General features: G+C 45.2%; 1 protein-coding gene across 1 annotated transcript; it reads right to left on the bottom strand.

Moving 5' to 3' along the window:
* Positions 1-263: 263 nt before the first annotated feature.
* On the bottom strand, positions 264-48,880 carry SMS (spermine synthase). The gene is made up of 11 exons (XM_082718282.1): positions 48,536-48,880; positions 28,505-28,625; positions 24,628-24,718; positions 24,032-24,096; positions 19,100-19,275; positions 17,698-17,854; positions 16,941-17,028; positions 8,503-8,617; positions 7,637-7,716; positions 2,369-2,484; positions 264-763 (listed from the first exon to the last, which is right to left on the bottom strand). The coding sequence occupies exons 1-11, from the start codon at positions 48,582-48,584 to the stop codon at positions 724-726; spliced, it is 1,098 nt and encodes a 365-aa protein (XP_082574408.1). The 5' UTR covers positions 48,585-48,880; the 3' UTR covers positions 264-723.
* Between the last annotated feature and the right edge of the window lie 23,209 nt (positions 48,881-72,089).

Genomic DNA, 72,089 nt, shown 5'->3' on the forward strand with positions numbered 1-72,089 from the left:
GGCCAAATCTTTTCCTATCCGCAGGTCAATTTTATAAAGAAGAACTGGTGAATGTAATGGGTTGTGTATCATTTACCACGGTGGTAAATGAAGTCATTACTACTGTTCAAGAAAGGCCCTACGGCCATCCCGTTATAAAGAGATAAATGGCACTGAGTGACAGAGGAGAACTAAAAAAAAAAGACCAGGGGACACCTTTGTTCTGTGAGATCAGCAGTGAGAAAGTGGGGACCTGGCTGAAATAAAACAACAAACACATGAAATTTCTCATTTATAATTTTAATCGAAGCATTACTATTCATTTTTTTCTTAACTCTTTCTTATAAGCACCAAATTTTAATAGCTAAGTCAATTTTTTGGGAAAGAAACACCATCAAAGAACTTTCCTCCAGAACAAAACAATGATGTTCATTCCTCCAAATAACCAAATTCGAAGTCTACCAAAACAAAAAGAAAAAGCCCACACACACACACACAAAATGTAACAAAAATCACATTCTAGGGGTTCAGTGCATTTAGCAGCCTTCGCTGTGCTGTCTAATCATCCTTCAGCTGACTTTCAAAAAAAATTAACACCCTAGCACATCAAAATATACATTTTCCATTTGCTTTGTTTAAATTAAAAATAATAATTAAAAAAAGAAAACTTGAAGGAAATCACAATCAATTGCCTGACTCATTTCGATGTCATGTACAGCACACATGATTGGGAGAGATTGGTCTTCAAGGTTTAGCTTTCTTCCAAACAGTGTAAAATACCCACCTGGATAGGGAGTCAAGGAATAAGAGCAGGTAATTCAAAGGAGGACAGACAGCACTGAGAATTTGTTTGCTGGCCTACAAACTGGAAGACGGTGAGTTTCATGGCTGAAAGCACTGCGGTGATGGGAATTAAGTCCTCTTAAGGGAGGCCACGTTTTGGCCTGGACACCTCCCACCTGTGACCGGGACACCGGTGGCGTGAAGGGAGCCGAGTGGAGAAAAGGCTAAAGGCATACGAACACTCCCTCGGAAGACGATACCGCTTCCTAGGTCTTAAAATGTTTTAGGGAATGAGTATGACAAGGAAGGCTTGAAGGGAAGTGAGAGATGGGGGGGGGCGGGTGAGGGAGAAAGTAAGAGGGAGAAAGAGGAGGAGACAAAGATGGAAGCATGGAGGGGACTCAGAGGTCAGAAGCCTTTTCTCCAAATGTTATCAACTGACTGCTACAGTGTCTCAATATATAAACAGATCTGACTACAAAAATGTTCCAAAAGGAAACCGTGATGAAGGTGGATGGTTTGGAGCGGGGAGAGAGGTCAGGGATCTCCACAGGTCATGGAAGAAAATGGCCGCCCCACAGGCAGACTGCTCCCCTCTCCCAGGGGGACCTAGGGAGTTTCCTAGGGCCTGTGTCTGTCAGAGGCTGCCGGGGCTTGCAGGCAAGGACTTCCCTGAGGACCAGCAGTAGTCACAGGATCCTCGTAGTCACGGGACCCTAGACAGCAACGAAGACTGCTGTGACAGGAAACTGGACTCCAGCGCCTCAGATGAGGAAGTTCTTATCTGGAGACCAGAGTCTGCTTTAGGAGAAAGAGAGGCATTTTAAATTTCGAATCTGGTTTTTCTCCGGACTAACTTTACTAACGGGAGCTAATGAACAACACCAATATTAGCTCTGTAATCCCCCGCATTATTTTTAGCTCTTGGTTTCTAGTGCAAATCAGGATCAAGTGAAGTGTAGAAACTAATATTAAGGTGGGATTAATTTTAATATAAAAGTCGAATGAGCATATTCATTCCTTCTGCCTGCTCCAGCTCAGGGGGAGCTTTTGAGTAGAGCTTCTGCAGCTTTAGATGCACAACGGTCTCCAGGCAGGCTAGTTAAGATGGCTCAGCGGCCCAGGCCGCCTGGCTGGCTCAGCGTCTGCCTCAGCTCAGGTCCGATCCCAGAGCCCAGCATCAGGCTCCCTGCTCAGCGATGAGCCTCTCCTTCTGCCTGAGCTTGCTCGTGCGCTCGCTGTAATAGGAGTAAATAAAATCTTTAAAAAACAAAAACAAAAACAAAAAACAAAAAACAGATGGCTCACCAGGACTTAAAGCTCCAGCCTCTGTTGGGTGGGGCTTGAGAAGGAGCCCGGCTTAATCAGTAAAACGACCTGGGGAGCTGTGGTAGGGAGCTATGGCAAGGCCACACCCCAGAAGCTGAGGGTGCGGCCCAGGAATCAGCATTGTTTTCAAGTTTCAGAAAATGGCAGCTACATCTGAATACCATGGCCGTCTATAGTACAGGGGTAATTCCATCTGTGATTGGACGGAAATGGTGAAGTGGCATGGGATTTAATTGGTATTGTGATCTGGCAGCACAGTGGTATGGTCTAAGGATACAATTCCAAGTATGAAGGAACACAGACGATCTCCTTTGAGAATTCCACAGGACAATACAGGCGCCCGAGCTGTTCTTCGTAGAGCGACAAGGCTTCCGTCAGATTGACACAGTTACCCTAAATCAAAGAGAAAAGCAAACAATGGGATTGTTGAGTCTCACTGAGGGTCCCCCCCCAGCTCATTTGAAGACCTCTAAACAATGAAAACAATTCTGGCTTTAGATTAAAGTTCATCTTTGAAAATGAGATAAGGCTTCTGTACTTGGACAAATTGTTTTCAGTTCTACTTACAGATCGATTAGCTCATTATTCTTCTACCTCGTTTATCAAGCCATTTCAAATGATTCGGCGTATGAAGCAACAGAAAGAAGAGAGACTACTTTCTCACCAGGAATACAGTCATTGTATTAACAGCACTCAATGAGCAAAGATGCATACACACCACCGTTCAAGATGTTTGCGCCGTCATCACCACGGTGTTGAGAATGAAGCATCAGAATGATAATGTTCTCGATTTCCAGAATGGCTTAAGACTACAACCCTGGGGGTGCCTGGGTGGCTCAGTGGGTTAAAACCTCTGCCTTCGGCTCAGGTCATGATCCAAGGGTCCCAGGATCGAGCTGCGCATCAGGCTCTCTGCTCAGCAGGGAGCCTGCTTCCTCCTCTCTCTCTCTCTGCCTGCCCCCCTGCCTACTTGTGATCTCTGTCTGTCAAATAAATAAATAAAGGATATCCCACAATTCCACTCCTTATCAAACATCTCTTGACTTTGCTGTTTTAATTTTTCTCCCTTTCTTGCCACCACCTTTTCAACCCGCCCCCAGCACCCCCACAGCAGCCAATGGTCAGGGAGATAGAAGGAAGCCTGCTGGGGGCATCTGGGGAAAAGTTTCAGCTTCTGGACAACCAAGGATAAACAGAGTGACCCGCCTCTTCAACTTCTCTCCTACCTAGTACCTAGAGGTGACATCAGAACCCGCAGCAGCCACTCTGTGACCACAAAGGAAGAAAGGATGAATGAGATGCAGGCCAAGACCAGAGCAGAGCGAGGAACACAGGATCTGCATAGTTCTAGAGCAGGGCTGCCACTGCTTTCTTATTTTTTTTTTAAAGTTATCTCCACACCCAACGTGGGGCTCGAACTCACATCCCAAGATCAAGAGTCCCATGTTCCACTGACTGAGGCTGCCAGCCATCTGTAAAGGAGAGCTTCTTCCTCTATAATGCGCATAGGAGTCACAAGTGATTTTCACTCGGTAGGTCTGGGATAGGGCTTATAATTCTAGCACCATTTCCCCCAAGGGCTGCTCATAATGGGTGCTTAATACCACCTACTACCTTTTAACCTCTGAAGTTCCTAACATTCTGAAGACTACTGAATGTGCCTGCCGATTCTAGTTCTTGTTAACAGCTTCACTTCCACTGTGCCTCAGAACAGCCAAGTACAATGTAAAATGAAAACCATTTACAAATGAAGCGTCCTGTGATGTAAGCATCCCCACGAAGGGCATTTCAAAACCAACCAACCAACCAGCCAGCCACAGGCAAGTAGGCAAAAAGAACTATTCTGAGAGCCGCCCTTGGTGGTTTTAACTTAGCACATTCGCTCAGCATGACGTCGTCATTCAGTGCCAGCCCGTTTAGTAACCCATCATCTAGGGTCCCGCAGTGGGATTTGGCCAAAGAGCCCTTCACCAGGATATAATTTGGTTTCAACATCAAGTTCACTGTGAGAGTATATAAACACCACACGTGTAATTTACGATTCACAAATAGAAAACACTGCCTGGATGTTTTTAGAACACATCACCCCTGGGGAAGCTATAGAATGGAAATGCCACCTCGGTGCACATTTCAATGGTTTTTCTTGCCATCTTAAAATTGACACCACTCTCTCTCCACTGAGGGCTTATGGGAGGATGTCCTTGCTGAGAATGTGGTAAGGAAATAGGAAAGTTTTAATTTGTTCTTCCCCAACATTGTCACAAAGCAGTCTTAAAAAGGAAAGGGAAAAAACCTCACCACAAATGGAGACCTACCCCAAAAAAGTAATGTTTCCTCTGTTTTTAAATGGAAATGCCTTTCTTTTTCTTAAGAAAAACGTATCAGGTCTTTCTCCGCTGCCATAATGGTGCACACGAACATCCCGGCCGACGCTCTCAAGAGCATTAACGGAGCCGAGAAGAGAGGCAAAGCCAGGCACGTACTAAACCAGGCTCCGAATTCCACGTCCAGTTTCTCCCCGTGATGTTGTAGCGGCAAATCTGTGATCACTGATGATCACAGAGCTGGGAACACTGCCGGGAACCTCACAGGCAGGTCAGACAACTGTGGCGTGATCCTAGATCTGATCTAGAAAAATGGCAGAATAATCTGCTCTCATCCCACCAGTTTGGTTTCACTCTTCTGACAACCGTGGCTGGCATCATGGACCATGAGAAGAAGCAAGGTGAAAATACACAGGAGAGAAAATCCTGGGATTCTTTTTCTTGGGATGTAACACAAGCAAATAAAACCTCTCAATGGATTAAAAAAGACATTGGAGATGCAGAACAAAAACCCAATAGCAGAGAATTAAACACCTTTTAAGGATGTGAAGTGTAAAAACTAATATTAAATTGGAGGAAGAGAAGGGAATACTGGTGTGGAGGGGGCATTCTAAGAGGTGAATGTATCCCAGTTCATTAGTTTGGTTCTAGAAAGTCTTCCTCGGCCCATGTTAGGTGTGGGTAGGTGACACTTGCTTTTTTACTTTACAGATTTCTGTACTGTTTACACCTTTTATTATTATTATTATTATTATTTTTAGAGAGAGCACAGGGGCAGATGGCTCGGAAGTTGTTAGAATGAGGCTTGCACTGGACTCTGCGCTCATGGGGGAGTCTGCTTGAGATTCTCCCCCTGTCCCTCTGCGCCTCCTACTCGTGCTTGTGCTCGCTCTCTCAAATGAAATAAATCTTAAAAAAAAAAAGTCAGATGGTTAACCGACTGAGCCACCCAGGCACCTATTTTTATCTTTTAAATTTAACAGTTAACAGGTTATGATTTCGGGGTGCCTCGGTGGCTCAGTTTTTAAGCGTCTGCCTTCGGCTCAGGTTATGATCCCAGGGTCCTGGGATCAATCCCCGCATCGGGCTCTCTGCTCAGCAGGGAGTCTGCTTCCCTCTCTCTCTGCCTGCCTCTCTGCCTACTTGTGATCTGTCAAGTAAATAAATAAAATCTTTTTTTAAAAAAAAGAGGTTATGATTTCTGTAATGTCAAAAAAATAGCAGGTCCAGAAGAATACATTTTTTTTAAGATTTTATTTTATTTGACAGAGATTACAAGTAGGCAGAGAGGCAGGCAGAGAGAGAGATGAGGAAGCAGGCTCCCTGCTGAGCAGAGAGCCCGATGCGGGGCTTGATCCCAGGACCCTGGGACCATGACCTGAGCCGAAAGCAGAGGCTTAACCCACTGCGCCACCCAGGCGCCCCAGAAAAATACATTCTTAACACCACTGTTCTTAGCAAGTTCAAAAGCAAGGTAAACAATATAAGGATTTAGGAAATTTCACGCATGTGAAACGTCTATAAAGAAAGTACGAGGGGGTGCCTGGCTGGCTCACTAGGGAGATTGTGTGACTCTTGATCTTGTAGTCACGAGTTTGGGCCCCACACTGGGCACAGGGAAGGAAGGAAGGAAGGAAGGAAGGAAAAATATGGGAATTTAAAAAAATGGGTTACCTTCTGAGGTAGACATGGATTAGGGAGGAATGTAGATGTGTCAAGCAAGGGTACAAGTAATGTCCACTTATCAAGGGGGGGTCGTATTTTGCCTAATTTACACAAATGCCATATACATTATTTTGTATCAAAGAAACTCTACAGCTTTTCCTAATGTGAAGCGGAGAAGAGAAGGGAGGCAGATCAAGTCCGAGGACCTGTCTCGTCTAGTCTCACGAAAGCCTATCTTCCCCCGTTCAAACTACCTGCCTCCCCGCCCTGAGGCAGCTCAATTCCCACCCCTGTGGCTCTTCGCAGCCCTCCGCAGGTTTCATTGTAGACTTCCTATAAAGCATGGCTCTGCAAAGTTCTTCTGTAAAGGACCAGACTGAAAATAGTTTAGGCTCTGCAGATCCAATGGTCCCCATCACAACTACTCAATGCTGCCCCTACAGCATGAGGGCAGCCAAAGGTAAATTGTCACGAAAGCGTGTAGCCGTCTACCAAGAAAATCTTATCAAAACAAGCAGGAGAGGAGATTTTGCCCATAGCTTGCAGACCCCTGCTTTGGAGTCAAGTCTAGAATGTGTTAAAAAAAAAATCATTTCTAAACATCAAGCCCAAAAAACCCATTCATGAGCAGCTGTCGGTTTCCCAAGAAGCTTCCCAATATTTTCACCAAGTACAAGATCTAGGATTAATCACCATGGGGTGGATCTTCGTGCAGGAAGAGAAGGAAAACAGGATCAGCTGAAGACCAAAGTGTCTCTTAGAGTTGCCAAGTTGTTTTCAACATTATTAATCTCAGACCCCATCAACCGCCCTGTGCCTGCATTAAAATGCCTCCTTGGGAGAATAAAGTTAAGACCTCTCTACTAGTCCTTCACATTTAAACATACTAATGCTTTTTAAAGGGGTGCGGGAGGTCTCCCAAAAGCCCGTAAGAATTATAGGAACCACAGTGCAATACCACCAAAGTGCTTATCTTCTGCTTATAGGTCAAGGGATTGTTGTACCAAGTAAAGAGACGCAGATCATCATTTAGCTCCTTTCGTGATCATTTTCAGAATATTCTTCAGGGCTTTGGTAGATTTTATGTATATGTATGTTTTACATAACAAAAGATACAAACTTTAAATTTAAGAAGCCCATAGAAAATGAGAAAAAAAATTTGCTTCCATCTGGTGGTAGGAGCACATACTACAGGCAAAGCAGTTTATGAAACTTATGTGGATAAACTGGCTTTCCAATGAACAATCTCCTAGAGGAAAAAGTCCAAAAAAAAAAAAAAACCAACCCAAATCACAATCTGTGTCTCCATCTGCTGGCAGAGACAACACACTACAGCCACAGCCCAGGGCTGGGCAATCAGGACAGCCGGCGTGAGGACAGAATGAATTCCCAAGGCAGGACAGGTCAGCTATTTATAAACTACTGTTTGAAAGAGCATAATTCAATTACAACGTTCTATCCTTAACAAATATAAATTTCAATAAAATACATGCAAATTTCAAAATATAAAATTCTTATTGAGACTTTTGGGGAAAAAAACCAGTTAAGTAGTCTACCTGTGTAAAGTATTTCCCATCCTGTTTCAGTACTTTCATCGAGAGGTCAAGAATCAGTCTGAGAAACTCCCATGTGGAATCTGGATGTTAAAACAAAATTTTTATGTTACATAAATATGGGCTTGCATGCATCAGAAACATCTAAAAAGTCAATTATCCACATTAATATTCAACAATACCTCCCAAAAAGAAAGAAATAGCCAAGAGCTTAAGACCTAATATTCAAGAGCATTTACTGTCATTTCGGGGGAGTCCTATACACACGTGCACATACTCAAGCAAGGTCAAAAGTATTCTTGTGCTTAGCACTGCTTTAACGATACCAATAAAGATTTGAACAAAAATGCAGTGGTTGAAATCTCAAAGACAACAGCTTAAGTGAGAAGCAGGACATCCCAAGAGAGAAACAGCAAGGGGCATCACATGGGGACCTGGTCCGCAAGCTCAGCAAGAAGGCAAGATTATGGGGAAAACACTAACTCTGACACACCAAACCAGCAGTGATGTGGAGTAGGTGGTCTGAGAATGGGGAACTGTCTCTGGTGTTGCTCAGAAAGCTCACCAGTTTGTCCCAGTACAGTTTAAAAATCACGTAACAGAAATAAATCCCCAAACAAGCTAATTTGTCAATGATGTGATTAGGAGCCATTTCATTTAGTGTCTCTCTCCAACGACTGAGTAAATGTGTCCATTTAGTGTCTGAAATCCAACCATCTTTCCACCGTGGGCCTCAGCTGAACTACCTTGAAAAACTGAAGGAACCAATGAAGGAAACCATCTCTAAGAACCTTCCATTCTCACAGAGTGCCAAGGAAAACATTTTCATGAACATTATCTCGGTTATAACAGAAAAAAACAGGATCTACCTTCTTCTGGAGATGTGGAGATTGGAACAGCTGTCAAATCATTAATCACATAATCAAACTCTCTCCCTTCTTTGGCGTACCTCTTCAGTACTGGGATACAGTCTTCTATTAGAACCTTCCAAAGAGAAGAGGAACAGACACACGTGAGCTGACTCATGCGGGTGGAAGCGCTAAAACCCTTGGGGAGGGGGGCGGGAAATGAAACTGCTGTTGGCGGCACATGGCCTGCCTTTGAGCAAAAGTGACTTCCAGCCGTGCCCTACGGCTACAATTCCGTGCCTGCTAGAGGCTTTGTCTGCCTCCTCACTTCATCCAAGCAACATATCTACAGGTACTATTATTAGCCACACTGTACCAATGGAAAACCAAAGTTAAGAGAGGTTACGCAGGGGCACCTGGGTGGCTCAGTCAGTTAAGCTTCCGACTCAGGTCATGAGCTCAGGGCTGTGAGATGGAGCCCCACACTGGGCTCCGCGCTGGGAGAGGCATGGAGAGCCTGCTTAAGGTTCTCTCTCTTCCCTCTGGCCCTCCACCCCTTCCTCTCTAAATAAAACTAGAGAGAGAGAATATATAGTGTTTGCTTCAGCTGCACACACACTACAATTGGAATGATACAGTGGAAGAGGAGCATGGCCTCTGCACAAGAACGAAACACAAATTCCTGAAGGGTTCCATACTTTTGAGAGACAGAGGGAGGGAAGGAAAAGGGGGGGGAAAGCTTGCCCAAAGGTACCCGGTACGAAACGAAGTCAAGAAGTACACCGAGATCTGTATGAAAGCCAAGTTCATACTTGAACTCTAGTCTACGGTCTCTCCTACTACTGTCTCTATCTTCTTCTACTTTGACTTTTTCTTCTATGCTAAACACTGAATGACTTCACTGTCTATTGATTTTTTGCATCTCACCTCAAACTTTTAACCTACCATTCTTCCTTTTTTTTTTTAACCACTTAGAATACTGTTGGTAAGACAACCGTGTAAGAAATACCAACTCGCACAATCACAATTATTAACAAGTACAGTAGTTAAGAGCTGGAATTCTCGAACAAATCCTGTGCAATAAACACAATTATCCTTGAACAACATGGGTTTGAACTGTTATTCACTTATTATTCACAGTTGTTTTTCCTCCTAATACAGCAAATAGGTATTCACAGTATTTTTTTTTTCTAATACAACACTGTAGAAGTATTTTCTCGATCACATTTACTTTTCTCTGGATTATTGTATGAATACAATACATAATACATATAACATACAAAATGGGTCCACTGACTATGTTCTTGGTAACACATCCAGTCAACACTATGTTACTAGTTAAGTTTTGGAGGAGTCAAGTTATGTTGTAGATTTCTGACTGTGTGTGGGTGGGGAGCAGGACCCCTAACCCTCATGGGTGAATAGTACAGGAACTCGGTTTGGGGCCTGCCTTCATTTCTCTAGTTACAACACACTTACTCATGAAAACCAAGTTCATGGAAGTCAGAAGTCAAGTTTGCCAGAATTCCCTAAAATAACCTATTCCAGAATTTTTCCTCTGAACGTCCTTACACAGATCCTCAGTCACAATTTGAAGAACCTGATCTCACAGCCCTATTGTTTTATAACTTGCTTCACTTAATGCGCCATCTAAGTGCAACCACACAGAGATCAAGACACTACTCAATCCCGTGGGACATGCGCAGTGCTCTCCTATGCTCGCATACACTCCTACCAACACACATTCTCACACAGACGCACACGCGGTTTTTCTTAGAACTAGGATCACACACCTTCTGAACTCAAAAATGTTCATCTAACACCATTCCTGGTAAAGATAGATTTTTTTTCTGGGGGAGGGGTAGTGATATTTCTTAAAATTGTATCATTCCATGAAAAACGTATAGACAGATGCCGGTCTGCAGGCCACACATGCGAACACTGGGTTGCTGAGACCAAAGGCATGTCCACTTTAGTTTTTATAGTTTCGATGACAATCACACTCCAACTAGCAGTGCACGCAAGCACCTCATTCTGTTGTGTCCCCCTTTTTTTATCTGTCCCTCTTTCTATTCTGTCCAGTTCCTTGCTACTGTTTTCACATGAACTTGCTGGGCCGTTAACAAAGGTGAGCATCCTGCTGTAAGTTTATAGGACATATGTACAATTTTTGTCTTCTGGGAAATACTAGTTCACATCCTTTGCTGTTTTTCTCTTTAGTTATCTTATTTTTTTAAATCTTAAATTGTAGCGGCTCTCTGCATTCTTGAAAGGATTAAATCCCTGTCGTGTTTGCTACCAGTTTTTCAGCTTCATTTATGCAATCAGGTGGTGGTGGTAGTTTCCGGGTTTCTTGTCTTTCTTGAAAAGGTTTTCCAGCTCTAAGGTTAAATATGCTGAATAAGTTTTTGCATCCAGAGCTTAAGCTGTCGGAGATTAATTTTTCTATGGCTTCTAGGGTCACGTTAACTTTGTTCTGATGGAGATGGACAGCTCATTGTGTTAGCATCACCTATGACATCAACTCAATCTCCTTTTCCCAAGCAAACTGAAATACATCCTAGGTCATCTTTACTTGCATGAATACACACGCAGACATGTTCAAAGTCTCCTTGCCATTCCTCTTATATGTGCATTCCTGTGTCAACATCACACTCCCTACTTCATTACTATGCTTTAACGGTAAATTACTAAACAACAAGGCAAATTTCCCTGCACTATGATTTTTTAAAAAAATTTTTCTTGGCAGGGCGCCTGGGTGGCTCAGTTGATTAAGCATCTGCCTTTGGCCCAGGTCATGATCTCAGGGTCCTGGGATCAAGCCCCACATCCGGCTCTCTGCTCAGCGGGGAGCCTTTTTCCCTTTCTCTCTCTGCCTGCCTCTCTGCCTACTTGTGATCTCTGTCTGTCAAATAAATAAGTAAGATTTTATTTATTGGAACACCTGGGTGGCACAGCCAATTAAGCTGCTGCCTTCGGCTCAGGTCATGATCCCAGAGTCCTGGGATCGAGTCCCACATTGGGCTCCTTGCTCAGCGGAGAGCCTGCTTCTCTCTCTGCCTGCCACTCGGCCTGCCTGTGCTCACTCGCTCTCTGACAAATAAATAAAATCTTTTTAAAAAATCTTTTTTAAAAAAAGGATTTTATATATTAGAGAGTGAGCACGCACAAGCAGGGGGAGCGGCAGGCAGAGGGAGGAGGAGGCTCCCCGCTGAGCAGAGATCCTGAGATGCGGAGGCTCCATACCAGGACCCTGGGATCATGACCACAGCCGAAGGCAGGCATTTAACCAACTGAACTACCCGGGTGTCTCAATAAAAAAAATATTTAAAAAAATTGATTCTTGGCTATTCTTAGGTATTTATTGTTACAAATGAAATTAAAAATCATCTGACTTAATTCTAAAAACTTCCTTGGGATTCTGATTGGACTTACTTATAATTAGGAAGTTAAAGACATTGTTCTGGTATTCTCATCCTAAAAATATAATATGCCTCTCCATATATGCCAATTCTTTTTTTTAAAGATTTTATTTATTAATTTGACAGAGAGAGACACAGTGAGAAAGGGAACGCAAGCAGGGGGACTAGCGGAGGGAAAGCAGGCTTCCTGCCCAGCAGGGAGCCCAATGTGGGGCTCGATCCCAGGATGCTAGGATCATGACCTGAGCTGAAGGCAGACACTTAATGACCCAGCCACCCAGGAGCCCCTCCATATAGTCCAACTACAGTTGTGGTAGTTTAATAAGATCTTGACATAATTCTTATCAGTCCCACAATACCATTCTTAATTAAATATACTCCTAACTATTTAACAATTGGTCATTATTCCTAAATGTGAAACCTCAAAGTACAAAAATCCTAGAAGAGAACACAGGCAGGAACCTCTCTGACATCAGTCACAGCAACATTTTTCTGGATCTGTTTCCTGAGTTAAGGGGTAAAAAAGCAAAAATAAACTACTGGGACTACATCAAAATAAAAAGCTTCTGCACAGCAAAGGAAACAATCAACAAAACTAAAAGACGACCTACAGAATGAGAGAAGATATATCTGCAAATGACATTATCTGATAAAGGGTTAGTATCCAAAATATATAAACGACTTACACAACACCCAAAGTACAAATAACACAACTTAAAAACAGGCAGAAGACACGAACAGACATTTTTCCAAAGACAACCTCCAGACGGCCAACAGAGATGGGCAACAGACACATGAAAAGATGCTCAGTATCACTCATCACCAGGGAAATGCAATTCAAGGCGACAATAAGATATCACCTGTCAACACAAGAAACAAAAGGTGTTGGCAAGGATGTAGAGAAAGGGGAACCCGCTTGCACTACTGGTGGAAATGCAAATGGCAGAAGCCATTATGGAAAACAACATGGACGTTCCTCAAAAAGTTAAAAACAGAGCGCACCCTCTGACCCAGCAACTGCGCTACCAGGTATTTACCCAAAGAATACAAGAACATTTGCTAATCCAAAGGGATACTTCTATCCCAATGTTTATGGTAGCGGTATTTACAATAGCCAAGATACGGAAGCAGCCCAAGTGTCCATCAACTGATGAATGAATAAAGCATGCACACGCGCACGTGCGCACACACACACACACACACACACACTGGAATATTACTCAGCCATCAAAAGAATGACACCTTGCCATTTGTAATGACGGTTGAGCTACAGTGTATTATGCTAAGTGAAATATGTCAGTGAGAGAAAGACAAATGCTGTATGATTTCACTCATACAGGGAATTTAAGGAAAAAAAAAATGAACCAAAAATAGAAACAAACCAAAAAACAGTTAACTATACTGAACAATCAGATGGTTACAAGAGGGGAGGTGGGCAGGGGGATGGGTGAACAGGTGATAGGGATTAAGAGTGCACTTAGCATGATGAGCAGGGAGTAATGCAGAATTGCTGAATCACTGTATTGTATATGTGAAACTAATAATACTCTTGTTAACTACACTAGAATTAAAATTAATAACTTGAAAAAAATTGGTCATTATTCTTTGTCATTATTCTGATAGGATCTCCAGGCCACTCTCTACCTCCAATTTCCGTTCAAACTGTTCTGGATTTAACATAGCTTAAAAAAATTTTTTTTGGACTATCTCCATCCAATCACTTCACCAAATTCTCATGAACTCAACTCATTTTCGAGGTGAGTTTCCTAGACTGTCTAAGCATTTAACAATTTAACATCATCTGCAAATAATCATTCTTTCTATATTTTTACTCTTCATTTTCCTAACTTACTGCCTTAGCTAATGCCTCAAAAACAATGTTGAATAAGGATAACAATAAGCATCTTCACCTTATTTCTAGTTTTACTGGAAACGCCATATGTATTTTGCCATTTTGTGTGACACTAAGTTTCTGATAGTTATTCAATTTCTATTGAAATTTTATCTTACTTAAAAGACTTTTTATTAAGAATGCTAAATATCCCAAGCGCTTTGTCATCTGTTAATATACTATCTTCTCTTTTGAATAATTCATACAATCAATCATGTTGACAGATTTCTTAAGATTCCCATCTTTATGTTTCTGAGCTAAATCTTCTTTGGGCCTAAAGAGTTCTTTAAATAAACTGCTGGATTTTGTTTTACTATTTTTCCTTGAGAATCTTGTATATTCATCAAAATCAATCTTTAGTTTTCTTTTTGTACTACCTTAAGGATTTTAGTATTAAGTTTAATCTATCATAAAAGGAATGGGGAGAACTTTGGAACATGTTCTATTTTCTAAAACTGGTTAAGCAGGGTAATTATGTGTTTTTGAAATAAACATTTGCAAAGACCTGGTGCTTTTTAGTAATGGTAGTATTTTAATGGATAAGGGGCTTGCCTGCGGTACCCCCAGATGAGGAAATCCCCAACCCATCCCTTGAGAGCACTCAGAAAACCCTCAACCTCAGAAGAATTTTCCAGGCTCCTCCTAATGGTTGTTCTAATCCAGCAAGAAGACAGAAGGGGTGGGCGGGTGTCTTCCGACATCTAACTTCCTCAAAAGCAGAACCATTTCAAATAAAATACTTTTCCATTCCCTAGAATGTCAATGTCAAATGTCAATGTCAATGTCACCACCTGCCTTTGGTGCTCTGCTTTGCTTTCAGACAGATGTGCAAGTCAAGAGTTGTTTTTCAAAGCCATTAGTAATGGTCCCTCCATACAGCCAGCTGCTAATTACAACACTCTACAACTCCACCCGTCCCACATGTCTGGGTTGGTGGTTCTGCATATGCTTACATTGTTCTCAATCCATATAAGGAAGTTTCAGGAGCCAGGGAGCCCGGTATCAGAGTGAATCACTCTTCTAAACTTACCCTATAATCTTGAATAAATGTCCTTTGAACTAAGCTGAATCTTCCTCAGCTACAAAAGAGGAGCACAGCCACTTGGTGCAGGGTTGAGAATTACAGGTTAAAACACCTTAGGCAGAGAGTCTAGCTAACAATGCAAACATTATTTGACAACAATGGTAACTTTTAAGCTCCGTGTGAGTGAAACAAATCTGCCATGCTCTGATGAAACTGACCCCACCCCGCCCCTTCTTAAAACTCTCAAACAGCACATGTGAAATATATATCCTTCTTTTCCCTTTTGCCCACGAAACAATCACACCTACATTTCAACAGAGACAGATCTCTCTTCCAGCTTAAAAAATTAACATGCATGAACCATGAAATCAAATTTGGATGCCAACATATTAGGGAAAATGCAGTAGGGGTAAACAATTTACAGATCAACAAATTAAAGCAGTCGTCTGAATTGTTTCCAAATCTGGAGACAGGCAGTTCCTGGGTGGCTCAGTTGTTAAGCCTCAGCCTTCGGCTCAGGTCATGATCTCAGGGTCCTGGGATCAAGCCCCACATCGGGATCTCTGCTCAGTGGGGAGCCTGCTTCTCCCTCTCCCTCTCCCTCTGCTTATGTTCACTCTCTCGCTGTGTCTTTCTGCCAAATAAAAAAAATCTTTAAAAAAAAAACTGGAGACATACTTTTATTTCCTTTTTTTTTTTTAAAGACACACATTTAAGATCCTATTCAAATAAAATGTATTTGCTTGGTTATCTTGTTCTAACAAGTACTGTAGATATAAGCACTGAACACGTGCATGCTCAAAATACAATACAAAACATATCCAACAAGCTGTAATGATTGGTCAACTTGCAAGCACAGTACAATTTAGGACAGAAACTAATTTGCTTAGCAAGAAGCAACTGCTGAGATGTCCACAATTCACACAAAGAGTCTGAAGGGTAGCAGAACACACCACCTCAAAGTACGCCACTTTGGTCTCCTACATTGAGCTGTAGGCACGTGAAAAACAGCAAATGGAGAAAACAACTTTCTGTGAACTCCCCTTCAATCTGCCTGAAGACAAATCCTCCGAAAGAAACTCCACTGTCAGAGAGCCTCTCCCTGGTGGGTTCAACCAGGAAAGGGTGACCTCTATCATAGGACAAGAGACAGATGCCACATCCAGACACGCTTAGTCACAAATATCATATACCTTCCGCGTCTACTCTTCCAAGGGCCCATTATCGTTCCTAAAAATCACTCACTTTGCCCAAGACACCTATGACCCCTTAACCCTACTAAGATGATATTTAAGCCTAAATTCTAAAGCGACCTCTGAGTTACTCACTTATCTCTGGGTCTCTCCAAGCACATAAGAGAAACGTTACTCAACTGCTGTTTTTCTCTTGTTAATCTGTCTTCTATTTTATAGGAGTCTTAGTCAAGATCCAGAAGGGCAGAGGGCAAGGGTGCTGATAATCCTGAGTCCATCTCTGGCCCTCTAATCTTATTCATGTTTGCTCAATGACCTCTTGGGACTACATGTTCTGGAACCTTAGAGATTAATAGATGTACGTCAGAAATGCCTGCCCAGGAAGGCTGGGATGTGTTTTGGCTTCCTGTGAATCTGTTAGAGATAACAGTCTTTCCCCTTCCTCAAACACAGGTGGTGCCGTAAAATCTAATGAAAGCTTGATTAAAGGCCAGTTAGGTCAGTTAGGTGCACACATACCCAGTGAAGGTCATGGGAACAGTACGCTCGGACTCCAGTGCCCTTCCTACATGTCCTCTTCCTCTATAACATCCGTGGACCACAGTCTGGACCTTGCAGAGAGTAACTATGCAGCTGCTGCGACCATCCTCTGCCCGATCCAGCCACTCAGTTAAGCGTCCCGGAGTAAAACTCGGTGTAAACTCTACGGTGTGGCCTCCTTTGTTTTCCGGTCACCAAGTGCCTAATCAGTTTGGGGGGGTTAATCTACTGTCCCTCCCCCACCTTCTAACAGTAGAGTTTCCTTCCCTCCAAGATGATCTATGTATCTTCTTAACCAATTTCCCTTAAAGTTGTTTTAGGAAGGTACAATTCAAGTCAATAACATATTATTAGCGGACCGCAAAATGTTATCTAGAAAACATAATTACCTGATAGCAGTCTCCTTTAAGATTGTCTAAGACGTCCCCACATGTTTTTCGCATGTATTTCTTACATCCATCAATCACCATTTGGTCAATGTTCCAACAGGTCAAGGAGAAATTAATCCTGAATTTGGATCTATCAAAGAATTCTGAAATAGTAATACTTTAACGAAAAGGCAGGGGCACCTGCATGGCTCAGTGGGTTAAGCATCCGACTCTTGATCTCAGTTCAGGTCACTATCTCAGGGTTGTGAGATCGGGCCCAGCATCCGGCTCAGCATGGAGTCTGCCTGAAATTCTCTTCCTCTCTGTCTGCCCCTCACTATACTCTCTTTCTCAAATAAATAGATAAAAATCTGAATAAAGGAAAGTAAAATCTTTATAAAGGTAAAACAAACATAAATTTTATAACACTAACTTGGGTATCAGATTTACCAAAAAAAAAAAAAAACACAATGATTTCATTTTTGTGAAAAAAATTTTCATTTTGTCACTCAAACAGAACGGAATTTTCTCTTCTCATGAAGAAGCCCTTCCAAAGTGATAAGCAGTAGACACGCTACCAAGGGTGCTTTCTCGCTTTCTCCACTAGGGGATCTCTGCTGTTTTGTCTGTAGCCATATAAAAAGGCTACTGGTACTAAATGGAATGTTTGTTCAAGGCAGAATTTATAAGGCATTTGCCTCGTAACATTAACTGGAGTCTTAAGACAAAAAGAGGAAGGAAACAGAAGCCAACTGAACTTGACCTCCAAACAAAGGATATCTCTACCATAGTGACCATCTTTGGTTTCAGTTTGACTATTTCACATAATATGCCCCCATCTCCACCCCCAAGAATCAGCACATCTTTGCCACTGTAGTCTTCTTTTCCACTGCCCATGATGGCCTGGGTATACGCCAAATCACTCTCTGCCAGATCTAGGGAGGAAAAACACAGGTACAAAATGTAAGTCTACCGAAACCCATACTGCGACCTGACTTGCCATCCTAGAAAGTGCTGGAATCTAGTCTAAAATTCGCACTGTTTTTCACTTTTGATCTTTAAAAACTGTCAACAATGTACAGAGGTCCTTTTTTTTTTTGCATTGTGGACTTTTCATCAACCCTACTCACCTGACACCTAATATATCCCATACACATAATTGGTCAGCAGGAAAAAGAATTCAGTCTTAAGAATGTTCTGATATGCTGATTAAAAGCAATCACATCTTTTATTACATGAAACAGCCTGAGAGTTGCTCCAAGTAATAGGAGAGAGAAAAAAAGCAAACTAGGGTTTAGAGGAAACAAGAATGGCCCAGAACTGCTAAATTGTTAGCACTCAGTGGTGAGTATACACAGGTTCATCATGCTGTTTTGTCTACTCAGGTTTGTAATTTTCCATAACAAAAATATTTCTTAAAAAATAGGCAGGGGCACCTGGGTGGCTCAGTGGGTTAAAGCCTCTGCCTTCAGCTCAGGTCATGATCCCAGGGTCATGGGATCGAGCCCCACATTGGGCTCTCTGCTCGCCAAGGAGCCTGCTTCCCCCCCTCTCTCTCTGCCTGCCACTCTGCCTACTTGTGATCTGTCAGACAAATAAATATAATCTTTAAAAAAATAAACAATCATCTTTTCTTTATATGAGTATCGTGCCAATACTCAACACTAAGTATACTAAGAAAAAGGAACATCAAGACCAAGTTTTCATGGCTCTGCCATAAAACGTGAAAGCCTAGGGGCACCTGGGTGGCTCGGATGGTTAAGCGTCTGACTCTTGGTTTAGGTTCAGATGGCAATCTCAGGGTCACAGGTTAGGGCCCCGGGGGGCCTGGTCAGACTCTGCCCTCTGAGTGGTGTCCGCTTCCCCTCTCCCGCTGCCCCTCCTCACCCCCATTCACACATTCTAAGATTAAAAAAAAGATAAAATCTTTCAAATAAAAAATAAAAATAAAACATGAAAGCCCAGACAATCCATGGGTTATTATGACATAAAAATTCCTTTCAAAAAAACAGCACTGCCAAGGACAAACTAGGACACATCCACAATGGTGCTCTTTGTCATGAAAGCACCATAACCTAAAACAGTTCACTTTGCTATGCTAAGTGACTAGGATACCTAACTAGGGTAGCTAGTTAGCTAACTAGGTAGCTACCTAACTAGGGTAGGGATGGAATACTTACTAACATCCCCGCTAAGGATGAGAATATTCCCAAATTGCTTCGAGTGTAGAATTTTAATGTTCTGATAAGGTGAATCTTCATCATACACCACTTCATCTATGTCATACTCAACCAGGCGACCATCAGCGGTGGGCCAGTATCTGTCGATAGCTCCTCCTCGAACTATGGGTGGTAATCTGAAAAAAGGGAAAAGAAGAATGAGCATTTATAGAACACCGCTTATGGGGCCGCTATCTTAAAAGTGAACCTGGAGGGGCACCAGAGTGGCTTAGTCAGCAGACGATGCCATTGTTGACCTTGGGGTTTATGAGTTCAAGCCCCACGTTCGGTGTAGTGATTACTTAAAAAAAAAAAAAAGTTTGGGGGGAAAAGCGAACCCAGAAGCAGGGGTGTATAAAAGCAAGCCATGTGGGGCGCCTGGGTGGCTCAGTGGGTTAAGCCACTGCCTTCGGCTTGGGTCATGATCTCAGGGTCCTGGGATCGAGTCCCGCATCGGGCTCTCTGCTCAGCGGGGAGCCTGCTTCCCTCTCTCTCTGCCTGCCTCTCCGTCTACTTGTGATTTCTCTCTGTCAAATAAATAAAATCTTTAAAAAAAAAAAAAAGCCAGCCATGTGCCCTCTGACCAGTTCCAGAATAGTATATAAATGTAAAGCCTGGGTTTTCAGCTATATACAAAACTAGCAAATCTCTGCCACTGTCATACATTAAGAGATTACCTTTTTAATGAACCTTTTTGGCATGCCTTCAATTTTCCCTAAAAAAAAAAAAAGGCTGGACAAAATGGCCACCTCAGACATCACACTTCAGTCCAAATACCTCAGCAGGAATCTCTGAGGATGGGTCACCCCACACCACGCTGCCACTACCATGTTCACACAAGTGTACGGGGGTCTAATACCATCATCTGGTACACAATCCACATTCAAATGCCCCCACGACTGTCCCAACCATGTCACTTACAGCTGTTCTGCTATTGGATGAAGGATCATAGCTATATTTTGTTTTCCTTTTTTACCCTCATTTTATCTAGTATAGTTTTTCCACCTGGTGTGTTTGCTAACATCTCAGGGAAGTGCAGATCAGGTGCTCTGCAGAAAATGCCTAAGGTGGGTTTGCGTGAACACCTCTTTCTTCATTAAGTCAGGGGAGCAGATATTTCCACAAGGAGCACATCAGGGGCAGAAGCTTTGTGCTTGTCTTATCATTAGAGATGCTAAGTGTGACCAGTTGGTTCAAGCGGATGGCACTAGATCCCTCCAATTGCAAAGGTACCTTTTTTCCCTTGGACATTAGTAAGCAGCCTGTGGGGTAGCCCTCTCAAAACTGCGCAAAAGCCCTGATCTCTCCACAAATCTCCAGTAGTAGCTTTGGCATCTAGAAGATTCTTGCCTGAATATATTATTACTACTAGGATTGCAAACTGAGAATTTCCCATCCCATTCTTTTGCAAACGCTCAGTATTTCAGACAATGTGAATGTACTAGGAACTACCAGCAGAGGACACTAAATGACAATGAAAACCACAGCCTGAACCGGGGACTGGCAAATCGAAAAGAAACACAAAATGAGAACTAGCTCCCTACCTACCTGTGTGCAAGTCATGTGTTCTCCAGCAACAGTCAAACAGCTGTATGCTGAGATCTGCTACCTCTGACTTCCTCTGGTGAGTCTCTGCCCTCCCACTCACCTGTTTCCAGGAATACAGTCTGAACCTGTTTTAATGAAGCTTCCTCTGAGCAAACACTGACAACCATGAAGAACATTAAGACTGGGGCACCGGGTTGGCTCAGTCGGTTCAGTGTCCGACTAGATTTCAGCTCAGGACATGATCTCAGGGTCATGGGATGGAGCCCCACATCGGGCTGTGCGCTGGGTATGCGGTATGCTGGAGATTCTCTGTCCTTCTGCTTCTGCCCCTCCCCCTGCTTGCATGTGCACTCTGTGTGTGTGTGTGTGTGTGTGTGTGTGTATACATATAGACAACAACATTCAGATTTACAAAGCAGATTCCCATTAATTCTCATTTAATCCTAGCAACTCTTGATTTAACCCCTCCCTGCACTGCTTAAGTGAACAAAGGCAGCTGCTAGAATGTTCGCAGACCAGGCCTGTCTTGTAACATGTGGAGACCCAAACAGGACAATACATTCTCCTCCCTGGCCCAGAGCATGCAAACAGGACTTGGGGGAAGCCTCTTCGAGCCCTGGCTAATGGTTGGTGGCAACACAGAAGTAGGAGCGTCAACTACCAGTGACCTTAGATGAAGGTGAAAAATGCCAAGTCATGGGCTTTCAGGGGAGGAAACCCACCCCCTGGTTGACAGGCAAGCAAGCTATAAGAAATTACTAAACTATGCAAAAACCTGATGAAACAAAATGTCCATTCTCAACTGTGTCACTAAGTGCCTTGGCGGAAGTAAGGAACTCATGGCAACACAACGGTTTTCATTTGTTTTAATTTTATTAAATTTTCTTAAGATTTCATCCTTAAGTAATCTCTACACCCAAGATGGGCTCCGACTCATAACCCCGAGATCGAGAGTGGCACGCCTGACCGACTGACGCAGCTCGGCGCCCGGCAACACAATGGTTTTTAGTCTGGCAAAGAAACAACAAGGATCTCTAACAGGATGAGGAAGCCATTTATCTTGATGAAGTACTCATCCTAGCATGAAGGGCATCTCCTTGTAATGGGCTACCGGAGATGTTCTGGAGCCCAGCACAACCCCTCTTTCAACCTTCACTGCTGAAAATTGAAGAGGATTGTAGAGAGCAAGTCAGACAGAGCAAGTCCTGGGTCTCAGGTACACTGTGCCTACTGCATTCTCCCTCACCCCCGACCCCGACCCCGACAAAACTTAGTGGACATAAGCTTGTTTTCCTGTTCCTTTTCTTTGGAAAAAGAGAATATAAAAATAACTTATCTAATGCACCTCATAGCTTTTTTTTTAAGATTTTATTTATTCATTTGACAGAAAGAGACACAGCAGGAGAGGGAACACAAGTGGGGGATGGGGTGGGAGAGGGAGAAAGCAGGCTCCCCGCCAAGCAGGGAGCCTGATGTGGGGCTCGATCCCAGGACCCTGAGATCATGACTAGAGCTGCAGGCAGACACTCAATGACTGAGCCACCCAAGTGCCCCCATCCCAGGCCCACAGGGGAATAATGATTTCAGATAATGTTACGAGTTACTTGATGACTAAATTTTTAACCATATCATTCCCCAGACAGAAAAATGGCATCATTGTTGTCCTTTTGAGGCCAATTACAAAAAGCCTGCCACCAAGTACTCCCAGTAACTTCTGGACCTCTCTACCGTGATTTTACGAAAAGCTGTAAGGAGCGATGACAAGCAAAAGCAAGGTCTGTATTTTGAACTGAAAATATGAAGCTGAACTTCACTCTCGCTTGGAGAACTGCTCTACCCGAAACAAAGACTTCTCGTGGGTGCCAAAACCCATAAATGTATTCCATCTACTTACTTACTCCTAGAAGTAACCCCAATAAAAGCAAGACCAATAAAAATCAGAGGCATTTTGATGTTGGCCAATTCATCATCACAGAGTTAACACATTTCAGAACACAGTGGGAACCCTCTGAATTCAGGTTGGTGCACACATACGTGTGCACCAGTCGAAGGAATGCTAAAAACTTCTGCAAGCAGGAAAAGGTGGAAAGCCCAGAAAAGTGGATGGGTGTGGACATGTTTTTAAGGACAGGGAAGAGGGAAATATGGCTGAGGAGCTGTATACTGAACTTAGGTGGGGTAAACAAATCTTGGTGCTCTGACCGACTTCCACAGTGGGCAAGTTGTACACTATTGTGTTCATTTACTGGCAGTTTCCTGCTTTCTACCCTATCAGGAGATTAACCAACATTCTAGTTGCCTTACATCAGCCCTGGAGCTTTCCTGTGGTCTGAAAAAACTTAGCATGCTGAGCTAATAAGTCCTCCACACACATCCTAGGTCTTGCCAAAATGAATGCCTGCTTCTGGAAAGTCCTGTCAACTAGAGAAATCTGTATTCTGGTCGCTTCCATCAGTGATGGCATGATCTTGATAAAGTCCCTCTAGGTTTCTCTGTGTTTGCTGTTGTGAGTAAGAGACAGATCTCCCACTATTCAGGGCCTGATAAGGAGCCACCCAGAGACAAGAGCAAACTGGTGAGAATTACTTGTGCGGCATCCATGATTAACTCCTCTTCTTAATTCCCAGGCCTCTCACAAGACTCTGTCCATTCCAACAAATGTCAAAGCTGTGACTTCTATCAAAGCTCTTTTAAAATCTGTTGCCATGCACAAATACCATTGCAGTGTTCAAAAGAAATGTTCCATATCTGCGCTGTGCACTAGCCCTTAGCTCCTGACAGGGGCCAGTGAGATTGAGGAATGGAACTTTTTTATTAACTGAAATTTAAATAGCCACAGTCAGGATCGGGACTCGGGGGCTTAACAGCTCAGGGTGGGTGGCCTCTCGGATTCTTAGTATCTTGCCAAGTTACCTTACTCAAAAGCTTTGAGGCAAATTTTCTATCACCCCATCTTGTCAGAAATCTTAGAACTGAATTCCACTCCGGAGCCCCAGAGCTGAGCAGAGACAGCAACCTTTTCACTTTCCTGGACCAGGGTGGGGAGTTCTCTCACTCCCCTACGACTGAGGCGGAAGCCCAGCTCCTCTGCCTTATACGCTTCCAGATCCTGATTCACTCACTATCTCTTCACTACCTGTGTTTCATTTTACACAGCGCATGCGTGCACACGTGTGTGTGCGTGTGCATATGTGTGTGTTCGTCTATTTTGTCTTGTTTGGGTGTGAGGCATCCAGTAGCTCAGTCTACCATGTTGGCCAGAAGCGGACACTACTCGGGGACAACACCGCCATTCTAATTTTACCAGTTAAACAAATATAAAAGGACATTCAGGAGTGGACTTACCGCTTCACCCGCACAGTACTGTCCTGACTCAATTCTTTCATTCGTTCTTCTACTTTGTTCAAAAGCTACAATTCAAAGAAAAGAAGTCATTGGGCTTACAGAAGAAGCTGAGTAGAACAGCTAAGGCTCCAGGAGGCTGAGGCCATGGTGACAGAGCTGGGCGATATTCCGGACCTCCCCCATCCCTGCAGCGGCCTCCAGGCCTGGCCCAGTTCCACACACCCACGCCAACCCAGCCTCCTGGTGCTAAGCTCAGTTCAAGTCACCAGCAAGATAACAGGAAAGGGGAGAGCACAAGGATAATGCAGATATAACATACTGCTCAAGTGTTTACATTTCGTCCAATGGAAAGTAAAATTACTCAGTTTTCAAGCAGCCAAAGGAACAAGGACAAGCCAGGTCCCTAACAATTGAGGAACCACTATTTTTCTTCTAAAATCACTTAGCTGGAATTTAAACTTAACTGGGAGATCAGCACTTGCATAAAATCATCTTATCATTAAAAAATATGAGATTTGATAACCCTCAAATACCTATAATTAAAAATCGGTAAAAAAAATAAATTCAATAAAAGTAAATAAAAGTGAAAAACCAACACTGTCCACTTCTTGGCCTTGCAAATCACCATCATAACTCTGAAGATCCAACAACACCAATCCATGCGGGTAAATTCTCAAACTGGCAAAGCTACAAAAGAAAGCATAATTTGAAGGTTAGGAATTGTATCATGGCATTCAAAAGAAGAAAAAAGACACCAACCCACCTACCTAAAAGGAAAGACTGCTGCTCTTTTTCCCCCTACGTTACATGGTTAAGCCTTTGCTTTCTTACAAGAACGTCTTCTTGGAGGTGGGGAGCCACCAATCATTTAGGGAAGATTTAGACAGTCAGCAGATGCTAATGTTTTCACATAACAGGTTCTTGGGCCCCAAAAGTGATTCACTAGCAAGTTCTGTGAACCGGATTTTTTTTTAATTAAAAAAAAAAACTAAAGTAAATTCCACCCCAACTCATGACCCCAAAATCAAAAATCACATACTCTACTGATTGAGCCAGCCAAGTGCTCTGGTGAACCTGATTTTTTTTTTAATCTTTTTACCTTATTGAGTGAACCTGATTTTTCAGAAGGTTCCTGGTACATAATTTGGCCAAGTTTAGTAACCATGGCCCTTCATCTTCAGGCCTTCCCAATTAACCTTCAGCAAGTTCACAATGGAGCCATGGTTTTCTGACTGCAAGCAAGTGGTGGTTAAACTGACTGAGATCAGGGTTGGCACACTCTAGCCCTACAGACTGCAAACCAGATCCAGCCTCCAAGACTTGTTTTTGTAAAGCCTGCAGACTAAGAATGGTTTTCACATTTTTAAGGAGTTGTTTAACAAAGAGAGAGAGAATCTGACAGAGACTCTTAAGTGGCTCCCTACGAAACAAGCTTTCTGACCCCTAATTTGGGGGATCTTTGCATTTTTCTTAAAATATCAGAGTGGGGGGTGCCTGGGTGGCTCAGTGGGTTAAGCCTCTGCCTTCAGCTCAGGTCATGATCCCAGGGTGCTGGGATCGAGCCCCACATCGGGCTCTCTGCTCAGCGGGGAGCCTGCTTCTTCCTCTCTCTTTGCCTGCTTCTCTGCCTCCTTGTGATCTTTCTCTCTGTCCAAAAAATAAATAAAATCTTTAAAAAAAATCAGAGTGAATCACATGCAATAAAAGTCTATTATGTAGAGAAACTTCTGCTTCAATCATACATGTACCTCTACTGTACAGACACAGATGACTGTACAGGGTTATGATATAAAAATACTTCTTGGGGTGCCTGGGTGGCTCAATCAGTTACGGGTCTGCCTTCAGCTCAGGTCACTGATCTCAGGGTACTGAGACCAAGCCCCACATCAGGCTCCCTGCTCAACAAGGAATCTGCTTCTCCCTCAGCCTCTGTCGCTGCTCCTTCCCCTACTTCTGCTTTCTCTCTGTCAAATAAAATCTTAAAAAATAAAAAGGAATAAAATAAAATTACTTCTTAGTTTAAGTTGTGGTTAAAGAGACATTTGAAAAGTACTAAATTAGAAGAACTCTATAGGCAGCATGCCTGGATTAAAAACTCAACACTACTAGTTAATTTCACCTTCAGCCTTTAAAGGGCCCCCAAATCAAGTTCAGGTCCAGGAAACCACAAATAATTTACATCTGACTGAGCCTATCATTCCTCCCCATCACCACCACCACAGCACAAAGGAGAGGAGCTGGAGAGGAGTTAAGCGTGGAGAAACATCACCCTTAACCACCGGGGGCTTCTAGTGCAGTCCTCTGCCCATGGAGCGACAGAACCCAGGAGCACAGACAATGCTGAAGTTAAGAGCAAGTACAGGGGCGCCTGGGTGGCTCAGTGGGTTAAAGCCTCTGCCTTCAGCTCAGGTCATGATCCCAGGGTCCTGGGATTGAGCCCCACATCGGGCTCTCTGCTCAGCGGGGAGCCTGCTTCCCCCACCCCTGCCTGCCTCTCTGCTTACTTGTGATCTCTGTCTGTCAAATAAAAAAAAAATAATAAAATCTTAAAAAAAAAAAAAAGCAAGTACAAAAAGCTCAAGGAATTAAAACCAGCCTGTGGACCAGGACCACACCATCAAAAAGGGGCTGTTAATCAAAAGTCAGGCCAGAAGCTGAGTATGGTCCTTCTGAGCTGGTGCCTGGTCGCCCAGGCAGGGGTGGGAGCAGTGAAGTTTCAGGACAGGCACCACGGGGATGGGGCCCAGGGGAGCAAGTGAGAGAAGAGGGAGACCAATGTTGAAAATACGTTTTTAAACGAAGCATGTTAATTTTCATTTTTTCTGCTTTCAGAAGCAATTTCTAAACAGCTCTTGTCATTCAAAATTCCCTTCCGGGAAGAATTCCAGGTCCCCCAGACAACTGGAAATGGTGTCCATGGTAGAAGATTTAAGAAGTGAGGCAGAGAAGTTGGCAGGGAATGGCTGCAAAGGCAGGAGATTCTAAGAGAATCAGGCTTCAAAGGGCCAACGGGGGTGGTGGGGTGGCAATGTGACATGGTTCGATTTGCTGCGGTCCCCAAAGGATGGACCACATCCAGGACAGCAAGAGACCTTGGCGGAGAAGGTGGAGGAAAGAGGCCAGGATGGAGAGGGGCTGAATGGAAGCCTGCAGGAGCTGGAAGGAAACGTGTTATTAACTGGGCCAGGACGCCGAGGAGGGGGGGCAGGGAAGCTTGCCGGTGGTGTTGCTTTGGGATCACCCTTTGGTGGTGGTGTTGCTTTGGGATCACCCTTGAGAAAAATTATTCTAGATACGTGTGAGGTATCTGTTAAACACATGCGTGGACATTCACTACATAGTCACAAATACAAATCTGGGCCTGGCGAGAGAGGAGCTGGGGAAGTCTTTGAGAGGCATCAAGAGAGGGAAGACCAATTATCCCCGTGGGGTGGAGCATGTTGATTTAGAAAGAGAATAACAAAAGGGGACACTCAGAAGTTCAAGTTTCCCTCATCTCCAGCATTGCCTTTTGGGCCTCTGAGGTTGTGGGAGTGGTTATTTTTCCTTTTAAGAGAGTAACAAGGGAGAGAATGCGGGACATTAATGAAACCGTATGGAATTCTAGTACTTTGTATCCACTGGGGGAAATAGAATTAAAGCCATTGAAAATACCCAGGAGTTCACATTTTAAAATTAATAGTGCAAATTACAAAGAATCTTACTAGTTCTGCATACTAAACCAGTCTAGATAGAATACAAACCTAGACTTAGGATAGCACAAAGTGCTTAACACTCTGGGGTCTTCTGTTATCGGTCAGGTCTTAATTTAGATTTCCTTTCCTATTCCCACAAAATACTGGCTCTCATGTACATATTGATTAGGTCAAGTCTGGATAGTCTATAAGAGTCTTAAGGAAAAGAAAAAAAAACAGCCTGAAATCTTGGATCCCCTCAGCTTCCTGTCCCCCTCCCATTCCGCACTTGATAATGGTCTGCATTAATCACTAACAACTTCTACCAGGGCTATTCCCGGCGTGGTCAGCCGACCACAGACCAGCAGCATCAGCTTGCTGAAAATGCGACTTCCAGTGCTGCCCCAGAGCGGCTCCATCAAAAAACTCTTGGATTGGGGCCCGGGAATCGGGTTTAACCACCTCTGAATCGTGGCCTGCAGTTCACACTGCTTCTGCTGCCCAGGGGTTCTGGGTCCTGGCCACACAGAATCACCTGGTTGGGGGGGGGGCTTTGTAAAAATCCTAATGCCCAGTGACCTCAATGTCTGGGAGAGTGACTGGGGTAATGTCTTACGAAAGCACTCCCGGGGGATTCTACTGTGCAGCGAGGGCATGAAGCACTGAATTCTAGACCCCTAGCATGAAACAGATCCCTGGACACGACCCCTCCCCCTTTGTTGTCAGTCCGGCAGTCCGTCTGCCCGGCCCCGCCCCCACGCCCCACCAGCTGAAGTGCTCAGATACGAAGGCCCCTCACCTGCCGTTTTTGTTGATATAGGTCGCTAGATAACCATGGTCTTGCCAGTTGTGCACGAACTCCGTCATCCCTTGCTCCTGGAAAATGGACTGGAGGCCTTTCAGAATGGTCTCGCCATCAGCTGGAGAAAGAGGGAGAGAAGGCAAGGTGGTCAGGATAAAACACATCCCAAAGGAAAGCCAGTGCAGTGCAGTTTGGTGACCGAACTTGGTAAGAAAACCTGAACACAGAGTTGCCGGAAGTCACTTGGGCCCGTCGTCATGAGCTATGGAGGTTCTCAACCCCACGCGGATTACCAGGTTACACAAGACAGACACAGAAACACCAAGCACAAAGTTATTGTGCCAAGGATGCAGACAGGTTTTCGGCCAACTGGAGAGGACACAACACAATGTTTAGTTATGCACTGTGACCTGCACTGTGACCCCATCCGTGGTCAGTGGCCCATCTTGCCCAAGGGAAGCTCGGTATCCCCGGGTAGGACTTCGGTCAAGGTTATAGAAATTGCATTAATCTCTGCAGGTTCACATGATGCCTGAATCTTCAAGGACATCTAAAATTATGACGCCTACGAGGAAAGGCAAGATGCAATTTGTTCTCCTCTAGTTCGATCTGCTAAGCACTCACTGTCTGAGAAGAGTAAGGTAAAAAACAGAGAGGAGACAGAATGGATTACTCTGTACTGTCCCACGAGCCCTCCGCGGGCTGGTGCTTTTTCCACATGACAGAAAAAAAACAGTGTAGGCTGCAAAGCGTCAAAATGGACAGTATGTACAAAGAGTGTATCTGCGACCCGAACCAAGGCAAAAGAAAAAAACAAAAAGGTTCACAGCTGACCACAGTGTGGTTTCACCAGAAAACTCACACTAGAATTCCTTCCATAAACTAAGGAGTGCCAGTGCTTGGACTAGACGTTAAGGAATTTTTCCACCCTACTTAGAATCTATCTCCAGCGATGTCTGGAACGATGCTCCCAAGACCTTCCAGAGCACAGTAAGAATGAAGACCACAAACTGCGTTCAGAGGCCAAATTAGACAGGAAGTGTGTCTTAGTCTAGCGAGCACAGACTTTTCAAAAAACTCCGAAGTTAGCTGCCACTTAAAAACCAGACTTCAGGGCACCTGAGTGGCTCAGTTGGTTAAGCTTCTGCCTTTGGCTCAGGTCATGATCCCAGGGTCCCAAGATCCAATCCAGCCCTGCAGCAGGGCCCCGGCTCAGCAGAGCGTTGGCTTCTCCCTTTCCCTCTGTTCCTCTCCCTGCTGTTGTTCTCTCTCTCTCAAATAAATAAAATCTTTAAAAAAAAAAATTCCACCTACCCCCACCGTAATGGGTGGAATGGTGGCCCCCAAAAGGTATGTCCACATCCTGACCCCCAGAACCTGGAAGTGTGACCTGATTTGGAAAAAGGGTTTTGCAGACGTAATTATAGATCCAGAGGTGAGATCATCCCAGATTAGGCAGGTGGGACCTAAATCCAAGGACAAATGCCCTCCTGACAGAAGATGAGACACAGGGATAAAGAGCTGCAGGTGCCAGAACACCAGGAGCCCCTGCAGCCAGAAGATCCAAGGAAGGACTCTCTCCCCTGGAGCCTTTAGGAGGACCACGGCCCTGCCAATAATGATTTTGAACTTCTGGCCTCCAGAACAGGGAGAAAATGGGTCTGTTCCTGTAAGCCACGTGATCACAGCACTTGTGCCAGAGCTCCGGCAGACGGATACACCCACCAAAATCGGTACTTTCAATTTCACTTAACAAATGATGGCAAACAGCGTAGCAAAAACGGCAGTGAAGGCATCACTTGCTAATCCTTTGAGTCAAACCGAACACAGAGCTATTAGGACAGCACAACCAAAACTCATGGATGACATTTAAAACACAACTAGTTCAGTGTGCAGCTCCAAGCCCCCACACAGCAGCAGGGACACACAAGTGGGTCACAACGGGGGCCTGTATGGTACCAGCCACTGCGTGAGATGAAGACTTCAAACTTCGCCCGGCAGTATCAGCTGGGGTTCACCCACCAGGAAGGCATCTCCTCCTCTGAGAAGGCAGCACCCAGGAGGCCACAGTGAGAGAGAGCAGGGGACCGGAGTAGAGCCAGAGAATGTCAGGGTGGCCAAGCCCTCTGCCAGCTGAGCTGCGGCTACACCCGGGAAAAGGCCCCCCATCAGGGAAAGGCTCCTGGGGCCGGCGCACACCACACCACGCCCTCATCGCAACACAAGCACTGACCTCACACCTCATTAGTGTCGCTCAGTTCCGGCAAAACTGTGTCTTTGGGAAACTCACTGAGAAAAGAGCTGGCTTCATGATTCTGAAAGTGGTTTCAGGAAATTAAAAGGGGGAAGCTTGAATTTATCCTCTGAATGATACACAGTTTTAAGACCAAAATCCACCCCCTAAAAATTTCTGACTTCAAACTTCATAAAAAGAAGAGACCTCGTGGGGCGCCTGGGTGGCTCAGTAGGTTAAAGCCTCCACCTTTGGCTCAGGTCATAATCCCAGGATCCTGGGATCGAGCCCCGCATCGTGCTCTCTGGTCAGCGGGAGCCTGCTTCCTCTTCTCTCTCTGCCTGCCTCTCTGCCTACTTGTGATCTCTGTCTGTCAAATAAATAAATCAAGTCTTTAAAAAAAAAAAAAGAACCTTGTTCAGTCTGTCTGCCACTGAAGCCTGCTGGGGACAAGCTACGAGGAAGTGACTGAGCTGCAGGGCGGTAAAGACAACGTGCCCGGCATGGCCGAGTCCCACTGAGCCCAGCGCTACTTGCCCTGAACAAGAAAGCCACTATGTCATTATTCAACCCCTCCTTGGCTAGAACACACGTTTTCTGTTTTGAAAGTGTATAAAACAAGTCATCACTCCTGGTAAATGGCCGCAAGACTGGGTTCTGTTGGCACATTACAGAACACGAATCCCCTATGCTGGTGAGGGGGACCCTTCAGACAGGGCCACCCCACGCAGGGAAGGCGGACCTCGGTCCCAGGGCTGAGCTGGAGAAAACTCTTCCTTGGGCCAGGAAAAGGGGTGTCTTTGTCTAATACACCGAAAACCCTTGACAGAGAGCCGCCCCCTTTTTCTAGCAGGCACAATTAGTGGAAAGGCACTGAGGGGGCCAGTGGAGGCCCTCCAACCAGGTTTCAAACAGAAGAAAAACATATTATGACAGAAACCCACTGGAGAGTGTTATGTATTTCTATACTATGGGCTTGCCCCTCAGTCCAAAGAAATCTGCCAGGTCTGAATGTTATTTCCGGCTGTCACCTCTGCCTGGTCCCTTGTGGGCACTCAATGTGCCGGCCCTGCGGGGGATACACTGATGTGCCTTTCTGCACTCACTGTTCCCAGCCCTTGGAGAAGATTCCAGAAGGGGGCTCCAGAGCAGAAACTACCCAGCAACTCTTTTCCAGAACTAAGGTTTGAAAATGAAAACAAAGCCAAGGACGTGAGCTCCACTAGGTTCAACAATGAGGCCTGCTTGGTCATTTTTTTTAAGATTTTATTTATTTATTTGACAGAGAAAGATCACAAGTAGGCATACTGGCAGGCAGATAGAGAGAGGAGGAAGCAGGCTTCCCTGCTGAGCAGAGGACCTGATGCGGGGCTCAATTCCAGGACCCTGGGATCATGACCTGAGCCGAAGGCAGAGGCTTTAACCCACTGAGCCACCCAGGTGCCCTTTGCTTGGTCATCTTGATCTCAGGGGCTCAATAAATGTTTTGTGGTAAATGAAAATTTATTTTAGTTGGCTAAATTAATCAACCATATTGCTGTATCTTTGTAGAGTTTCTAGAATGTCTAAACCTGTGGTTTTCAATCCTAACAATGCATTGTAATTACCTGGGGAGTTTTTTAAAAGTGGTATGTCACATCCCAGACCAATTAAATAAAAAGCTGTGGGTGAGAACCAGGCCTCAGTATTTTTCAGAGCTCCCTGGGAAATTCCAATGTACAGCCATGGTTGAGAACCACTGAGCAAAACCACCAGATACAAGAAAGAACAAGAAATCCCCACTATTTCCAAACTCATTAATCGAGTCACCAAAAGGTTATAAAAAATGTTGAAAAGGGTCTGAAAAAAGCCTGAACTCCTTACTAACAGGTAGCCTCTTATTAGCCAGTAGCCTAGGACATGCCCCAGAAAATGCTTTGCAGTTATCCAATTTCAACCTTCATGTCTGTCTAGTAAGAAACATGTAATATGACCAAACACAATGTACTTCACTGTATCGGGGTTCCTCCACTGGGGTTGACGACACGTGGTGTGAAGGACTGTCTTGTCCCTCACGTGCCTTTGGCAATCCCGGTCATACACACTACATGTGGGTAGTATCCCCACTCTGTTTAAAGAGAGAAAGAAAAGACCCCACACCCCAACTGCCCGGAGGGTGGGGGTTGGGCAGATGCGTGGTGGGAAAATCCCTTGAAAACTACCAGATGCTCCACAGGAGTGAAAATAAGCCTGGGGTCAGAGCATGCCCAAATGTGGGAACACCAGACTGCAATGTCAGAAGCGGCTACAAACCAGACAATCTGAGAGTAAATTCAAATGCTGAAGAGAGATCATCACAGGGCTTTCAAGTACCCATGGTAATCTAAACGAGGCTAACAAAATGTTGGGCAGAAGTTCTTAGAAAACTCTGGCCAGGCAAGAATGATGTGCAGCTCTTACACAATTCAGCCTTCCGAAGTGCTCAGCAACACGGTGACCCATCCCAGGGCAAAATGTGTCCTTTGTCCCCTAGACAACTCAATGTCCCCGTTTCTAGACCACCGCCCACTGTGTTTATTCAACAATAACTTAAAAAGAACCAACTTGGAGGTCTAGTCCAAATTAAATACACCACTACAAAAAGAAAGAAGAGAGGATGAAAAGTGGAGTGGTCGGGGGGAGAGGTAGGGAATGAAGGCCCACGTTTCATCTCGCTGCCTCATTTTCTCCCAGAGATCCATTTGTAGGCCTCTCTTGGAGAGCTCGGGCTCGGACCGTCAGCTCCATCTAGATGGCTGAACCCCCGCCTCCTGCCTCTCTGCTCAGCTCACTGTCCCACCCAGTCAAGTCTGAAAAGGAGCTCAGACTTCTCTATCCCTCCCCTAGGTGTTAACGAATACCCTTGTCACCTAAAATCCCCCACGATGCTCCCCTTGAAGGTTCTTGTACAAATCCCCCACCACAGCCTCCCTGTCCCTCCAAACGCATTGGCCAGGCACCCAGCCGGGCCCCCACCGCCGCCACGAGCATCACACTTCCTCAACCCTCAAGATGGGGGCACCACTTTGCAGGGTTCCTGTAGGGAACCCGGCACCAGTGTTCCTTCCCTCCATCCCTTGAGGTCTGGTGCCGCTGCCACGTAACCTGTGCTCCGTAGGCGGGCAGCCCCAAGTGCAAGTTCAGTAGAGCAGCTGCACTCACCGAGGCTGACCAGCCCAGGAAGCTGAGGAATTTGTGCTGAATCAACACCTAAGACACCCAGCACCCTGGCAAAGAGGGGGGGGGGGAACAGACTTCAGTTAGACCCATTCTCACTTCTTTCTTCCGTTTCAAGTAATGGCTAAGATCCTGTGACCTCCTGAACAAGGTGAATTCCAGCTGCGGCTGCCCTGAGGGAATAAGCAATTCCCCTACATCTGGGGAAAAAGCCTGCGAACTGCACCTTGCATCATGAAGTCCTTTTCAACCTGGAACACTTGAGCAAAGACCTCGGGACCCAATGTGTGGCAGCCGCCCGCGTGCAGGACCATCAGCCTGGCCGGAGCGCCCTGGCCTCCTCTGCAAAGTCAGAGGGCTGGAACCCCGGAGCCGCTCACATTCTGCCAGCATCTGGTTCGTGAAATGAGGAGACCAATTTCCATCCTTGTCAAGCGTATCTGGAATTACCAGGACTCCTGCCCATCAATGCCCTGCCCCCTGTTACTATGCTTCCTAGTTCTCCCCCGCGATGGCTGAAGCTAGTCCATCCCCAAGGGGTTGATGAGTCCCATCATCGCCTGTGCCCAAGTGGTGGAGCCCAATGCCCCGCCTCCTTCTTGCTCGGCCCCTCTCCACCGACCCTGGTACCTCCGAAGCCTGGTGCCCTTAACTCTCTCTCCTCCATGCTCTGAGCCAGACGTCTGTGTCTCTCCCCCATCCCTCCCCCATCCCCCTCTCCCATCCCTCTCCCTTCTGGGTCAGAGGCCACGCCCACGCCCCCTCCTCCTTTCTGAGAGCTGGACTCCCCACCAGCAGCTCACAGCAAGGGGAAGCTTCACCGGAGGAACTGGTGTTGGAGAAGAGGAGCCAGGTTTGGGGTTGCACGGTTTCCCCTCACACATAAACCAGCTTTCAGGGTACCCCTGACAGGCTCCGAAACCTACTAAAGAGAAGAAAGGGCAACTGGACTCCAACGCAGCTGGAAGCCATTCATGTATCTGCTGTAAGCATCCACTCAGATGCTTGACAGTCGTGTTGCTGACATGACTGTATGCATGGGTCGAAACTCAGGCCTGTACACAAAATTTCCTCAATGTAAAGCATATCAAGGTTAAAAAAAAAATCTATTCCAGAGTTACCAGCACCATTGGCAGAAAAACAAAACAGCACAGCACCCCTCGTGCACTCCCTCTCACCCACGTGGGGGCTCACAAGCGCCTACCGGTGTGAGAACATCTTCTGAACTCACCTGGGATACGCTAGGTGTGATCAGAAACGTCAGTGCTGACAGGCAGCGAGTCCAGATTACCGAAATCGACTGATACCCAGAGAAAGCCTTCCGATTTCACAATTAAAAAGAGCTTAACACTTAAAATTATGTTTAAAGAAATCTATTTTTTTTTTATTTTAACAAAGGGTCTGTGTTTCGGGAGACATCTCAAGACATTCAGAAGCTCAATAAATTCCCAGAAATTAAAGTGAAGGTCAAGCAGATGGCTTCTTGCGCTCTCTGACTTCCAAAGCTTCGGCTTCAATTCCCACGTCCAGTTCCTTTCACAACAGCTGCAAGACGATTAATCTCATCAAACAACACCCAAGACGATGTTCAGAGCAGCAGGTTTCACAGAAATCAAAAGGGAGAAATACGAATTATCCATGAAGCTGTAAACGGGTAAACAAACTACGGTCTAGCCACACCGTGGACGACTTACTCAGCCAGAGAAGGAACGCGGAACTGCTATGTGCTACGACACGCAGGGCAAGACGCTGAGTGAAAGAAACCAGTCACAACGGGTCACGCATCGTAGCATTCCATTTATAGGACACAGGCAGAAAAGGCAAACCCTTAGACGTAGAAAGCAAATTAGTGTATGCCAGAAACTGGGAGGAACAGGAAGCTAGGAGGAATGGGGCTGGTGGCTAAAGGGTATACGTTTCTTGCCGGGGTGATGAAAATGTTCTAAAATCATGGTGATGAGGGGCGCCTGGGGGTCTCAGTGGGTTAAAGCCTCTGCCTTCGGCTCAGGTCATGATCTCAGGGTCCTAGGATTGAGCCCCACATCGGGCTCTCTGCTCAGCAGGGAGCTTGCCCCCCCAACTCTGCCGGCCTCTCTGCCTACTTGTGATCTCTCTGTGTCAAATAAATAAAATCTTTAAAAATAAATAAGTGAATTAATTAAATTGTGGTGATGATAGCCCAACTTTGAACGTACTGAAAATTATTTAGCTGTATACTTTAAATTGGAGGAACGATGTGTCATTGAAGTCCTCTCAAGAAATCTGTCCTCAAATATCTAAACATAAAGGCAGCACTTTTAGATTCTCAGTTACTGTGAGGGAATCAAGGCGATGGAAAGTTCCAGAACTAGGTTGTTCCCCTTCAACCAACCATAAGCCATGCCCTAGGCACCAGATTAAAGGGGCTGGGAGGGGAGGTTTCCTCTGCCCCCCCCCATACACCTGCCATGGAGTAACAAGTGTCAGCAGCTGCTGGGTGCAGGCGCTGTCCCGGGCACTGGCCGTGGCTTCCACGCCACGAACGCACACCTGCAGCCAGTCCCAGCGCCTCACTGTGATCACGGTGGCAATGCACAGTGTGGCCACTACCGTTTATAACTGCGTAGCGTGTATGTGAAAGTTGCCCTGAGAGTGGATCTTAAAAGTTCTCATCACAAGGAAAAAAATTATTTAACTATGTGTGGTGATGGATGTGAACTAGACTTCTCGTGATGATCATTTCACAAGACGTACAAATATCCAATCATTATGTTGTAGGCCTAAATCGAATGCTTTATGTCCCTTACACAGTTCGCCAAAATATTCTTCTAAATTTAAAAACCAAAGCAGTGAGGTGGGGCCCCAAAACATAGAAAGGGACAAAAGACAATTTGGAGGGCTTGTTTTCAGAGCAGTTCTCTTTTTTCTTTTGAGAGAAGAGAGCGAGCGAGCGCAGGTGTGTGTGACAGCGAGGAGACGGCAGAGACAGAGGCAGCCAGAATTCCAAGCCGACTCCAGCTGAGTGCAGAGCCAGATACAGGGCTCGATCTCACAACCCTGAGAAATCTGACCCAAGCTGAAATCAAGAGTCGGACACTTAACCAACTGAGGCACACGGGCATCCCCACGGCAGTTGCTGGTGTTCACAGAGAGCAACCAAACCAGGAAAAATTAGATACGGAAAGAAAGAAAAAGACCTACTGACATTGGATTGGCAGCCATACAACACAATACAAAATACATGCAAGTGTGCATTAAAGAAAACCACATGGCACTCCTTAAAACTCACATTATAGTACCCTAGGCATACTGTAAATGGGCGGCTAATTATTTCACGGCCCTGCCTTCCCTTTCCCACTGCAAGAGAACAGTTAGAAAGCCATTTCCCGTTACCCCAACACCTGCTGGAAAGGGCCAAGAGCCCCAGTCTGATATAACCACCTCAGTCTCTCCTAGAGCCAATCTCCTTACGACATTAAACAAGGGCTCATAAGAATAAAATTTATGAGACACAATCCTAAACCCTCTTCAGTCTGGAACCCAAATAGTAATGCAGTACTGTACCCTCTTGTTCCCGGTAAACCCACCGCCCTCCGAGACCAGCAGTCTTCCAAGCAGCCACAACCCCCAAGCCTCAGTCAGCTCCGGGAGCGAGGCACGTCCATGAAGTGCTCACGTAGCTCGAACTATCCAGTCCTCGCATGGCGACCCAGTCCTCGGGGGAGGCCAACCAAGAGTTATAAAGAAAGGCACAGAAAAGGGAGATAATGCAAAAAGCCTGGCTTTCACCTGGAGAGCAAAGCGAACCGCAGCCATGAGATGCAGGACATCTGGCCACCTGAGCTCTCCCAGAAGGCGTCATCTGAGCAACATAAGGTGTGCCTGGACTCTACGGGTTCAAGATCCGTGGTTCCAAAAGAGGAAGTAGTAAACTCGGTCTGGAGCTGTGGACGAGAGCAGAAAACCACCAAGGCAGAGGGCACTGAAGAGGCCAGCACCAGCAAAAGCCCTCTCTGGGTGCTGAACTCAATCCAGTGGGAGGAAGCCCAAGAAATGAGGTGAAATCAGACCCCGCAGCAGCAAAAAAGGGATGAGCAAGGTGGTCAGAGGGGACTGGTAGGGTCTGAGGTCAGAGGACAGGAGAAGATGACCGGAGGCGCCCGACCAGGAAAAATAGCCAGCGCGTACAGCTTTAGTTCACCACAGCCATGCCCAGTCCGCTGTGAGGGGTGGAAAGCATCCCAGCTGCCAACGGCCACCTCCCCTTCATCCCACAAAACAGCCGGATGAGAACAGGTCACCGGCCGGCCCAAGGTCAGGCAGCAATGGTTTCCTTCAGCTCCATGCAGAAGAAAACCCAGAAAAAAAGACCCAAAGTAGAAACTGTGGGATCACCACCTTGATTGTGCAGGAGCCCTTAACCAGGATCATCAACACCCTGCTCTCTTCCCACTGACCTGAGGTGGGCAGAACGCCTCACGGGGTCAGATCTATTAACCATTTGTGTTTCTGCAAACAATCCTAGGTTCTGTGCCCAACCTTCCATGCCAGGTTGCGAATCAACCATGAAATAGTATTTCCAGAGATAGAGCAGTTTTGGACTTTGTGGCATCAAAAAGCACATTTTTGTCAGAGCCATCCCTGAGGTGAGCCCCGGCACCTTCGCTTCTCCGGGCTTTGGCCAAGGCAGACTCCGTGAGGTCAACATTCAGGACTGCGCCCTTCAGAATGCACCTCTCCAAGGAGATGACGCCGCGCCCGGGAAGTACTGGAGAAGTTAAGTGCCACAGAGATCAAAGTCAAAGGACACCAGTCAAAACTCCCCATACAGAGGAAGGAGCGTATGCTATGATGGATTCCAGATGAGAAAAAGGCCATGTGGGGGCCTGGGAATCTGTACTTGAGTATTTTTCCAGATGGCTTTAAAGTAAGCCACTGCACTTAGATGGTCTGAAGGCATGGGTGGACAAACGCGTTCCTTAAAGGGCCACACGGTAAAGATTTTAGGATTTGGCAGGCCTAATCAGGGCTCTGGCAGAGCCAGAAGAATTCGATGTGCCCCAGGTGCCCAAGTTTGCTGACCCCTAAATTCCTAACCAACAGGTATAGGGACACTATGCTGTAATTCTACAACCTGAATTTCCAGAAGTGACAGTCTTAGCGTTTGGGACTAGAATAATCTGAGGAATACTTTCTCCATTCAAGTTAGCAATTTATTAAATGCGGGGAGGGGGCGGTTGGAGGGAATAATAGCTAATAACCTATATAACCAGGACCCGCTGTAGATAGAAAAAGGATAATAAACAAATCTTACAAACAACTGTACACATAAATTTAGCAACTTAAAAAGAAATGGGCCAATTCCTCGAAAAACACAAACTATCACAACTCACCAATATGAAGTAATCTAAATAGCCCTGTAACTATCATAGAAATTTAATCTATAATTTTAAAACTCCCAAAATAGAAACCTTGCGCACAAGAAGGGTTTCACTGGGGAGTTCTACCAAATATTTAAAGAAAAATAATACCAATTCTATACAAAATCTATTGCAGAAAACAGAAAAGGAATGCTATATTCATTTTATGAAACCATAGTCCTAATACCAAAACCAGAAAAAGACAAGAGTCCTCAAAGAGAAACCTACAGACCAGTATCCCTCTTGAATATATACACAGAAAACTCCTTTTGCAATCCTTAACAAATAAGATTTCAGCAACAGGGCGCCCGGGTGGCTCAGTTCATTAAGCTGCCTTGACTCAGGTCGAGATCCCAGGGTCCTGGGATCAATCCCCACCTGGGGCCCTGCTCAGTGGAGAGCCTGCTTCTCCCTCCCCCTCTGCCTACCTGTGCACTCTCTCTCTGCCGAATAAATAAATAAAATCTTTAAAAAAAATTCGACTTAAAAAGCGCCTTTAAATAAAGTAAGACCAACCTTCAAACTGCCTGCCAATGCTTTCTTTTCCACCTCTTCTGCCAGCAGAACTTTCCTCATCTTTCAGGAAGTTAAATTCCCCCCTCTTTATAACCGAGCATCTTTATCCACTGGCACAATCTCAAAGTACTTAGCCCTAAGTCTCGCAATTAGTGTTCAGTGTTTTATGTATCATTTGACACTCTTCCAAACATTTATTGGACATCCCACCCAGCAACACAGTGTGTGGGATTTCGTATTATTAGAGCCTTCACGCAGAGGGAGAAATTAAGGCACATGTGAAACTACCCAGAGGGTCATCTAGAAGATGCTACCAGTTCTCAGCAGCTCCTTCCGGGTTTGCTGCTTAGCACATAAACCCATCGGACCCCAAGTACAGCCACTAGCTCAGTGGCTCCTTCCAGGACACAGATGACAGTAGCCATTTAATGAAATCCAGGCCCACCACAACTTAGGGCCCCAGAGTTGCTTTTCCTGGGGTCTGGATAAGTGCCCAGCTGTAAGGGTTTCAAAAAGCAACCGTGCAGTGGTTTACACATTTGCTTTAAAGATGCAACCGAGGGGCGCCTGGGTGGCTCAGTGGGTTAAAGCCTCTGCCTTCGGCTCAAGTCATGATCCCAGGGTCCTGGGATCGAGCCCCGCATCAGGCTTTCTGAGCCTGCTTCCTCCTCTCTCTCTGCCTGCCTCTCTGCCTACTTGTGATCTCTGTCTCTCAAATAAATAAATAAATAATCTTTAAAAAAAAAAAAATGCAACCGAGGAGGTCTCCCGACTCCTCAGCAGAACTGGGCCTGGAAGTGAACGCCCAGGAGATGGTGGCCAGCGCGGCAGCACCGGGCAGCAGGCCTGGTTTCAGGCACTGGGGAAAGCGCCTGCCCCGTGCGGCGCTCCAGAAACCCAACTCACGAACAGCTTTCCTGAACACACTTTTCAACAGATGCCCAACCACACAGCCCGGGAACTTTCTAACGATCCTCACCTGCCAGGGATTAGTACTTGAAATTACAAAGCCCCGCATTCCAAATCCTAGCCGGATACCAAGCCTGAAACCAAGAGCTCTAACTTTCCCAGGCTGGGAGCCCCAAGGAGGCCCCCCGGGAACCTTACCTCAGTTGTCTCTCCCAACAGGGTAACAAAGGCCCCTGCGGCCATTCAGATGCAGCCCGATTGGTGACACAATTAAGATGCAAACAAGATTTCGAAACTGGTAACTCTCCACTGCAAAACCTTCCATTATGTGTCCACTTCTAGTATTTTTTTTCAGTTTCCAATCCGGGAAGTTAAGACTATTCTATTTTTATTTTGCTTCTCTCCTTGTTAGGTTGGACACCTTTATGTCTACCTCTGTTGCCACTTGTATGTTTTTCTTTCCTAGGTTACCTAATCATAAGATTTTGTTTTTAAAGGGTGTACCAGGGTTTCTATCCCTAAGACGACGGGGTTTGCTGTCTGTTCCAAATACTGAACTGTTGCCACACACGATACATGCATTTTCTAGCTTGTCTTTTTAATCTTCGCCAACTTAAAAGCACCTCCCCCCGCCACCCCACCCCAACACACACTCAGCAAAGTGTCTACTAGCTGGTTAGGCAGTTGGAAAATGCAATCCTGAAAAAAATGTCACATGCGGGGCTTCGGGTTACTTGAAAATGCACTTCTCTCATTAGCTGGGGTAGAGATCGTTCCTAATGCCTGGATGATGGAGTCAATTTCTTAAACAGCTGTTGTCCCTTCCACGGCACTTAAAATACCGTCAGAACGACCAAATAACTAGATGAGGCTTCTTGAGAGATCAAGCACAAACTCACTTTACCATACGCCACCTCCACACGTTTATGGGTGTAACTTTGGAACTACACTCCAGAAAGATTCATTATGGTTTCTACAATTTTTTAATGGCAAGCTCACAAAACTAATTCCCAGAAATGTGCAATTACTCAGTCTGGAGTCAAATACAGCTTGATTAGTGCAATTAAGAATCGTGTGCAGAGTTGGGGGCCAAGAGCGTTAGAAACCACCACAAAATTCCACCCTAACCCCAAACAGTCCATAAAACAAACATTTGCCAATAGCATTCAAGTTCGAGAGAATACCTAAAGGACGAAAAATGCCTGCCCCGGAGCTGTTAAATTCTGAGTCTGGGTGCCTCCCAGCTCCTTGGAAGCAAGCACAGGGAGTGTGAGCCTCCAACCTGCGCAGGGGGAGGGACCGCGGGGCAGAAAGGACCGCAGGAAGGGCTGACAATGAGTTTCGACTTTAGCCACGTGGTGATGAGAACACACAGGAGAGGCTTTTTCATGGGAAAAGGGACAGGAATCTGTTGAGTTTGTGGTGTTCAGGCCCTTCCCCAAAATGGAGACACACTGGGAGGCTGTGGCCAAGAAGCGGAGCCAGGAAAAAAGGTGAACACGGAATGTGAGAGCATAGCAGTCGCAGTCTTGCAGGCCTTAAGGACTGGCTGCCTGGGGCTGGAGGTAGGAGGATGTCCCGTGTTCACAAGAAACGAGGGTGTTGGGTTTTTAATGAGGATCCCATTATACTGATTCTCATACTTAATTAGCATCAGAATCACTGGGAGGAAGCTGGTTAAAAATGCAAATTCCAGAAACTCCCCCAGCCCAGATCGTGAGTCAGTCAATCCAGAAAAGGACCCAAGCAAGCATTTCCCCCTTCCCAAGCATCTGCCCCCCCCTTACGGCTACATTGTTAAAGCGGGGATGTGGGGGTGGGGTGTTGTTATCCCAACGGTAGATAAAGTGTTGGGACAAGGGAGGATAATGCCGAGACAAAGGGGAAAGCTTTCTCTCCTCTTAAACCAAACACACGATGCAATCAAAACTGGATTTTTCAGGTTTTGTGCTTATAGCTAGGAATCACACAAAGACTATATGCTTCTACCAGAAAGCAGCTCAACGAACAACACAGAAAGACTGGGAGCTCTGAGGATGCGGGGAAGGCTCAGGAAATCGGGGAGGGAGGGTCGCCAGAGGCCACAGGCTCAGCAGTGCAGAAGTGCGTGCTGGCCAAGCCCTCTACTCCTAGCCGAGCCCAGGGCAAACCTAGGAGGAAGGTAAGGCCCACCGTCCCTGTAATAGGACTCCTGATTTACGCGTAACGGAGACTTCCAAAAAGAACCAGGGAAATTCTGATGATCTGTCATCTGCATGGCAGCATCGGCTTTGCTAGAACTTACACCGGGGGTTCTCTGCATCAGCACTACCGACATCTTCGGCTGTCAGCACTGTGGGGGGCCTGTCCTAAGCAATGGAGGGGCTGAGCAAGCACCCCTGACCTACAAAATGCTAGTACCATCTCCCCACTTATGATAACCAAAAATGTCACCAGATACTGCCAAATGTCCCCAGGAAGAGGGAGGGAGACAGGGTGGTTGAGAATGAGGGCCTTAAACTAAGAGGCTTCGGCAGTCGTGGAATTAACAAAGGCCTTGGAATCAAACAGACAAAGCTTTGAATCCCAGCTACCCCATTTATAAGGTGAAAAGCTTCAATGGGCCTATTTATTCATCTTTAAAATGGGGATAACAGGACCTACCACAGGGTTGTTGTGAGGATTACGTAAAATAACGTGTAATGCGCTTAGGGCAATGCCTAGCCCAGGAGGCAACTAATAAATACCGGCTTTTATGTTTTCAAAGAGATGTCTGTCTTGAAGAGGAACCAGGGACATTAGCTTACAGCTCTGGCCTAGAGTGGAAACCTACCCTGCCTGAAAGAAACAATACACAGAATCCGCACTCTCCCTTTCCTCTCCAAGTAGGGGGTCTGAACCAGGGGTCCATGGGTTCCCCAGGGGCCAGCGGATACAATGGGGGGGGGGCTGTGAACTCCGATGGGAAAAAAAATACACATACTTATCTTCACGAACTGAAACTTAACATTTTCTTCAGTTATGCTTGTAAAAGCACACGTAGACTATGATGGCTATCGTCACCAATAAAATCACAGCTTTTTCTTACACGATTGCTGAAATATGATTTTCTCAGTTCTACTTCAAAGCTATGGAAGTTATTAGGCCTGATGCTAGATCATGTTATTTCATGTGCTACTGAAGAAGCACATGTTACCTTGTTACATATTTGGGATTTTCTTTTATCTTGCAAATTGTATTTTAAAGTAACTGCGTTACTTTATGCATTTAAAATTCTTACTCTGACGGGCACCTGGGTGACTCAGTCTGGTAAGCATCAACGTGATTTGGGCTCCTCATGTTCTAGGAGTTGTGAGATGGAGCCCCCCTTCCCACTCATGCGTGGGGCATGGAGCCTGCTTAAAATTCTTTCTCACTCTTCTCTCCCAACTCCACTCCAAAAAAAAGCAAAATCCTTACTCTGAGGCTCCACAGTCTTCCTTGATAAGGGTCAAAAGCACAAAGTAAAACCCCTATCCTAAATCTTTCTGGTTAAGTCCAATTCCCAAGCAGCCTTCTGTTAATTTATTGAACAAGATCTTTGTTATAAAACTACTTTCTGAATTGGAGTAACACAAGTCACTGTTTCCCTACATCCACTGTAACAGGATCAGGCAGGTTTCCTCATTCAAGACCAGTAAATGTGTGTGCCCTGTTTTCCCCTAGGGGACTGGAACTCGCTTTCCATCTTGACCATAATATCAGGTCCATTTTAACCAGCACTTATGAAGTATCTATGATGGACCAGAACTGTGTCCAGGATGCAGACACTGGAGGTCGACCTTCGAAGATACTCCCAGCCCAGGGTTCTTAGAAGTAAGACAAGGAGAGGAGGACTGCTAGACCTTTTGAGGACTGACTGGCCAGAGACTGTTTGCTCTAACAGGGCCAGCAGAGCGTGAGTCCACACTCCCCACTGGACAACCTAGCCCACTTGCTGCCCAGCTTATATGACCGGGAACAAGTTATGTGTCCTGCACCAACCCAGAGAAACTCAAACCATCCAAACATGGAACATGTGTGTTCTTGTTAGCCTCGGCTGAGAAATCACAAACTGTTTTCCGGGTTCAAGAGTCCTCAGAATCCAATTCTTCACTTACAAGATGACCAAGGATGAGGTTTTATTTTTTTAGCAAAAATTAAAATTTCCTGAATTAGGTAATCAGCCCCAACACTAAACAGGCACCACCAGGATCAACCCATGCCCAGTGGCGGCTGAGTACTAGCAGGCTTGCACTGGTAACTAAGTTATATGGAATCGCAACATAATAACATATCTAAGTGGTTCGAGTTTAATTCCATTAAAATCACATCATGGAACAGGAGCATTAGGAAGGATTACTGACAAATGGGAAAAAGAACATGAATCCAGGCTCCACAGGCATTTGACTCACCCTTGAGTCACATCCAGTACTTAACATGCCAACACTAATGCCTTTTGACTCATTATTATCAATTAAAATAAATGTTTTTGGAGACCTCACACACAGGTGGTAGATTTCTCACCAAGTGCCCCTAACTGTAAATTAGAACTTACAAGATCCCAGTCTAGCCAGATTCCCTTATTTTCCAAGTGTAGACAGCTATCAACAGCAAGGATGATATGTCTCCCCCAAACAAAGTTGTGGGGAAACACTGAAACAGAGTTCTCAGGGCACCTGGGTAAATCAATGGTTAAGCATCTACCTTCAGCTCAGGTCGTGATCTCAGGGTCCTGGGATGGAGTCCCACACCTCGGGCTCCCTGCTCAGCGGGCAGCTTGCTTCTCTCTCTCCCTCTGCTTCTACTCCTGCCCTGCTCATGCTCTCTCGCTAATAAATAAATTTTTTTAAAAAATTATACGTAAGGGCGCCTGGGTAGCTCAGTGGGTTAAAGCCTCTGCTTTCGACTCAAGTCATGATCCCAGGGTCCTGGGATCGAGCCCCCGCATCGGGCTCTCTGCTCAGCCGGGAGCCTGCTTCCCACTCTCTCTCTCTCTCTCTGCCTGCCCCTCTGCCTACTTGTGATCTCTGTCTGTGAAATAAATAAATAAATAAATAATCTTTTAAAAAATTATACATAAAAAGAATCAGAGTTCTCTTACTCCCAAAACACTTTCATAGGGACTCAAGAACAAAGATGAATGTATACACACATCCCTCCTGGGTACTGTTTCTTCTTAGAATGTTCTTCAGGTCGGCCGTCAAAATTTTTTCATCTTTGAGATGAACAGGCTGAAAGGAGCACCTGGGTAACTCAGTCAGTTAAGTGTCTACCTGGAGCTTAGGTCATGATGAGGTCGGGGGAGGGGTGTTCTGGGATCCAGACGAACAGTGAGCCCCCTGCCCCTGCTCAGCGAGGAGTCTGCTTCTCCCTCTACCCCCTCCCCTCTGCTCACGATCTCTTGCTCACTCTCTCAAATAAATAAATAAAATAATTAAAAATGTTTTTAAAAAATTAACAGGCTGAAAATTAAGGATAATTGGCTGGAAATGTTTTATTTTCTCCTTGCCCAATTAAATTATTTAGATGTCTACACCTTGCCAGCTTAGAACCTGCCAGTTTCTCCTGCTCCCCTCTAAACTGTGCATCTATGGTCCTCTCCCTCTCTAGCCACTGTTAGCTCCAAGTTCTCTTGCTTGGGGCACCCGGCAGGCTCAGTCTGGGGAGCCATGTGACCCTTGATCTGCACATCGTGAGTTCAAGCCCTGCGCTGAGCACAGAGATTATTTAATTAAGAAAATTAGGGGCACCTGGGTGGCTCAGTCTGTTCAGCTCAGATCATGATCCTGAGGTCCTGGGACATAGAGCCCAGTGCTGGGCTCCTTGCTCAGCGGGAATCCCGCTTCTGCTCTCCCTGGGCGCTTGTGTGCGCTTTCTCAAATAAACAAATCTTTCTTTAAAAATTAAAAAAAAAATAAAGTTCTCTCACTTTTTCTTCATAAAGTAAAGATTCCCCCACACTTTTACAATGGAACACAGAAGCCCATTGTGAGTCGTCATTTCAACATACCACACTTGGAATTAAGCAGAAAGCTGTTTAAGGCTTCAGGCACCAGCACAGACTGAAAGAAGTGCCAGAAGCTTCCAGCCTCATCCTGAGATTACCCTCCTCAGAGCCTAGAAAACCTATGTTCAATAAGGACAGGTCAATGTTCACACATGCTTCCACCAAGGACACTTCCTAAATACTGCTGGGCGACCCAGAACCACTTCAAGCCTCATCCTCCTCACCTTTAAGTTCAGTATGCAAGAACCTTCACTAACCACTAATCCCTAAAGTTGGCAGGGTTCATTACTCAACAAAACCTGAGCCATCTCACACCCAACACTAGCTGCTCACTCCAATCACCATTTTATCTCTTGACTCTACCATCACCAAATACTCCATCTCCCAATACTCTCCATCCTCAACTAAGAATTGTGGGAACTAAAAAATGCTTTGTTTTCTCAAAGTCACTTCCCAACCACCTAATACACTGCCATTACTTAAGAACCTTGTCGTTATTTTAGGGCAACTCCCTTAAAAATCAAGCCCTATGAAGTGTGCACTGTCCTTTTTTTTTTTTTTTTTTTTTTTTTATACCATGGGGAGGATAGTACTCTGAAAGCTTGAGAGGTAAGGCCAAAGTCCCATGCAGAGCCAATCAAGAAAGACAAGATGCAAACCTAGGTCTTGCTTCAAATCCCCCAACTTTTTTGTTTGTTTGCTTAAATTAAATCTGCCTTCGGAGAGCCTTTAAGCTTGGGGGAGAAAATGCAAAATGAGTTTTCAGAACTTCAAGAAAGGAGAAGAGAAAGAGAGAAAGTGAAAAAGCCACGGTTTTAGGTGGGAACAGTAAAGGTTGCTCCATCCAATTCGAGGAAAACGGTGAAAAGGCCAGATATGGATGAGATGCTTCATGGGATGCACGGGAAGCGCCGATTCAAGTCTGCAGTCCTTACAGGTTTAAAAGCCAGCGGAAAAAAAGGCTGGCAGTCCTACCCCTCCCCCAGCCACGTTAAAACCCAGAGAAAAGCATGCAAAAATACCCTTCCCCTTCGTAATTGCTGCACACAGTTCCCACTTTCCAGCCCTCTGTTCTGACCGGCTGTGTTCGGAGCCTCCAAGACTCGGAGACTTATAGTTCCCGCGCCCAGACCTCACCCCCCCCTTCCATAATCTTCGTTTCCTTTCCCGTCCCCTGTCCCTTTCCGCGGGACCCGTCTCCTACGCAGTCGGCTAAGAATTCTGCGAGCGCGGCGCGGTCCTGCCCGAGCCCTGGCTCCCACGAGGGGAGCCCCCGCCCCAGGGTGGAGGGAATTTACCCGCCTCCGAGTACAGGAAAAGGTCACGCGGGCGGCCCCGCGCGGCGCACGCCCCCCGCCCCTGCACCTCCACCCTAAGTGGGGGCCCGCAGACGCGGGGGTGTTCCTCCCGGGCCGCGCGGCGCCAAGGGGACCCTTGCAGGGGCGGCCACGCCCGCACGGGACGCGCGGGTGGGCGACCCGGGCCTCGCAGGGCGGCGCCGCGGGAGCAGGGCTGTGGGGGGAAGCGGGCCCTCCAGGCCCCGCGCTGCCCTGGGGACCGACCTCGGCGGGAGCTGGAGCGCGGCCCCCGCCCCGGCCGCCGGTGCACGCGGCCCCGCAGCGCGCTCGGCGCCGCAGCCGGAGAGCCTCCGGGGCCGCGCGGGCCGTCCGCATTGTTCGGCCCGCGGCGCGCGCCCCGCCCGGTCCCCGCTGGCCCCAGCCCGGCGGGCGGCGCCGGCGGCCGGGCAGGTGGCCGCCGCGCGCCCTCACCTTTGGCGCCGAGCTTGAAGTCGAGCGTGCTGTGCCGTGCTGCTGCCATAGTGAGGCGAGGCCCTGTGCCATGCCTGGGGGAGGCGGCCGCGGGAGACTGGGGGGCCGCACGGCGTGTCGGGCTGCGGCCGGCGGGGAGTGAGCCGCGCCAGGGAGGCCGAGGGTAGGAGGTGGGAGGGACCGCCGGGAGCGATCCGGGGCGCGGGGGCGGGGTCGGGCCCGCCTCCGGGAGGGAGGAAGCGAGGAAGCCCGCAGCCCCGAACTTAGAGCGCAGGGTGTGGGGCCTCGCTAATGCAATGGTGGAAACGTGGGCGCCGTGCTCCCCGGCGTGCGTCACCAATGGCTGCTCCCGCGCCGATGATCGGGCGGGCGCTCCCGCCATCCGTTAGGTCACCTTAGGTTTGAGCAGTGCAGCACGACTTCCGGGGGGGCCCACCCCTTACACATCCCCAGACCATCCCCCAAGCTGGGGCCCCTCTTATTTCCTGGCTAAGTCAAGAAAATCAAATGCTAGGATCCACCCCGTAGGCTAAAAGTACTGCCGCCTTTTCCTTAACTCTTGAAATGCTACAGTTAAACCCATTAGAATTATTTCCATTATTATTAGCAAGGGTCGGCTTGTATTGGGGGATCAAATGAAAACCTCTTGGTTTTACTTACCTACGTTTGCATGAAAAATGGGAATGGTGGAGAAGCAAGTCAGAGAATAAGGCTGTTAATGCTGATTTGGGATAGTACAGATTCCAGAGTTGCTCCCCTATTACTGATGCCCCTGTGTCGAGGTGGTGAACCTTTCCCCTGTGGGCTTCTCTTTGACTTTGGGCTTATGGCTGTATTCAACACGATGTGGCAAAGGAGAGAACATCAGCGCGCGCTAAAGCCCTCCTTGATTCCACTGAGAGTAGCACTGAGCAAACGGTTCCATCATGCCAGCGGTCTTCCGTGCGTCCCTCCGCGTCCGGAAGCTCCACAGGAATCACTGTAATGGCCAAACTTTAACTGCTTGAACTTCTGTACCCTCGTGAAAGAATAAAGAACCTAGGTATTGAACTCGCCTCTCCCGAGACCAGTCCCTAGTGGCTGTTTTTCGGAGTCTTTCACCTTTCTACAAGAACTGAACAGTACAGCCCATCCTGTAAAGAACTGGATCTCCCTTTTCGCACTTGCTCTGTGTATGTTCCTTTCTGGGATCCCAGGGTCTCAATTTCTCGAGCTATTCTGTTATCTCAGGCGTGCGTCTAGCTACCTTAGATTGCAGCTCCTGCTTTCATCCTTGGACATTCTCCAGTACTCGCCACTTCTCTGAAGTCCTGTCAGGGGGACACAGTTGTCCCTAGTCATGCTGCATGGACAGCAAGACTCCAAAGGTCTCAAGTGTACCTCCTGTCACTGTCACACAGTCGCAGGGCAGGCCTCTAGGGCATGTAACCTGCGCATTGGCACAGCGCCTAGAGCTCAGACAGGCCCTGAACTTGGTTTCTCTGCTCCTTCTTGAAATTCTTAACAATTTTGAACAAGGGACCCCTGGCTCTCCTTTTGCACTGAGCCTGCAAAATATGTAGCCCGGCCAGCTTAGCAGCTTGTGTCCTTAAGCACGAGCAGCAGTGGCCAGTGAAGGTGTCTCCCCTTACTTCTGCAAGGGGATGCTTTCTCATTAGCTAATGAGATTGCCATAAAAAAAAAAAAAGTGGAGTTTAACACAAGTGGTTCATGACGTCAGCACAACATCAGTGATAAATAGGCCTCGAAATGGAGCCCACACTGTTGAGGTGCTTTTGGGAGTTATTATTTGCCAATGACAGAATCCTGGCAGAATTGCTAAAGGTAAGTCATGGGCAGAACCAAGGTCTTCAGCCCTCTTTAAGCATCTCCAACTGGGCTGTAAGTACCTGTTTGGACTCTAGAATGTGTTCTCATTGTCTGGGTTTTATAATCCAGGCCCCTGGCTTCAAGGCCTGTTACAGGATGAATAATCATTTTGTTTGTGGGAATTGCTTGTGCTACAGTTGACCAGTGTGTCCTGTGCAGCTTTTGTCACACCAGATAATTGAGCAGCCTATCCTGCAGCAGAGAAGCAGGAGAAATTTACCCAACTACAGCCTGCGCTCTCAAAACAGCCTCCTAATCAACAGAATCTTGGCAATGGTGAAAATGTGGATATTCATGGATTCACATCCTCTGGCCTGACCTTGTCTGCTCTTGGCCAAAACTGAGGCCCGAGACAGAAAAGCAGCCCCTGCCATCTGGGAACTGGCCAGGCAGTCTTCCATTGAACATAAATAATTCCCCAGGACACCGGCATCAGACAAGGCCACTCTGTGGCCAGGATGGGACAAGACAAAAACAAGACCACTCTGTAATCCTGTGTGAACACGGAGAACACGTGAACCTTGTCCAAATCCCAAATGTCCCCACACATGCCCGCATCCTGACTAACAGGAGGGACTGCTGCTTCCTCACCAGTCACAGCAGGGTCCTCCCTGCTTCTGGAGAAGATTGAGGGGGACGCCTGACCCTGGAATTACCTCGCTCCCGGCCAGCATCCAAACCAGAGCAACACCCAGCTTCCTCGAACGCTCCCCTAAAGCCCCTGCCACGGGCCCAGTCCTCCACGGGGTTCCGTCCCACACGGCTCCCCGTGGTCCGTCGCTGCCACGAGAAGAGAACTGCTTGGTCCACGCCAGCTGCGGTCCTGGGCCGGGGGAGGGGCGGCGCTGGAGGGTGGTAACAACAGTGACAATAACCTTAGAGGGAAAACCGTGGGCTCTTTTATAGCCAAATGCTACTGATGCTAGGTATTACTCTTAGCCAAAACTCACCTTCACATGGTCCCACCTGCTTCTTCACAGTCGGGCCAATTTAGATGTCTGCAACAGGAGTTTTTATAAATTCAGAGGAATAAGGGCGCCTAGGTGGCTCAGTTGGTTGAGCTTCTGACTTGATTTCGGCTCAGCTCATGATCTCAGGGACGTGGGATTGAATCCCACATTGGGCTCTATGCTCAGCACAGAGTGTGCTTATCCCTCTCCCTCTGCTCCTCCTCCTCTCTCTCTCTCTCTCTCTCTCTCAAACAGATAAAATCTTTATAAATTCAGAGGAATAGCCATAATGTCTGTCCAGCTCGGTTAGCAACAGTAACTCTCTAGTGGGAAGAACAAAGTAGAAAATGGAAAAAGGCTGTCTGTTCACAAGGGGAAGGTGGTGGCAGGGAAGCAAGGTGCTAAGTGGAAACCTCGCCAGGGTCTAAGAACCCAGAGGCCAACAACGGTGCTGCTGTTCCAAACCTTCTTGTGAAGGGAGGTGGGGGGCGGGGTGGGGACCAGCAGCCCTTAGCAGCTGCACCTGCCATCAAAGCCAGGGGCCTTTTGTTTTTTCTGTTTTCAGCAGTTCACTTGGGTCCCTTGGAAACACTCTGCCTCCCTGCCGCCTGTGTGCCGCTGTGGTGAAATCACTTCCTCTCTTAAAAAACAATAATAACAAACAAACAAACTTAAAAACCTGGCCTTAGGGACGCCTGGGTGGCTCAGTCGGTTAAGCAGCTGCCTTCAGCTCAGGTCATGATCCCGGCGTCCTGGGATCGAGTCCCACATCAGGCTCCTTGCTCAGCGGGGAGCCTGCTTCTCCCTCTGCCTCTGCTTGCCATTCTGTCTGCCTGTGTTTGCTCTCTCCCCCGCCCCTCTCTGATAAATAAATAAAATCTTTAAAAAAAAAACAAACCTGGCCTTAGCTATTAGGGTTGGAATGGCTGACAGAACCCTGTATCGCTCCCCTGCCATTCTTCAGATAGAGGTGGGCCTGGACCAATAAGCTGAACATGATTTGAATTTCTGATTAAAAAGACCGTGTAACTGAAAGCATTCTAGGATCTTTGGCATAGTGATTCCCAACTTTGCCTCCGTAGTGGAATCACCCCCGGAGCTTTAAATCCTGCTGACAGGGATGCAGTCTTAACATCCAGATTGTTAGAAGAAACCAAAAACCCAGGAGAGCCCAACGTAAAACTGTGTCCCTGCAAAGCCAGAAAGTAGTGTGAACCATGAGCCATACGAGGCCACACCCACAAGGCTAGCTCCGATATAAGTAAACAGATTTTGAAAGCCAGGAAATAACAAGTGTCAGCAAGAATGTGGAGAAAGTGCTGGTGTAAATGTAAAATGCTGCCTCTGCCTTGGAAAACAGTTGGGCAATTCCTCAAAAATTTGAACAGACAGTTATCATATGACCCAGCAATTCCACTCTTGGGTATGTACCTCAAAGAATGGAAAACAGGTGTCCAAACAAACACTTGCACACAATTGTATTTACAATCGCCAAAAAGTAGAAAGAACCAAACTTCCATTGGTCAATGAATGGATAAACAAAAGATTATTCCACCATAAAAAGGAATGAAGTTCTGACCCATGCCACAACATAAATGAATGTCAAAAACATTACACTGAGCACAAGAGGACAGACAAAAGGACAAATAATGCATGATTCCACTTGAAATGTCTAGAATAGGCAACTCCATAGATTTAGAAATCAGGTTAATGTTTGAGTGTGAGGTGTGACTGATTAATAGGTGTGGGGTTTCCTTTTGGGGTGATGCAGCATCTTGGAATTAGACACAAGTGGTGGTTGCCTAATACTGTAAAGGTACTAAGTGCCAGTGAGTTTTTCACTGTTAGAGAGTTAATTCTATGTTATGTAAAGTTTACCTCAACTTAAAAAAAAAAAAAAGACTTGAAGACTTACCAAGTTGGTAAGGTGAAACTATACAGAAATTTTTTAAAAAATTTTATTTTTATTTATTTGAGAGACACAGATAGCAAGAGAGAGCACAAACAGGGAGGAGAGGGAGCTGCAGGCTCCCCGCTGAGTAGGAGCCCAACTTGGGGCTCCATCCCAGGACCCCAGGATCATGATGTGAGACAAAGGCAGATGCCCAACCAACCAAGCTACCCAGCTGAGCTGCTCCATACAGAAATTTTTAATTTTTTGTTTTTTAAGTAGGTGCCATGCCCAGTGTAGGACTTGAACTGAAAACCCTAAGATCAAGAGTCACCAACTCTCGGGACTAAGCCAGCCAGATGCCCCTGCTGTAAAGGAATTTTTAAGTGAGCTTGATTCCCTGAAGCAAATTTCAAGTACATGACCCATCAGATGGAGTTGAAGTGAGGTATTTACAAAAAAGAGCAAAATTGAAGGTTGGTAGGAAACCATCCTCATGGTCATGGTTTTCCCAGAGAAAGGCATTCTTAAGCCTCAAATGCTAACTTACTTAATCCTAACAATAGCTGTAAGACGTAGGTATAATTATCCCTATTTTACAGACAAGTTAACTGAGGCATGAAGAGGTTCAAGGGCTAGAGAAACGGTCAAGCTCCAGGGTTGGGCTGTTCACCTCCTCGTGGTACTGCCTCTGATTGCCCTGCCTGCTGGCTCGAGGCATCTGCGCTTTCCTACAGGTCCCCAAAGCCAAGGTGTATGAGTCCACCTGCCTCCCCATCAGGGTGTGTATGTAATCAAGAGGCTGTTCTGCCTCTCTCTCTCTCTCTCTCTCTCTCTCTCGAGCTCCCAGCCGAGCTCCACCAAACAAGGTCTGTGGTGAATTCCTAGCCCACTTCCCACCAGCTATGTGACAGTCGTCAACAGGTTCAGCAAGTTTTCTGTGCCTCCTTCGCCACGTCTGTAAAATGAGCTAATAATAGTACCCACCTCACAGAGCTGTTGTGAAAAATTAAATGAGTCAATAGATGACAAGCACGGAGGGCAGTATCTGACACATGATGAGTATTCAGGAAATGGTAGGTAGCAGTGAAAGGAGGATATTGATTTCATCATTATTTTTTAAGATTTTATTTATTTATTTTACAGAGAGAGAGAGAGAGAGAGAGAGCACAAGCAGGGGGAACAGAAGAGGGAGAAGCAGGCTCCCCGCTGAGCAGGGAGCTTGATGTAGGACTTGATCCCAGGATCCTGGGATCGTGACTTGAGCGGAAGTCAGACACTTAACAGACTGAGCCACTCAGGCTTCCCTGTTGATGTCATTGTTAAGGCACCATCTACTTTTGGCCCCGTGCTCCTTCGGGACGCCTGACCTTTTACCTTTACGCTCCCAGTGCTTGGCACGGGGCCTAAACACAGTAGGCCTTCAACATCTGTGTCTTTGGAATGAACTGAGGAATAGATCATCATGCTTGACGCCCCAAAGAACTCCAAGCAGCGACCAGGTTCTCTGAGTTCAGATGCTGGAGAAGGGAGATGTGGATGCCAGGCAACCCGTGCAATTTCCCACTCTGTTCTTTATCATTTGACTCCTATTCCCAACCCCCAGGGTGCAGAGGCAGTCCACGGCACACTCAGAAGCCTCTAAAAGTTTGTTGGTAGAACTCTCTGGATAATTATTTAAGAAAGGTAAATGACAAACTGGGTTTTCCTCAAGACATTTCAAGACAACATTGTGGGTGCCATCCATAATCCTCATCTGTGTTTGGGCTGACTCTTTGATTTTTTATTTATTTATTTTCATTTTTTAAAAGATCTTATCTATTTATGTGTGAGAGAGACACAGAGAGAGAGAGAGAGAGAGAGAACCTGCACTTGACACAAAGCCCCCACATGAAACGCTGTCTGACCCACTCCACTTCCTCCTTTCCTCTCACTTCCGGCAAAGAATGGCATTGGGGGAGGGGAGACTTAATTACTGCAATGCATTCCTTAAGGGCCTGTGCCCAAGTAGTGACGTAAGCCAAAGTGTTACCAAAGAACATAGAGTGTATTTGGGTTCAAAAAGTAAGGCCTGGCTTCTTGTCTGAGTGCGGCATCTGCTACAGCTGTACTTGAAGGTGGGTCTACATTCTCAATTATTAGTGCTACTTCCATATCTATTTTTCTGTAAGAATGATTCCTTAGTGCCTAAAGCCTCTAGAGAGTCAGTTCCCAGAATCGTTAGGGTCAGGGCCTTCGTCAGCCAGCCTGGATCCTAACCTTGATTCTCCCATTAGCTTGCGGGTGACCTTTGACAAAGCCTCTCAACTTCCTGTCAAGTGTGTGTCATTATAGGCACCTGCTTCACACAGTTGCGGGGAGGATTAAGTGAATTCATAGAAGTATAGCACTTAGAACAGTGCTTAGTGCATAGAAAGCCCCACAGAAGGATTAGTTACTAATTATTAATGAGTTGCGATTAATGTTTAACTGGTAGTTTCTTTTCCCTTGTCCAAATGGGGAGTACCTGGGCATTTACAGCGCACTCCCATTTCAGCTGCCATTTCCCTGCCGTAGAGCCAAAAGTTTTCCAAAGCCACTTGTCTTAAAATGTATTTGATATGGGGCACCAGGTGGCTCAGTTGTTGGGCGTCTGCCTTTGGCTCAGGTCATGATTCCCGGGGTCCTGGGATAGAGCCCCATATCGGGCTCCTGACTCAGTGGGACGCCTGGTTTCTCCCATTCCCCCTGCTTGTGTTCCCTCTCTCGCTGTGTGTTTCTCTGTCAAAAATAAATAAAATCTTTAAAAAATTGTATTTGATATAACCCGCCAGTCAGAGGTAGTCCCAGATGCCAGGCGCAGTGGGTTTGGAGTGGAGCTGCCGTTTTTGCAGCATGGCAGCCCCTACCACCCCCCCCCCCCACTTTTAAAGTAGGTTCCAGGCCCAGCAGGAGCCCAGTGTGGAACTTGAACTCACGACCTTGAAATCAAGATCTGAGCTGAGATCTAGCCTCAGACACTTAACTGACTGAACCACTCAGGTGCCCCTGGGTTTTGCCGTTTTACCTACCAGAACTTTGGGTCTTTGCCCTCACCTGAAACATCCTTCACCCACTGGAGAAGCCCACACACGAGCATTCGAGGCCCAGATCAAATGCCAGCCGCAGCCCCCTCATTTGCTCAGCCGAGTTCCCATAGGTCAGCAGTCAGATCTCCAATGAAGAACTTTCCACCTTGCGTTAGTGGCAGCGTGTTAGAGCCCCTTGTACTTGGCTTGTGTTTCTCTCCAGCTAACACTCCTTCCTTCCTGGGGCTAAAATCCAGAAAGTTTGAGTGACCAGCCCAAGGTCAGGTGCCAGGTGCTTGTTAGTGAAATGAAGGCTCAGGGACCAGGATCCTGGTGCCCCAGTTTCCAGGCCAGGGCTCCTGGGTGTCTCAGTCCCTCAAGCGTCTGCCTTAGGCTCAGGTCATGATCCTGGTGAGCCCTGCCTCGGGCTCCCTGGGCTCTGCTGCTCCTCCTGCTTGTGCTCACTCTCTCTCTCTTTGTCGAATAAATAAATGAAATCTTTAAGAAAAAATAAAGTTAAAAATGGTCTTTTAGGGGCACCTGGGTGGCTCAGTGGGTTAAGCCTCTGCCTTTGGTTCAGGTCATGATCTCAGGGTCCTGGGATCGAGCCCCATGTCAGGCTCTCTGCTCAACAGGGAGCCTGCTTCCCCCTCTCTCTGACTGCCTCCCTGCCTACTTGTGATCTCTTTCTCTCTCTCTTTCTCTCTCTCTGCCAAATAAATAAATAAATTTTTTTTTAAAAAAGGTCTTTTAAAAAATAAACTATATTGCTGTTACATCCAACTCCCACTACTGAATGTTGTTCAGTATGGGCCACAGTATTCGTAAATATGTCATTTCTAATCTTTCCAATTCAGCAAAATTTATTCCGTTTGAAGACGTAATGGGGTGCCTGGCTCACTCCATAGAGCATGTGACTCTTGATCTCGGGGTTGTAAGTTCAAGCCCCACACTGGGTATAGAGATTGCTTAAAAATAAAATCTTTAAAGACGTAGACACCGAGGCCAAGTGACCTGCTCAAGGCCACGTGTCAGTCTGCCGCAGAGTAAGGTCTGGAATGTGGGTCAGATTGAGTCCAAAGTCAGGAGAATTTCTCTTCTATCGTGTTGCCCTCAGGACTAAAAATGAGAGCACATAAAAGCACTGAACGGTTCATTTAAAATATAGTCATTCTGCATGCAGACAATTGTTGTTTTAAGGAAAAGGAAGAAGAAAAAGAGAGATTACATTTTGGCATGCAAAGGCAAAACAATAAATATTCTTTTTCCTGTTCCTGGATCCCACTGCAGCTTCTTCAAAGCAAGTGAATTTATGCATGTTGACACAGCTCTTCTTTTAAAAATCTGCTTTGGCTCCGTTTTCAGCTTCTTCCCTTTGGCACAACCAGTCCCATGACTCCCCTCTGTCAGGCTCTGAGACTCTACCTAAAATCCTTATGCAGCAATTACTGTTAAGATCCATACTGCAAAGGAGACTTCATTCCTCCCCACTAAGCCACAGGTCTCTTCCGGTTTCATACTGTATTGCCAAGGCACATCAACTTGTTACTCATAAAAGTCTTGCACTGTAAGGATATACTCACATTACTATTTTAAAAAATGAGTTCATGGGTGCCTGGGTGGTTCAGTGAGTTAAAGCCTCTGCCTTCAGCTCAGGTCATGATCTCAGGATCCTGGGATCAAGCCCCGCCTCGGGCTCTCTGCTCCTCTGCCCGCCTCTCTGCCTACTTGTGATCTCGGTCTCTCAGATAAATAAATAAAAATCTTTAGAAAAATAAAAAATAAGTTCATAAGTTTTTTCTTAATCTTAACTTGCACATTTTCAAAATCATTTACAAATACATAGTTTTCTCATTTTTGTCTGAAATAGATATTGTTTCAATCTACATATTACCAGTTGACATTAAAATTCCACAACTAAAAATTAACAGATATTATTTTAAACATGCTTCCTTTAAAAATACTAGTTTATTGCATTTTGGTTATTTGTGATTAATTAAAAATAGTTCAGAAACTTTGCATAATCATGCTTGTGCAAAAGAGAAATTTGTACTGCAATGCAAGATGTCTGCCAAATGGGAAAAATAAAGCTAAAAGAACATTCCATTGCAGTTAAATAGCAAAGGTAAGATCAACAACTGGGCCAAACTGACCTCATATGCCTCCCACCGCGAGACACGGAGAAGGACCCAATGTCCCTTCTGTGATCTTCTTGCCAAAAATGCACACACAACCTGAATCAAATCATGAAGAACCATCAGACCGACTCAAACTAAGGGACCTTCTACAAAACGAATGGCCCATGTTCTTCAAAAAATGTCGAAGTCAAGAAATACAATGAAAAGTGGAGGAACTATTCCAGGTGAAAAGAAACTAAGACGATGTGACAGTTAAATCACAACATGTGATTCTGGATTGGATCCTGGACTAGGAAAGGAAAATAGCCATACGAGACATTATTAGGACAAATGACAAAAGTGGAACAGGGACTGTGGATTGAACAATCGCTCTGTAGCCAATGTTAAGTTTCCTGACTGTGATCAGTGTACTGTGACTGCATAACCCAATGCCCTTGTTCTTAGGAATTACACCCTGAGGCATTTTGGGTAAAGGGGCATAATGTCTCCAATGAACTCATGGCTTGGAAAAAAATTATAGATGCACATATAAATATGTATATGCACATACACATGCAGGGCGAGAGACAGGGAAAGAGAGGGAGATGATAATGCCAATGGGATAAAATGTCAATGATGGTTGAAACGGAGTAAAGATAAACAAGAGCTCCTTGTACCCTTTTCTGCAACTTTTCTGTGCGGGCAATTAGAATTATTATTGGGGGGGCCTGGATGGCTCCGTCAGTTAAGTGTCTGCTTTTGGCTCCGATTGGCTGTGATCCCAGAGTCCTGGGATGGAGCCCTATGTTGGAATCCCTGCTCAGTGGGAAGTCTGCTTCTGCTTCTCTCTCCTTCTGTCCGGCCCAGCCCTCCCCCTCCCCCGTGCATGTGTTTTCTCTCTCTCTCTCTCTCAAATAGACTTTAAAATGAAATAATTATCAAAATAAGGTTACCAGGGCACCTTGGTGGCTCTGTCAGTTAAACATCTACCTTCGGCTCAGGTCATGATTCTGGAGTCCTGGAATGGAGCACTGCATGGGGCTTCCTGCTCAGTGGAGAGTCTGTTTCTCTCTCTACCCCTCCCCACAGTTTGTGCTCTTTCTCTCTTCTGTCTTGCTCTCTCAAATAAATAAATAAATAAAATCTCAAAAAAAAAAAAAAAATAAGGGTAGTAAAGTGGCGCCTGGGTGTCTTAGTCCGTAAAGCCCTGGCTCTTGGTTGCAGCTCAGGTCATGATCTCAGGGTCCTGGGATTGAGCCTGGGTCAGGCTCCCTGCTCAGCAGGGAGTCAGCTTGAAGGTTCTCTTCCTCTTCCTCTGCCCCATTCCACCCACATGCTCGCTCTAAAATGAATAAATAAATCTTAAAGAAAAATAAAGTTACTGAAAACAGTGACTGTACAGAAAACATAAGAATGTCAAAAAGAAAAAGGAAAAAATCCCTAAGGCTCCTGAAGTGTAGATAACATAGCAGCATCTAAGACATGTTTGAATCTCTTGGTAACAGGCAAGCTTGACTTAAGGGAAACAGTCTGCTTTTTAAAGTGCAGGGTTGAGGAGGTGGCTCAGTGGGTTAAGCCTCTGCCTTCGGCTCAGGTCATGATCTCAGGGTCCTGGGAGCCTGCTTCTCCTTCTGCCTGCTGCTTCCCCCTACTTGTGCAAGCTCTCTCTCTCCATCTCTCTCTCTCTCTCTGTTACAAATAAATAAAAGTCTTTTAAAAAAATTAAATGCAGGGTTGAGGAAAATAGGAAGGTCTCCTTTTGGATACTTTCAGCTCATTGTTCCCAGATTTGATAAAAATACCCAGTAGGTTCGTGCCTTCTCCAGCCTCTCCAGGAGGTCTCCAGGTCGCCGCTCGCCTTCACTGCTGGCTTTGACACCTGTATAACCTCTGTTCAATGCCCGCCTCATCCTGGGTGGGGCTGGGCTTCTGGGTGGAAAATTTCAGCCAAAGCCCTATGGGCAGTTCCTTGATCACCGGATCTCCAGTAATTCTGGATCCGGCGCCAGGTACAGGCCGAGGGCCGCTCGGATCTGTGTGCTGTCCCCGATGTTAGATTGCACGAAGCCCTTCAGTCCCTCATCCTGCACTATTTCCTGCCCCTTCTCACTCTCCTCATCTCCGTTCCCTCCCTATGGTTGGTCCTCACATGCTCAGCCCCTCAAGCCCGAGTTCTTTGTCCCTCTGCACTCCCAACCCTGGATCAGTCCAGCTTCCGGCCTCCTCCTGTCCTTTCTACTTGTTGCTCAGGATAACGAGGAAAACCTCACATTGGTGCCGACTGGTACACACACACACACACACACACACACACACGTGCAAGTGTGCATGTGCACACACGCGCGCATGTGTGTTCTTTTACCCCCAACGCTGGGCTCTCACCACATTTGGCAATCTTTGTTCACCTTTTTTTTTTTTTTTTTTTTTTTTTGGTTCTTTTGTTACGTGATCTTTCTTGGCTATTTTATATCTTTGAAACCTCTTTATCCCGTGGCTGCTATGATATCACTATCTCCGGGCTCGGCTACTTCTTTGACTTCACAGCTCCTTCACTAACTTCTTCATAGGTTCCTGTTTTCTGTCTACATGCTGGGTTTCTGCAGGGTTCCATCCTTGGCATGTCTGCTCTTCTTATCATGCACCAAGGATTCTCAAACCTGGCTGCATATTAGAATCACCTGGGAAGCCTTAAAAAAAAATGGTCATGCCTGGCTCATCATCCCTGATTTGATTGGCTGGTGGTATGGCCTGGACATAGGGGTTTTTCAATCCCTCCAAAGGACTGTAAGGTGCAGCAAAAGTGGGGAACTTCTTTCTCCAGGTGATCCTATCTTCTCCTACAATTCTAGCCACCTATATGCAGAAGACTCCTAGAGCTCTGTCCCTGGCTCCCCCTCTTCCGCTGAGCTCTGCACCTGTCTCTGGTTATATTTACCCCTACAGAGTCAAAGTTAGATGACCCAACTGAATGCTTTATGTTCTTCCCCAACATGATCTTTCTCATGTAATCCCAAACCTAAAAGAGTCACATGTTAGTAAATGGAGAATAAAAAACAGACTGTCCCACCGTCCACTGAGTTGACCACATCAGAAACTGTAGACTCATTCTTGAGTCTTCCCTTTCCCTTCCCACTCTACCAAATATCAAATCTTTCTTTCTTCCTTCCTTCCTTTCTCTCTCTCTTTCTTCCTTCATCTTCTCTTCTTCTTCTTCTTTTAAAGATTTGTTTATTTGAGAGAGAGAGAGAGAGAGCACGCACAGGGAGAGAATCCTCAAGCAGACTCTGTGCTGAGTGCAGAGGTTGAAGCAGACTTGATCCCAGGGCCCTGAGATCATGACCTGAGCCAACATCAAGAGCTGGACGCTCAACCGACTGAGCCACCTGGGTGCCCTGACCATCAAATCTTTCTTAACTCTGTCCCATTGTGTCCTCCTATCCCCTATCTCCCATTTCCTAAATTCAGGCCTTTATTCCTACTATCTTGTACAATAATAAGTGGATTCCTGCAATTCATGCCCCACTGGCTTCAACTGTTATCTTTCTAGAATACAAATCTAATGATACAATAACCCTCTTGCTAAAACCCAACGATGGCTGCTAAATGCCTATAGAATAAAGATCAAGGGCTACCTATACTTTATAAAGATACACCACGGTCTGATCTTAGCCTTAGTCTCAGCTACCTCATGGTCTTTCAGGAGCCAGTAATGTTAAAAAAAAATTGTCCAAAATTTGGAAATAAGATTACTTATCAAATAATAAAAAGATTAGTCCATGCTCTTTCAATGTCATACTAGACTACTGTGTTACTGGATGCTGAGCAGCACTGTTTACTGGAACCACAAATGCAATTTTAAATTTTCCAGTAGGTACATTAAAAAAGGAAATAAAAAGAAACTGGAGAATTCGATGCTAATACATATTATTTTACCCGATATATTCAAAATATTATCCTTTCAATGTGTAACAAAATAATTGTTTTTAATTAAAAATTTTTTAAAAATAATTTCTGCACCCAGTGTGGGGCTTGACCTTACAACCTCGAGATTAAGAGTCGCGTGCTCTACTGACTATGCCAACCAGGCAGCCCAACAAAATTATTAAAGAGATATTTAACTTTTTAAAAATATTTTATTTATTTATTTGACAGAGAGAGAGAGCACACATATGTGTTAGCACAAAAGCAGGGGGAGTGGCAGAGGAAGCAGGCTCCCCACTGAGCAGGGAGCCCAATGTGGGGCTCAATCCCAGGACTCTGGGATCATGACCTGAGCCAAAGGCAGATACTTAACCGACCGAGCCACCCAGGTGCTCAGGTGCCCCTTAATGATGTATTTTAGATTATTTTTTTTACTTTAAGTCACTGAAATTCAGTATGTATTTTACCCTTACAGCATATCTTTGTATGCTATGTTTGCAAGAGAAGTATTTAATTTGCATTTAGATTTCATAGAAGTTATGAAAAAATTTAGTTCATAAAAAAGTTAGTTCATAAAACCAACTTGTTTTTAACATACCTAAAAATTTTCCTGAGTACCAAAAAATTGTTTTTAATATTTACATATACATTTACAGAACTAGTTGATTTTTTGGAAGACGTGATTTGTCTTTGAAGTAAAAGGGATGGCAGTTTCAAAACTATGTCTGTCAAAGCTATGTAAATTCATTAATTAGTGTCAATTCTGTATTAGTTTCAAAGGGGTATTATGCTATTTGAAAAGCAATGCTAAATTTATCAATATAAACAAAGCATCCTTCAATTTTTTTCTTACTTTTTACAACTAATGTACATAACACTATTACAATGAAAATCTTCCCCATATTGATTCATGTTAGAAAAAGGTGTAATATTATTATTATTGATTTGAATCATGAAAAGTGTCAATTTTTTTTAAAGATTTTATTTATTTTTGAGACAGAGGGAGAGAGAGCGAGTGAGCACAGGCAGACAGAGAGGCAGGCAGAGGCAGAGGGAGAAGCAGGCTCCCTGCCGAGCAAGGAGCCCGATGTGGGACTCGATTCCAGGACCCTGGGATCATGACCCGAGCCGAAGGCAGCTGCTTAACCAACTGAGCCACCCAGGCGTCCCGAAAAGTGTCAATTTTAACATGAATTCTTCTACCTGTCTAGTTAAATGACAAATAAGCTTTTCTCTTCCTAGGAGCTTTGAACTTACCCATGAGAAAACATGTAAATCACAATGCCATTTTTAAAATTAATATTTAGAGAGCATTCTTTTTGTTTCAAGAATATATTCAATCGCTGTCAACAGCACAGTAAAACTTTGTAAAACTTTTTGCGGCTCAACCAAAGAGCACTGGCAGCAAACACAAGATCATTAAAATCATTGTCTACTTCTTTCAGCGGTTCTGTAACCACTGGTGATGAGTCACAGCACTTGTATATGTTGCATAGTTTTAACAACTGTATCCATGATGGTTTCATACGTTGTTTCAGAGGACTGAGCAATCTGAAACAGGTTTTCTTTTGTGTGCAGAAATCCAAGGCATTATCAAACCCGCCAAAGTGGCAAGTTCAGAGCCTGTTATCATTTTTGAAACAATTTTTATTGTACGTTCAATTTTGAATGTAGGCAACTAATTTTATTGATTTTTTTATTATTCTCATCAAATTCACTCTGTATCTGCCAAAAAGTCCATTATTAATTGTTCACTTTATTATCTTTATTCAATTTTTATACAACAAACAGCTTTTCTGCTTTGGTTGGCTACAGCAAATTATATGACACTTACAACATACTTACTTCAAATCTCTGTCTTCTTCTGGTACCATACAAGTATCTCCATCTCCACTCAATTCTGCCTCAGGAGCATGCCTTCAGTTTAAACTTAAAATTAGACCATACTTATGTCTTATTTTAAAAACAGTTTAATTCAGGGTGCCTGGGTGGCTCAGTGGGCTAGGGCCTCTGCCTTCGGCTCAGGTCATGATCTCAGGGTCCTGGGATCAAGTCCCACATCGGGCTCTCTGCTCAGCAGGGAGCCTGCTTCCTCTTCTCTCTCTGTCTGCTTCTCTGCCTACTTGTGATCTCTGTCAAATAAATAAATAAAATCTTTTAAAAAATAGTTTAATTCTATTATAATCGAAAGCATAAGAAGTATTTCATTTTGGGGACACCTGGATGGCTCAGTCAGTTAAGCATCTGCCTTCGGCTCAGATCAGATCAGGTCCTCGAATCAAGCCCCGCACTGGGCTCCCTGCTCATCGGGGAGCCTGCTTCTCTTCTGCATGCTGCTCTCCTTGCTTGTGCGTGCACTCTCTCTCTGACAAATAAATAAATAAAATCTTAAAATAAAAAAAAGAGGTATTTCAGTTTAGGAGCACCTGAGTGGCTCAGTCGGTTAAATATCCAACTCTTGATTTCAGCTCAGGTCATGATCTTGAGGTTGTGAGACTGAGCCCCTAGTGAAGCCCCACGCTCAGCATCCTTCTCCCTCTCCCTCTGTCCCTCCCACCCCCCTCTCTCCATCTCTTAAAAAAAATCAGTTTAGTTACAAATTATGATTTACCCAGGTATGCCTGTAAATGGTAAAATCTGTACAAAAGGTTCAAGTAAACACATTTCGGTGTTAAATTAGTGCTTAGGAATTTACTGAATTACTGAATTGAATAGACCTTTGACACTAACTAGAGTGATGATATGTTTTTGTGTCATACTGGAGATGACTCAGGTACTCAGCACAGGCCTACAGTACAGCAATGTCTATGAGCTGTAACAGTTAAAGTGAAATGCAGTCCTACTTAAACAATGCAGTTGAGTTTCATGGAAAAATATTTTACACCATTTCAATTTTAAAATAAAACTTAAAAGATTTCCTGAACTCACCTTAAGAAAAGCTAAGAAGGGGCTCCTGCGTGGCTCAGTCGGTTAAGCATCTGCCTTCAGCTCAGGTCATGATCCCAGGGTCCTGGGATCGAGCCCCATGTCAGGCTCTCTGCTCAGCAAAGAGCCTGCTTCTCCCTCTCCCTCTGCATGCAGCTCCCCTTGCTTGTGCTCTCTCTTTCTCTGGCAAATGAGCAAGTAAAATCTTAAAAAAAAAAAAGAAAAAGAAAAAGAAATATTGCCATGTGTAACAGCATGGATGGATCTAGAGGGTATAATTCTAAGTCAGTCAGAGAAAGCCAACATATAATTTCACTCATATGTGGAATTTAAAAACAAAACAAATGAACAAAGAGAAAAAGAGACAAACCAAAACCAAAACGAAACCAACCAACCAACAAAACCCCAGACTGTTGGCTACAAAAAACGAACTGGTGGTTGCCAGAGGAGAGGTGGGCGGGTGTTGGGGGGGGGGAGATACAAAAAGGGGATTAAGAGGACACTCTCTGTGATGGTCCCTGAGAAATGGAGAGAACTGTCGAATCATATTATACACCTGTAACTAATATAACACTGTACGGTAATTATATTTGAATAAAAATAAGTAAATAAATCATTTATGGTGAGAGGCATACATATGATATCAGAAAAGAAAAGAAAAAAGCCAAAAAACCAAACCCAAAAAACTTGAGGTTCTCAGTCCCACTAGCCTTCCTTTTTTTTTTTTTTTTTGAATTTTTAATTTTTTTTACTAACCTATAATGTATTATTAGCCCCAGGGGTACAGGTCTGTGAATCGCCAGGTTTACACACTTCATAGCACTCACCATAGCGCATACCCTCCCCAAGGTCCGTCACCCCACCACTGCTCCCTCTTCCCCCCGTGTGCAACCCTCAGTTTGTTTTGTGAGGTTGTCTCTTATGGTTTGTCTCCCTCCCGATCCCATCTTGTTTCATTTATTCCTTTCCTACCCCCCAAACCCCACACATTGCCTCTCAACTTCCTCATATCAGGGAGATCATACGCACGCTAGCCTTTCAAGTACTCAGTACATGTGGCTAGTGGCTGCCATACTGCCTAGTGCAGATCCAGAGAAATGTAACCTCAACCTAATGACTACTATTGGCTGGAGCTGAGACATCATGAAGTTACATATATGCTTGTTAACTTGTAGAAAATATTGATAAGACGGGGTGCCTGGGTGGCTCAGTCAGTTAAGTGGCTGCTTTCGGCGGCTCAGGTCATGATGCCAGGGTCCTGGGATCGAGTCCCACATCGGGCTCTCTGCTCAGCGGGGAGCCTGCTTCTCCACTGCCTCTGTGGGTTTTTTGCACTAATCCTTCCATGTGCCCAAACTGTGAATAAACTGACTGACAATGCCTTGTACATACAACAACAAATGCAGCGCATATTTCTATCAGTCCCTGTCCCCTCCCAAATTTTATAACTCACTGTTTATGTTTCTCTCTTGCCCGCTAGCCTGCGAGCCCTTGGAGCAGGGGCTCTGTTTTATTAACCTCTGTGGTTCAATGCCTAGGATACTTCCCAGCATAGAGCAGGAGACTGGGCAGGCTATCATCTGTGAGGAATGAGGACAAGAATGAGAACGCCCATGTATTCACTTCCGCGTGCACGCACACAGCCCCTACTATGTGCCAACCTAGGCACCAGGGATAAAGCCATGAACGCTTGCAAGTTTGGAATACAAAAGGACCATGATTTAACCGCTTGGATATGATCAGACAATGGATTTCAAAGCAGAAATCAAAAGACATAACCAAGAAGGCAACATAGACCAGACTAGCTTTACAAAGTGGGACCTTCGTCCCATCTAGGAATCAACTGCATCGCTCTGAAAGTGAGAAGTAGTGTCCTTAATAGACTTCTTTCTCAGTGGGCGTCCCATCCGAACACCTTATGAAAAGCCTGAAAGAAAAGGACAGCTCTTTGCTTCTTTTCTTTCTCCCAATCTCGTGATTCGGGATCAGAATCACAAGTTGGCAAACCTACACAGAGTTTGTAGCATTCTGTTTCAAGCACAGACTCTGTTGAACTACAAATAGAATTAAGTGTTTTCATCACAGTTGGACTTCCACCTTCTCTGCAAGCCGTGGAGTCCACCTGCTGGGTAATCAGTCAAAGGCACTCGCTTTCTCTCTGTATTCCTATGGCATCAAGGCCACTATTTCCACAGAGAAAAATCTAACTCTGAAGTAGGGTCCTTTTATCGCAGGTATGGTGCTCTTACGTTCACGTAGCAAGATGAGACACCCCAGGGATAACTTATTAATTATAATGGAGTGATCTGGGAGATGCAACCTGAACCAAATGATCCAACTTTTCGACATGGATAACAGGACAAACTGACATCATGTGTCTCATGGTGTGATGCTGTGGTCTCTGGTTATCCACTGTTGCGACATAAACCATTCCAGAATTTAGTGGCTTAAAATAACAATTCAGGGTAATCTTCAAATCAAACACAAACAAATGAACAGAAGCATTTTTCAAACGCATAACATAGTCCCATCGGGGAAGGGGTCATTAATCCAAGTAATTCTGATATTCAGAATTTGGACTACATGCTCTCAAGCTAAAAAGAACTCCAGACAAATATTGAACTCTAGTAAGAAGATCCTTTTAGCACAGGTATGAGATCACAATTCTGAAACTACTTTCTATGCATTCTAGGATTAATCGAGTAAGTCAATATATTGTGAATGGTGGGATCCCGATTTTCATTGTTGGAGAAGGTAGAAACCATTATGGAAAAGGGGAGGAACAGACTGAACATTGCTGTGTTGGATTGGAACCAAAGGTATTAGTTTTTGTGGGTTTTTTTAAAGATTTTATTTATTTATTTATTTGACAGGCAGAGATTACAAATAGGCAGAGAGGCAGGCAGAGAGGCAGGCAGAGAGAGAGGAGGAAGCAGGCTCCCTGCTGAGCAGAGAGCCCGATGCGATGCGGGGCTTGATCCCAGGACCCTGGGATCATGATCCGAGCCAAAGGCAGAGGCTTTAACCCACTGAGCCACCCAGGTGCCCCAAAGATATCAGTTTTAATATGTAGAGATAGCTAGATATAGAAATGGTACAGATACGTGTGGCTGTTATGTATGTATTCAACACATATGTGTGTACATGTGTGTATACACACACATATGTATATATACTTCTATTTCCCAGCTCTGTCTGCTGCTTAAGGGCTCTTATTTTGGTTATTTTTAATTCGACTTTAAAAAAATACATTTTCAGGGCACCTGGGTGGCTCAGTAGGTCAAGGTGCCTGCTTTGGGCTCAGGTCATGATTCCAGGGTCCTGGGATTGAGTCTTGCATTGGACTCCTTGCTCAACAGGAGGTCTGCTGCTGCTTCTGCCCCTCCCCGACTAGCTCTCTCGTGTGTGCTTTCTCTCCCTCAAATAAATAAAATATTTAAAAATAAATAAAAACAAACTTTGTAAGGCGTGGAGTAAAAAACGTTTTAAAAAAACATTTGGGGGGTGCCTGGGTGGCTCAGTGGGTTAAGCCGCTGCCTTCGGCTCAGGTCATGATCCCAGGGTCCTGGGATCGAGTCCCGCATCGGGCTCTCTGCTCAGCAGGGAGCCTGCTTCCTCCTCTCTCTCTCTGCCTGCCTCTCTGCCTACTTGTAATCTCTCTCTGTCAAATAAATAAATAAAATCTTTAAAAACAAAAAAAAACATTTGGGGCCTCCTGGGTGGCTCAGTGGGTTAAGCCTCTGCCTTCAGCTCAGGTCATGATCTCAGGGTCCTGAGATCAAGCCCCACATCAGGCCCTCTGCTCAGTGGGGTGCCTGCCTCCTCCTCTCTCTGCCTGCCTCTCCGCCTACTTGTGATCTCTGTCAAATAAATAAATAAAATCTTAAAAAAAAAACCATTTTGAAACCAAATAATTGACTTAATGTAGCAAAACAACTTATTGAATTCATGTCTCTACCATTGATTTATGATAACTCCTTTATCATGTATTAGATTATTAAATGTACTAGTATATACATCTTGAATACATAATTCTTTTATTCTTATGCCATTCCACTCATGTGCTATATGTCGACTCACCTAATTACACCTCTGAAATTTTGGACATTTGAACGATAATAATAACAACAATAAAATAATATTTTAAAAGAAGTGTTCAAAAATGCCCTGTTAAACAACAGAATGTCTAGCCTTGAACTGAACTATTGCCATCCAGAGATCCTGAGCCGCTGTATCTTTCAAGCCTCTTTGAGTACTAGCAACAGCAAGAAATATATTTTTGCCTTGGAACTTATCACACACATATTTATTTACTTGTGGTTTTTTCATTCATTCATTTAAATGTGGACTCATATATTCTTACCTTATTCAATAAAATATAACCCTTAATGTTATTTATGTTTATGCTCAAACTGTTTCAGTGTTTTGACCTGTATTCTGTGACCTAGTAACATGTCCGCACCATTTCTCAAGCATCCCTTCTTTGATGGCACAAGATGATCCAGGCTTATCCTATCCTAAGTTGGCCATTTCTCCGAGGATCCCTGGTTCCTTTTATTTTATTTTTTAAAAGATGTTATTTATTTGACAGAGAGGGAGACAGCGAGAGAGGGAACACAAGCAGGGGGAGTGGGAGAGGGAGAAGCAGGCTCCTGCTGAGCACGGCTCAAACCCAGGACCTGAGCCAAAGGCAGATACTTTACAACTGAGTCACCCAGGCACCCCCCAAAAATAGATTCTTAAATACAGAGAACAAACTGGTGGCTGCCAGAGGGGAGAAGGGTAGAGGGAATTGCTAAAATAGATAAAGGGGATTAAGAGGTACAAATTCTCGGTTATAAAAAAAAAATAAGTCATGGAAATGAAAAGTACAGCATGGGGAATATAGTCAACAATATTATAATAACGCTGTTTGGTGACAGATGGTGACCACACTTAGTGTGGCGAGCAATGAGCCATGTGTAGAATTGTTGAGTCATTATGCCATACACATGAAACTAATGTAACATTATATTTTAATTATACTTCAATTTTTTAAAAAGCTGAAGTTGTTTAAGGGCAACTTCCCTTTTCCAAGTGTTTGTTTTTAACCCAAGTTCCTTAAAGGAGTTATGCTGAGTTGAGAGAGGCCAACGGCATAGACTCTACCAATGTATTTATTTATTTTTAAAGATAGTTTTATTTATTTATTTGACAGAGAGACAGCAAGCACAAGCAGGGGGAGCCGCAGAAGGAGAGGGGAAGCAGGCTCCCCGCTGAGCTGGCAGCCCAACATGGGGGTCAATCCCAGGACCCTGGGATCATGACCTGAGCTGAAGGCAGAGGTTTAAATGACTGACATGATCTCAGGGTCCTGGGATCGAGTCCCGCATCGGGCTCTCTGCTCAGCAGGGAGCCTGCTTCCCTCTCTCTCTCTCTGCCTGCCTCTCTGCCTACTTGTGATTTCTCTCTGTCAAATAAATAAATAAAATCTTTAAAAAAAATAAATAAAATGACTGAGCCACCCAGGTGCCCTAAGTGTTTTTATTTTTTTAGCTTTTATTTATGTATTTGAGAGAGAGAGGGCACAAGGTGGGGGAGGGGCAGAGGGCGAAGCAGACTCCCCTGCTGAGCAGGGAGCCCTGCCCAACATGAGGCTCCATCCCAGGACCCTGAGATCATGACCCATGGTTTTCTTTGAATTAATTTTATTTGAGCTCATTGAGCATATTTCAGATAAAAGATTCCTCATCTTAAAATGAAGAGATTGGACTGACCCAGGGGTTATTAACCTGAGGTTTGGCAGATCAGTGACTTTTAAAGAAAAACATCTGCTTTTCCTTTTCAATGAACCCTACCGAAAGTGTTTCCTTCAGTTGCAAATATAAGTATCAAACCGCAATCCCGCTAGCAGGAACTGTGACTTGTCACTAGTAGAAATCACAAGTACTTTCATATCACATGACTGTTCTTGCAGATATCTTAAAATATCATTTATGATCAATATTACATCAAAATCATGGTAGTTATTAGATTGTTGTTAGATCTTGTATTTAGTGGATTAAATAAAGATCTACATATATCACATATTTATACATTTTTATACTTCAGTAACCATATTTTCAATGTAATCGGTTTCCTTTGTATCCCTATGTAAGATGTTTTATGCATCCAAAAACATTGTTCTGGGGCACCTGGCTGGCTCAGTCAGTGGAGCATGGCAACTCTTGATCTTGGAGTTCTAAGTCTGAGCTCCACACTGGGTATAGAGATTACTTAAAAATAAAATCTTTTAAAAAATAAAAATAAAAACCAGACATTATTCTGAGAAGCCAGACTGAAAGGGCCCCTGGCTGGGTCAAAAAATATTTAGAGCCCTTGAACAGGACACTCTGGTTTTTGATGTCCACATTGGTATGTACACAGGATCTCTATCTGTCTCTCTGGGAACACTGCCCATAATTTAGATAATTATCTCTGTGACAAGGTTACACTGACATTTTGATCATTCCATATCTGACTTCAAATACAAGCTAGTCCCCAAGCCAAAACATCGAAACCTTTAAACTCAACCTTCCATACAAACCCTTCTCTTCAATTATTCTCTAACACTTTCACAGCAAAATGTGGGAAAAACAGAACGAGAAATTGAACCAAAAAACCCATGTCTTATTTTTAGTTCTGCTCTCCGATCCTGGGAAAGTCATGTAATTTTTCTGAACCTCATCTATAAACACATTTAGATCATCTTTAAAATCTGTAAGTTCCCAAGGCAACTGGGTGGTTCAGTTGGTTAAGCATCTCCCTTCAGCTCTGGTCATGATCCCAGGGTCACAGGATGAAGCCCCACACATA

The sequence above is a fragment of the Mustela nivalis genome, assembly GCF_964662115.1.
Source record: "Mustela nivalis genome assembly, chromosome: X".
Taxonomy (NCBI): Eukaryota; Metazoa; Chordata; class Mammalia; order Carnivora; family Mustelidae; genus Mustela; species Mustela nivalis.

What these genes read in the sequence shown, in the direction of transcription:
- SMS (XM_082718282.1), bottom strand. Translation starts at nt 48,584, where the DNA reads ATGGCAGCAGCACGGCACAGCACGCTCGACTTCAAGCTCGGCGCCAAA. An exon ending in AAGGCCAAGAAGTGGACAGT is followed by an intron (nt 24,097 to 24,627) that starts GTTGGTTTTTCA and finishes TTTGAATTGTAG; the next exon opens with CTTTTGAACAAAGTAGAAGA. An exon ending in ATGGGAAATACTTTACACAG is followed by an intron (nt 2,485 to 7,636) that starts GTAGACTACTTA and finishes TCTTTGATTTAG; the next exon opens with GGTAACTGTGTCAATCTGAC.